At 47.4% G+C, this 72,089-nt stretch overlaps 2 protein-coding genes across 2 annotated transcripts in view; both read left to right on the forward strand.

The window, feature by feature from the left end:
- The window catches only part of LOC116966825 (SUN domain-containing protein 2-like), an 18,018-nt gene extending 16,719 nt beyond the window's left edge, over nt 1-1,299 (forward strand). The window contains exon 6 of the mRNA XM_033013165.1: nt 1,164-1,299. Coding sequence (XP_032869056.1) covers nt 1,164-1,299 — 136 coding nt within the window. The remainder of the gene's footprint in view (nt 1-1,163) is intronic.
- A 3,204-nt stretch (nt 1,300-4,503) lies between these two features.
- On the forward strand, nt 4,504-25,976 carry LOC116966826 (SUN domain-containing protein 2-like). The gene is made up of 11 exons (XM_033013166.1): nt 4,504-4,699; nt 9,392-9,613; nt 10,033-10,104; nt 11,255-11,298; nt 12,231-12,387; nt 14,998-15,210; nt 16,404-16,488; nt 19,013-19,128; nt 21,877-22,044; nt 22,864-22,956; nt 25,917-25,976. Exons 1-11 carry the CDS (start codon nt 4,628-4,630, stop codon nt 25,974-25,976), a joined length of 1,302 nt encoding a protein of 433 aa, XP_032869057.1. The 5' UTR covers nt 4,504-4,627.
- Nucleotides 25,977-72,089: the final 46,113 nt, after the last annotated feature.

Genomic DNA, 72,089 nt, shown 5'->3' on the forward strand with positions numbered 1-72,089 from the left:
TACCCCCAATCCCATAATTTTTTATTTTTAGCAATAGTCTCTTATGTGGCACCTTGTCAAAAGCCTTTTGGAAGTCCAAGTATACCACATCCACCGGTTCCCCTTTATCCACCCGGGTTGTTACTTCCTCAAAGAATTCGAGCAGATTCGTTAAACAGGACTTCCCCTTCACAAAACCATGCTGGTTCTGTCCGATGAAGTCATGTTTATCCAAGTGCCCCGTTAGTATTTCTTTAATAATTGTCTCTAACATTTTACCCACCACCGATGTTAGACTAACCGGTCTATAGTTACCCGCCTTCTGTTTACTTCCTTTTTTAAATATAGGTGTTACATTGGCCATTTTCCAATCCACTGGGACCGTTCCTGCCTCCAGGGAGTTTTGGAAAATTATCACCAATGCATCCACAATCCCCACCGCTATCTCCCTCAAGACCCTTGGATGTAATCCATCAGGCCCAGGGGATTTATCCTCCTTCAGTCTCATTAATTTCCCTAATACCACCTCCTTGGTGATCTTAATAGTATTTAAACTAAACTTAAAAAATGATAACCCATTTATTGTACCCCAGGTAAACCCACCACAGGCCAACCCACTTGTACTACCCCAGATAAACCCACTAGAAACATAGAAAAAACATAGGAAAATAGTTGCAGGAGTAGGCCATTCGACCCTTCGAGCCACAGACTATAAGATAGCCTGCCCACACTCTACCCCAGATACATCCAGCAAAGAACAGCCCTCTGATACTGTACCCTAGGTTGACTAATCTTTGCACCAGTCTCACCGTGGCTCTGAGCTTTGGGTGTGTGGAGTGAAGGTCTGTCAGCAGCGTGGTCCATGGAGGGGTCTGTCCATCTCTTGACCATAATCATTGACCTGATTCTGTCTGTTTGATGGCAGCATTCGATTTGCTTGAAACGTGTGTGTGGGAAGGAACTGGAGATGCTGTTTTAAACCGAAGATAGACACAAAAAGCTAGAGTAACTCAGTGGGTCGGGCAGCGTCTCTGGAGAGAAGGAATGGGTGACGTTTCAGGACAACGCCCTTCAGACTCCAGAGATGCTGCCTGACCCACAGAGTTACAGCAGCTTTTTGTGTCCATCTCACTTGAGACAGGGTTGGGTTCAATAGCCGGCTGACGTGTGTGTTTCCCCTCCAGGTGTGTCCCTCACGTGAAGAAGTGGATGCTGCTGGTGTTGCTGGCATTACTGGGTAAGGACCTGCTCCATTTCACATCTCACTTCATTGCAGGACAATATGAAGAGAAAATCTTCACTGAGGGTTCGAGCAGTTGAGGCAAAGCACGAGGAGAAACAGTCATGTTGAGAGTAAAGGATTAAAGGTGGAGGGAAGGATTGGGTTGGGTCCTGGGCTGTATTTAGCAGTCTGTTTGACAGAACAACACTGGTGAATTTATAGTCAACTGAGTATCCGGAGCCCAAGGTTCTTATTGGAATTAGAGAGTGAGGTCCAAGCAGCTGAATTGAGGTTGTGTTATATTGTTCATAAATTATAGGAGCAGAATTAGGCCATTTGGCCCATCAAGTCTACTCCACTATTCAATCATGGCTGATCTATCTTTCCCTCTCAACCCCATTCTCCTGCCTATTCCCCATAACCTCCGACACCCGTACTAATCAAGAATCTTATCAACCTGCACCTTAAAAATATCCATTGACTTGGCCTCCACAGCCGTCTGTGGCAATGAATTCCACAGATTCACCACTCCCTAACTAAAGAAATTCCACTCCACATCCACTCTATCCAGGCCTTTCACTATTCGGCAAGTTTCAATGAAGTCCCTCCTCATCCTACAGCGAGTACAGGTCCACGAGTACAGGCCCAGTGCCTACAAATGCTCATCACACGTCAACCCACTCAATCCTAGGATCATCCTCTGGACCCTCTCCAACGCCAGCATTTCCTTCTTCAGAGGTGGAGCCCAAAACCGCTCACAATACTCCAAATGTGGTCTGGCCAGTGCCTTATAAAGCCTCAGCGTTACATCCCTGTCTTCATATTCTATCATCAGGGTGATTGTATTTGATAATCTTGCTGTTCTAACACGTGCAAAGATGCTAATCTCCAGATTGCTCCCACTTGCTTTCACTCTGATTTTGTTCTGGGCAGGTCATTATGGAGAAGGGAGACTGAGGGATGACAGCACTAGTTAATGAAACGCTGTAAACTGTCAAAGGGATGATATGTGTAGGCAGGAACTGCAGGTGCTGGTTTAAATCGAAGAAGGGTCTTGACCCAAAACGTCACCCATTCCTTCTCTCAAGAGATGCTGCTTGTCCTGCTGATCTTATTTCAGCATTTGCGACTATCTTCAGAATGGATGATATGTTAGAAAGTCGTCAATGTTGAATGTGAGATCAAAATGGGCAATTGCTGACTTGTGAGTGCACTGTTGACCCCAAATTGGGTGTGAGAGAGAACAAGTTCATAAGGAAATTTCCAACAAGTGTAACTGTGCAAGGCTGCTCTAGATGTCAGCTGATCTACATCGGTGAGACCAAGTGTAGGCTTGGCGATCGTTTCGCCGAACATCTCCGCTCAGTCCGCAATAACCAACCTGATCTCCCGGTGGCACAGCACTTCAACTCCCCCTCCCATTCCGAATCCGACCTCTCTGTCCTGGGCCTCCTCCATGGCCAGAGTGAGCACCACCGGAAATTGGAGGAACAGCACCTCATATTCAGGTTGGGCAGTCTGCACCCTAGTGGCATAAACATTGAATTCACCAATTTCCGGTAGCCCTTGCTGTCTCCTCCCCTTCTCAGCTCTCCCTCAGCCCTCAGGTTCCTCCTCTTCCTTTTTCCTTTCTTCTCCTCACCCCAACCCCCCCCTCCACCCTACATGTCAGAAGAAGTGTTTTGGCCCGAAACGTTGCCTATTTCCTTCGCTCCTTAGATGCTGCTGCACCCGCTGAGTTTCTCCAGCACTTTTGTCTACCTTAAATGTGCAAGGACAATGTTGTTGGATTTCAATTTCCCGGAGGTGAATAGTGATTAGTTGTAACTATTCATACGAGGGGGATAATGTTGTTACAGTAAACAAATGTTGTATGGGACGTGCAGAGAATAAGGGGAGGCATCAAGGGTCGATCATTTTAGTCAATGGGTAACTCATCAGGCTCGGATAAAATGTATCCCAGGATGTTGAAGGGAGCCAGGGAAGAAATTATAGATGCTCCAACCGTGATATTCTGATTCTTCCTCACTGCAGGAGTAATACTGGAGGATTAGATTACTAACATAAGGTTGTTTAAAAAGGGAGCATGGGAGAGCCCAAGAAATTACAGGACAGTTAGCTTAACCTGTGGAGGATAAATTATTGCAATAGATTTTAAATGGTATAAAATTAATTTAGAAATGAATGATTTTTAGAACTGAGAGTAAGCATGCAGGTAAAGCAGGCAGTGAAGAAAGCTAATGGCATGTTGGCCTTCATAACAAGAGGTTGAGTATAGGAGCAAAGAGTTCCTCCTGCAGTTGTACAGAGCCCTAGTGATACAACACCTGGAGTATTGTGTGCAGTTTTGGTCTCCAAATTTGAGGAAGGACATTCTTGCTAGTGGATGCCAATTCTCTGGATGCTTTCAAGAGAGTGAGATAGAGCTCTTAAAGATAGCGGAGTCAATGGATATGGTGAGAAGGCAGGAACGGGGTACTGATTGTGGATGATCAGCCATGATCAAATGAAATGGCGGTGCTGGGTCGAATCGCCTACTCCTGCACCTATTGTCTATTGTCTAAAAGTTGAGTTAAGGAGAGGTCATCAGGATGGAGTTCATGCAGGAAAGCTCTGTCTGACTGATGGTTAAATGTTTGAGTTGGTGACAAAGAATTGATAAGGGCTGCATGTTTCATGGAGACTTTGGTTTTCAGTGAGGTTTTTGGCAAGGTCCCACATGGCAAGCTGGTCAAAAGGTAAAAGGTGAGTGGTACATTGGAACCAAAATTAGATTTGTGGTAAAAAGCAAAGGTTAATGTGTGGGACGGAACTGCAGGTGCTGGTTTACACCGAAGATAAACACAAAATGCTGGAGTAACTCAGCAGGTCAGACAGAATCTTTGGAGAAAAGAAATAGGTGACGTTTTGGGTGGAGACCCTTCTTCAGACTGAGAGTCGGGGGAAAGGGAAATGAGAGATATAGACGGTGATGTAGAGAGATATAGAACAAATGAATGAAAGATATGCAAAAAAGTAACTGATAAAAGAAACAGGCCGTTGTTAGCTGTTTGTTGGGTGAGAAAGTCTACAGACAATGAAACTCATCAAGACGACTTTGAAGCTGGTACAACTTGGGTGGGGGAGGGATGGAGAGAGAGGGAATGCAAGGTTTACTTGAACTTATAGAAATCATATTCATACCGCTGGGTTTTAATATGAGATGTTATTCCTCCAATTTGCATTTGGCCTCACTCTGACTATAGAGGAGGCCCAGGACAGAAAGGTTAAGTGTGGGAATGAGAAAGGGAATTAAAGTGTTTGGCAACTGGGAGATCTGGTAGGTCCTGGCAGACTGAGCGCAGTGAGCGGACTGAGGCGACTGCATACCTTGAATGTTGCTTGCTTCAGTGCAACCTTTCTGCCTCTGCAGGCATTGGCGTCTTGATGTCATCCAGAAGTATCTGGTCTCGTGCCGAGAATCCGGGCGCGCTGGAAAGCACTCAGGTGAGCCCTCAGGTGAGTCCCATCCTCGTGCACTCAAGCTCTTCCTCCTGGAGCCCTCCGCCTCCGCAGGCCACGGCTGCCTGTGAGCAGTCCGGGTGTCAGGGGTTATGGGGAGAAGGCAGAAGAATGGGGTTAGGAGGAGAGATAGATCAGCCATGATTGAATGGCAGAGTAGATGGGCTGAATGGCCTAATTCAGCTCCTAGCACTTATGACCTTATTACCCTGGAGCTGTCCTGGCTGCAGGATCCCTTGCAGTCCATTCACCCCTTTCCCATATTCTGTTACAGCCACACGCAACCCAGTAACTTGCACAATCACAGGAGGTCATCGGCACAATCATGTCATACAGACATAGAAAATAGGTGGAGGAGGAGGCCATTCGGCCCTTCGAACCAGCACCGCCATTCATTGTGATCAGGGCTGATCGTCCCCAATCAATAACCCGTGCCTGCCTTCTCCCCATATCCCTTGATTCAACTAGCCCCTGGAGCTCCATCTAACTCTCTCTTAATTCATCCAGTGACTTGGCCTCCACTGCCCTCTGTGGCAGGGAATTCCACAAATTCACAACTCTGTGGGTGAAAACACTTTTTTTCACCTCAGTCTTAAATGGCTTCCCATTATTCTAAGACTGTGGCCCCTGATTCTGCACTCGTCCAACATTGGGAACATTTTTCCTGCATCTAGCTTGTCCAGTCCTTTTATAATTGTATATGTTTCTATAAGATTGCCCCTCATCCTCCTAAACTCCAGTGAATACAAGCCTAGTTTTTTCAATCTTTCCTCATGACATCCCAGGGATCAATCTCGCTGCACTGCCTCAATCACAAGGATGTCCTTCCTCAAATTAGGAGACCAAAACTGGACACAATACTCCAGATGTGGTCTCACCAGAGCCCTATACAATTGCAGAAGAGCCTCTTTACTCCTATACTCACAAAGATCACAATGAATGGCCGTGCTGGCTCAAAGGGCCGAATGGCCTCCTCGTGCACCTATTTTCTATGTTTCTATGTATACTGAAATCCTCTTGTTATGAAGGCCAACATTCCATTACCTGTCCATCCCTGGGACTCCAGGATAGTCATGGTGTTGTAGTCATGCAACATGTTGTTAGTTGGCCTTGCCAAGCAAGATGGCGAACTGGGCTCATTTGGCCCACAGTCCTCTAAACACTTTGTCAATATTTCTGTCCAAATGTCTGTTCAGAAACCAGTGAATACCTGGTGGAACTTGCCATTCTCTGAAACTCTTTCAAAGCAGGAGGAGCTTAAAATGCATATTTAAAATTCCATGTGTGGGTTTTAGTGGGTTGGAAGTTGTTCTCCGTCCTTCCGTGGCCAAGTGTGACCTAATCGGCCATCCTGTCGATCAGAATAGGCTGTCCTCCCTGCCAATACACTTCAATAGACTGTCCCTCTTGCCAATCACAATACTGAATATATTTGGCTGGCCCTCCCTCCTTGTCTATTGTGCATGGGCTTCAATCAGCCATCCCTCCCGGCTTCTCACTGTGCCTTTGTCTGGTTGCCCGTTCACTTACACTGGAGGCCTGTCCTCCTGATGCAGCTGATGCTTGCAGTGGGAATGGCATGTGTCTTGGCCGCAGCACTAGTGCAGCTAGTGGCATGTGCTTCGCAGATCTGAAAGGGAAGGGTGGGAGAGAGCATGGGTGGAAATCCCTGGGGGCAGGGGGGGGCAAGGACACGACCCCCATGTTTTGAGAGGTGGGGGGCAAAATCCCCATGTTTTGTAATCCGGATTTTGAAATTCGGCGAAAAAAAAACTTTTAAAATCTCCGCTTTCCGCGAGACAGTGGGGGTGTCACTGTTAAGCGCTTGTTAATTGTCTCTAGTAACATCGTATTAACACAATGTGTCACCAATTGTGTTTTGACCTTCAAGTATTACTGAAGGTATTCACGGAGAATTTCTTAAAGCTGTCTGATGCGGGTACAGTTACCACTAATTGGATGTATTGGTGGATGGGAAAGATTAAAACGGTCCGAACGGGTTTCCTGGCTGGCTTACAGGTAAGTCCCTCATTCAGGTCATTACGTTATTTAGTATTTTATTCCCCCTTCAAGGTCGGTTCTTCTGTTTGCCTTTATTTGCTACAGTTTTATTTGTTTAAGTGTTATTTATCACATTGTAGCTTTTGAAAGATTCAGGCGGGTATCAGAAGTTTTCTAAGGGCTGCATCAGCCGATTCGCGGGGTCTTTCATCGCCCGGCGCGGCTTAAAATCAATCTGTTGCATCGAGGCTCCCAATGTTGAAGCCCCCGCCGGCCGATTTTAAACCGCACCGGGCAATGAAAGGCCCCGCGAACGGGCCAATTCAAGCCCCACGATTCGGGGCGGACGAAGCTGCTGTTGCTGGAGTTCAGAGTGGGTCACCAACCAGGTCAGCTCCCGATGTTACTGTCCACAGGGCATACGTCTGAAACCTCGCGTGTGTATGTGTGTGTGCGCGCGCGTGTGTGCGCGCGCATGTGCGTGGCCACCAAGGAATTGTGTGTTCCTCATGTTTTGATAGCGATTTCCGCCCCTGGGAGAGAAAGAGTACCCAAGGATGACAGCAGGGGTAGTGCACCTCCTTGAATTCACCCTCTGAATCCCACTCCAGCCTGTCCTAACTGATTTCTGCAGGTGCAGTTCACTTTAGAGATAGAGCTGTCGTCCACGCTCCCAACACCACTGAACCGACCACTGTGCACAACTGCACAGACTTGCGAAACATTAAATGCTGGACTAACTCAGCAGGCCAGGCAGATTCACTGGAGAAAAGGAATAGGTGACATTTCTGGAAGTTATCGACCCGAAACGTCATCGATTCTTTCTCTCTGGAGATGCTACTTGACCCGCTGAGTTACTCCAGTTTTTGTGTCTATCTTCTGTTTAAACCAACATCTGCAGTTTCCACCTATGCATTCTGACAGCTTGCTAGCTGGTTTCTCGACACTAGCCGTGTTGTGCAGCTTTGAGCTCCCCGCCCGTGTCTGGGGTTTGCACACTCTTTGTTAGCTGCCCGCTTCTGTGTGGCCAGCTCACCTCCCTCGTGAGAAAAATCCATGGGCCAACTCATACTTATTTAGATCCAAAGCATTCTGGGGGTAATCTTTGTCATTTGACAGTTACCGCACATGGTATGGATGTCTGCTCCGGTCAGTAAATGTGGAATCAAGGACGGCACTGTGGCATAGCGGTTGACTTACTGCCTTACAACGCTTGCAGCACCGGAGACCTGGGTTCAATCCTGATTATGGGTGCTGTCAGTATGAAGTTTGTACGTTCTCCCCGTGACCGCGTGGGTTTTCTCTATGATTTTCGGTTTCCACCCACACTCCAAAGACGTACAGGTTTGTTGGTTAATTGGCTTGGTATAAATTATCCCTAGTGTGTGTGGGACAGTGTTAGTGCTTGGGGATCGCTGGTCGATGCAGACCCGATGGGCCAAAGGGCCTGTTTCCTTGCTGTATCTCTAAATGAAACTAAACTGCACACAATCCCTAGGCAGAAAGTGCAGTGAGACTTGCAGCTTTGTGGCTGTGGTTGGGAGGTGTTGGTCAGAGCTGCCACCCAGGGACAAGGCAGCGTTTAATTTCACACCCGAGAGGTGTCGCGCACACACACACGCTCACGCCCGAGGTGGGATTTGACCTTCCTGCAGCCCGTAAGTGTTGTTGCTGGGACGACTTGAACCCAAGCACCGGGCTGTCACTGGAGAAATGTTGATCAAAGCTTTCCCATGGCCAGTGGGAGAATGGGTGAGCAGAGATGAAAGGCAGAGGAGTGCTGGAAATGTGGGTGGGAGGAGGTAGCAGCAGGGGAATAGCATTTCAGCCCACAATGTCAATGTGGAACATAATGCAAAGATGACTAATCTTGCCTGCCTGCACACGATCCATATCCCGCCATTCCCTGCATCTCCATACGACTATCAAATGCCTCTATCGTATCTGCCTCCACCGCATCTCCTGGCAGAGCGTGTTCCAAGCATCCACCTGGTTTAAAAAATCTATCACCTTTTATACTTTATCTCTCTCATCGTAAGCTGTACCCTCTGGTCTTTGACATTTCCACCCTGGGGAGAAAGTAGTTGAGGGGAAAATAGAGGAGAGATGTGAGATAAGTGGAGGAGAAGGGGTGGGCTGCTGGGTGGGTTGGGGGAAGAATGAATGGGGTGGAGAGTTGGGGGTTGAGATGGGGTTGCAGGATGGAGAGTTTGCCTGTGTTGGCTGCAGTTGGCCTGCATTAGGTTGGAGGTGTCCCCCTCCATGCTGTGGAACGTGGCCTTGACAATAAATGTGTGGTGCACGGTCTCATTGAAGGGCGGCGATGGCTATATTCTGGGTCAGGTTGATATGGACTTTAGTTTAGAAATACAGCGCGGGAACAAGCATTTTGGCCCACCAGGTCCACACCGACCAGTGATCCCCGCACACTAACACCATCCCATACACACTAGGGACAATTTTACATTAATACTAAGCCAATTAATCTACAAGCCAGTACATCATTGGAGTGTGGGAGGAAACCGAAGATCTCGGAGAAAACCCACGCAGGTCACGGTGAGAACGTACAAACTTCGTACAGGCAGCACCTATAGTTAGGGTCAAACTCGGGTCTCTGACGCTGTAAGGCAGCAACTCTGCCACTGTGCCTCCATACTGCCCAAGCTGACCGTCTTGCTCTGTTCTTAGGCTGGCCTGCAGGTGCGAGTGCACAGAATGGAGAAGGAGCTGGATCAGTTGACCGCTGCCTTCCGGGCTCGGCTGGACTGGGGCGGTGAGTCGTCTGAAACCATAAGCCTCCCTCTCTCGCTGACACCAGCCCACATCATCAAGCTGCTGGGCAAGGTAACCCTTCAGAACCAGGATGAGCTTCAGAACATGCTGCCCTTCGAGTCGCTGGAAAGGGTTGAGGTGAGTGTCAAATGCTGGCAGCTTGGCCTCTTCCCCCATCCCTGTCTGGCAGTGATTCTTATTTTTATCCTTGTAATATCATTGCTGCGGTGACCCTTTGTCTTGTCTAACACATTTCATTGTACCGTTGACCCTGTGTTAACCTACATATGACAAATAAAACTGAACTGAACTGAACAGCTTTTCACAGTACACGTGACGATAAACTAAACTTTATTCTTTCCATATTGTCTTCAATCCCCCCTCCCCGATTCTCCACTTGCCGACATGGAAGAGGCAATTTACCGCGGCCAATTAACTTACGAATCTGCACACATTTCATAATCTCTCTCTGCAAATGCTCTCACTCTGTGTTGGACAGAGGTGGGGTGGGTGCGTGCCCCTGGTGAGACTGTAACGCTGCTTGTGTTTGCTTCCAGCCTGACATCGCCGCCATCCAGCAGATGCATGAGGAGCTGACGGAGCCGGCGCTGTCGCCAGATGATTGCAAGGTGGGTGCGGGGAGAGGGAGCTGGTGCGGGAGAAGGGGTAGAGAGGGCCCAGGGAGTCGTGGTTCATAAGTGATACGAGCTGAATTAGGCCATTCAGCCCATCAAGTCTACTCCGCCATTCAATCATGGCTGATCTACCTTACCCTCTTAACCCCATTCCCCTGCCTTCTCCCCATAACCTCTGACACCCATACTAATCAATAATATATCTATCACTTCCTTCACAAGATCCACAGCCTACGGTGGCAGTGAATTCCACAGATTCACCACCCTATGATTAAAGAAATTTCTCCTCAACTCCTTCCCAAAGGAATGTCCTTTTATTCTGAGGCTAAGGCCTCTGGTCCAAGCATGGCAAGCTTTCCTTCACTTTCTGCCTGAAATGGCTGCTTTTAGTCTTTTTATTGTTTTGTTTTAGAGATACAGCGTGGAAAGTCTGCGCCGACCAGCGATCCACACACACTACCACTATCCTGCACACACTAAGGACAATTTACAATTTTACTAAGTTATTTAGCCTACAAACCTGTACGTCTGAGTATGGGTGGTAGCCGGAACACCTGGAGAAAATCCACGCAGGTCACGGGGAGAACGTACAAACTCCGTATAGATAGCACCCGTAGTCGGGATCGAACCTGGGCCTCTGGTGCTGTGAGGCAGCAACTCTACCGCTGCACCACCGTGCTGCCACTCAGCTGCTCTACCTCTCAGTCAGACCATATATCTCCGCATCATTTAACCATACTCTCAATTCCGTGATATCAAGGACAGTCACCTCGGTGTTGAACTGGTATCAAGGACTGGTCTCCGTAGCCACTTGGGCAGAGAATTCCCTGCATTTCCCATCCTCAGGGTGTTAAGCTGCTACAGTTCAGTGAAGTTTGCTTTAAATTGAGTGGTGGATTCTGCAGGCAATTGATGGGAATTTGTGAGGAACTAGTTTCAAGGAAAATTTGTGAAGGACTGGGATTCTCTGAGAGCTGGCATTGATTTGATGGGCTGAAATGGCCTATGTTATAAGGAAATATGAAGTGTGGAAAAGTGACATATTTGTAAATTTGACGTGTATGTTGTGAAATAAGTAGCTGCGAGTAGAATTAAAAAGCCTCCGAACTTGAAAATAAACTTTTTTTAAAATTTCTATTCCTAGATGATGTTGCAGAAGGTGAAGGAAATGGAATCTGCTGTGGAAAGGTACAGAGCTGCGCTGTGGCAGTTTCTAGACTGCACCAACTGTTCACAACGATAGAGATAAATAATTAATTTAAGGGCCTGTCCCACTTGGCGTTTTTTTTGGCAACTGCCGGCGTCGCCAAACGATTTTGAACATTTCAAAATCCAGCGGGGACAAGAAATGTCGCGACACTGAAAAAAACACCGCGCGTCATACATCATCACGCTGCGTCACGCCGCAGATTTTTCGGTGACCTGATACGTCCGTCAATGATGCCGGCAGTCGCTGAAAAATTCGGCACGTGCGACAGGCCCTTTAGGTGTTGGGTGTTGATGTTTTAGGCCACATTATCTGCAGATGCATCAAGATGCCCCTGGGGTCTGGCACGGCAGCAGGTTTGCCTGTGGCTGAGCTGTGAGCAGTATAACGCTGATGCTGTGTGTTTCCAGATAGGAGTGGAGTAGCAGCAGACCCTTGGGGGGGGCTTCGTCGGCTGCTGCGTGAAACAGATCAACGTCATTTTTAGTTTAGAGGTACAGCGTGGAAACAGGCCCTTCGGCCCACCGAGTCCGTGCAGACCAACGATCACCCTTACACCGGTAGTCAGGATTGAACCCAGGTCTGTGGCACTGTAAGGCCGTAGGTCTAATGCTGCACCACCATGCCACCTCTGCTCCTGCACTCTGATGGCTTGCTTTGTCCTGAATAGGACAAGTTTTGTCTGGGCCACAGCCAGACATAAAAACAATATTATTCCATGAGCAGTAGCTCTACTCAACAGCCAAAAGTCTGTCGACTCTTTTTACTCTGGTACTTTATTTCCACGTTTGAATCATAATGTTTTATTTTTAATTGTCCACTGTATATCATGTTTTTGCAAGCAAAGCACCAAGGCAAGTTCCTTGTATGTATACATACTTGGCTAATAAAATTATATTTATTATTATTATAGGTTGACAGATGAACAGAAGCAGCTACTGACTGCACTGGCGCTGCTGGAGGAGCAGCTCAGCCAGACACGGCTGGAGATGCAGGCTGCACGTGCGGGCCAGAAGGACGTGGACTCCAGCATGCAAGCTCTGGAAAGCAGAGTTAAAAGTATGATTGATGTAAGTTTTCCCAAATAGTCTTTTATTTAACTGTAAAAGGTCAAAGCTTAGCACTTCTTCTGCCTTGAAGATGATCAAAGAGATTGAGATGAAGAGGAAAGTGCGGAAAGTATCTTGCCCTCTTCCCCCCTTCTTTCACACTCAACTCCCACTCACTCCCTCCCTCTCTACTGCGTTTTTTCCTTTCTCTCACTGTCTCTCCTTTCCCCCATCTGCTCCTTTCCCTGTGTTCACGACGTGGTCTCCTCTACACGGAGAAACCAAACTGGCGTTGGGTTTCTACTTTGTGGAGAACCTGTGTTCGCTCCATTGGGCACTCCTGAGCTTCATGTTATCTCAATCTGACTCTTGGATGTGGGAGTGACTGAACAGTCTGCGACTTCCTGCACTGTTGCAATGAGGCTCAAAGCAATCTTGAGGAATGGCATCTCACCTTCCATTTGGGCTCATGGCAGTCCTCTGGGCTTGAACTGAATTCGATAATTTTGGGTACCTTGATTCCTCTGTTGGTATCAGTTGCACATTTGTGATAATTGGGTTGGCTTGTTTTTTAAAATCTCTATCCAAAAGTGGAGGGCATGTCCATGCTGACCTGCCAGTTATGTCTTGTCTGAAAAGCGTCTCCTGAAATGTCACCCATTCCTTCTCTCCAGAGATGCAGCCTGTCCCGTTGTCTATTAGTTTAAACCAGCATCTGTCGTTCCTTCCTAGACATGTCTTCTTTGCATTTTGCAACTGCTACGATCTTTTGTCTATTTTTCTTATCATCTAACCGCTTTTATTCTCTCCATGACCAGATAACTTTGTGTGCAGCTTATCCCCATGGTCAACTGGTTTTACACTATCAGTCATCCACCCACCTGTGCAGCTTTACAAGTTTCTTTTGTCGCCTCCCCAATTCTGTTTCTCTGGCTACGGATGCAGCCTGACCCGAGTGCTCCCAGCATTTTGTTTTTCAGATTTATTCCATCTGCAGTTTTCACGCATTTATTCTAACCTTTTTTTTCTATATGACTGCCGCCTTTCAGTCCATGTTAGAACACTTCCTCTAAATTAAGAGGGCTCTTAATTTTTTTTTGCAGCAGCCTCATATGTGGCAAATGCCTTTTGGAGATCTGAATACACACTGCATTTACAGGAGATTGACACAAAAAGCTGCAGTAACTCAGTGGGTCAGACAGCATCTCTGGAGAAAACAAATAGAAAATTCCTTTTCTCCAGAGATGCTATCTGACCCGCTAAGTTACTCCAGCTTATTGTGTCTATCTTTGGTTTAAACCAGCATTTGCAGTTCCTTCCCACTACATTTACAGGTTTCCCTTGTCAACTCCCTATCACATCCTGTCAAGTTTTGCCACACATGATTTTTATTAAACCATGTCGGCTCCGTTTGATTAGATGCAGCTTACCAAATGATTAGTTATTTCCTCTTGCGAACTATGAGTGCTGGATGAATTAGAATCATAGAGTGATACAGTGTGGAAACAGACCCTTCGGCCCAACGCCCACACCCGCCAACATGTCCCAGCTACACTAGTCCCACCTGCCTGCGTTTGGTCCATATCCCTCCAAACTTGTCCTATCCATGTACCTGTCAATTGACCTATAGTTCCCACCTTCTGTTTTACGTGCTGGGAGGCCAGGTGAATCTCGCTCACAGCCTCTTCTGCTGGTTCAGGTGCCCAGTAAATGTGAGTTCTGCTTCCAACAGCCATTCAGGCAGTGAACCCTTGGCCCACTGTACTAATTGCATCAAACCCTTGTGCCAATTGAATTACATTCCCAACTTTGTGTCGGAAAGATGGTTACCTTGTTTACTCTGAATGGGCCAGTAAGAATATCATCATCTTATGCATAGGGAGAAACTGCAGATGCTGCACAGATAGACATCAGCGAGACGGGCAGCATCTCTGGGGGGGAGGAATGGATGACATTTCAGGTCGAGACGTCTGAAAAAGGGTCTCAATCCGAAACATGATCCATTCCTTCTCTCCAGAGATGCTGCCTGTCCCGCTGAGTTACTCCAGCATTTTGTCTTTTTTTCTATAATATTATAACCACTCAAACAATCTACCTGCTGCAGTTCCTGGCGACTCTCTCTTTGCAACCTTTCTTCTGCAGTCCTGCCAATGTTGTAAACCTTTCTTGTGTTTCTCTAGTGCACTCCCATCAATCCTGTAGGGAGGCAACCAGAATCCACACAATGTTACAGGTACGGCTGAGCTAACAGTTCCAAGATGCCTGTCCCACTATCTTCAAAGACGCATGAACAAGCTCTCCAAAGATAGACACAAAATGCTGGAGTAACTCAGCAGGAGGGAACATTAGATGCTGCCTGGTCTGCTGAGTAACTCCAGCATTTTGTGTCTATCTTCAGTGTAAACCAGCATCTGCATTTCCTTCCTACACAACAAGCTCTCCAAGATCTTTCTGTTCCCCTCCACGGTTCAGTATCCTTTCAGCTATAATGTACTCCCTTGCCTTGTCTCCCTCGCCAAAGGATCAACAATTGTAAAATAATGCATTTTTTAAGATGACAAAGATACTGCTTTGCATTGATTTCAAAGTTTACAAGGAGGAGCACTGACTATCCAGCTCTTGTGTGTTTAGAAGGAGACGACGTTGCTCCCACTTATCCACAAGCTGCTCTTCGGTTCATCAGAAGACAGCACAGGGGAACCACTGACAGCACAGCTGGTGAAGCGCAAGGAACTTGAGGCCCTCCTTGCTGGCTTGGAGAGGAAGATCCTCGCAGAAGCTTCATTTCATCGTGGTCCGGCTATGGAGGCACACACGGCAGCTGTCAGAGCAGGGATTATGAAGGTACAAGCATGCAAGCATCCAGTGGCTCTAACTCTGGAGCAGATTATTGTAGTTCAGAACAGTAATTTATTCATAATATGTAGAGTTAATGAAATTGGGGCATGTCTTGCTCTACGTTTCATGAATTCAGCACTTTCGCTTGCAATGTGTCAATGAACACCACATCCTTAACAGTGCTCCCATGAAGTGTCTGAGAGTCCCTCAGTGTCTAGTGGTGGCCAGACCTTAGACCAAGGCCACTCCCCCACAGCCTCTGCGGTGAGTGCACTGAGCTTCAGTGTGTCCCTCACACCACATACACTCGCACCTTGGAATGTGCCAGTCGGCAGCAATTCATTTACCAACATTTTATCCGACACCTTTACCGACAGGAAGATCAATTTTTGTGCAGACCAACGTGAGTCTTCCGCTGAGATAATGATCTTCCAGCAGCAGTTGACATTTATCTTGTTGTGCGTCCCTGTGAACAGCTCATAGATCACTGATGCACAACTGCTCAGGGTGAACCATGACAAGAGCCCTTGCATTCTTCTTCTGACCTTCCTGTCAAACACCCAGTGCATAAGGAGGTGAATGTTGTCCACACCACAACCAGCTCAATGGCAGCGTGCAGTGGGGTGCTTTTCTGACCGAGCAGGCAGCGTTTGACTGGGAGGGCTCCTCACACTACTGTTGCCGAGTTCCTCGATCTGCTTGGGGAGCCATCTGATGGGATCCATCAAGTCCTTCTCCCACAGTGCCTATAGCTCGTTCCATGCTGATCACTTGTTTGTCACAGGTAGTTTTCTACAGGAACCTTTCTGTGAAGGACAGATAGTAAGGCAATGTCAAACTGAATAGAACATTGCATAAATCTACACCAGCCAACATGTTCCAGCTACACTAGTCCCACCTGCCTGCGTTTGCCCCATATCCCTCCAAACCTCTCCTATCCCTGTCAATGTACTTTAATAATTATTGACCTGATCACATAATCCTGCTGCCTTCTATGCAGTATACGTGGGCTCTCCATTGCTCACTTTTATTGGACCTTGCTAATTCCAGATTATGAGAATGGATAAGAGGGATCATTTTGTGGGAACTGTTGAAGGGAGCATTACCGTCTGATTTCTGCATGTGTGTGGGCTCTACACTCTATTGCACTCTACTGCCCCCTTCTTATCCCAGATTATTGTTATTTTTTCCTTTGGTAGGAAGTGAAAAGCATTGTGGAGCAAGCCTTGAAACTGTACAGCGCTGACAGGGTTGGATTGGTGGATTATGCACTGGAATCTGCTGGTAAGTATCAGACAAAAGCCCGGACCAAATAAAACTCTGAATGTAACAGACTGAAAGGGTGTTGTGTGGGCTGGCACTTTAGTCATGCTTGACTTGATCCTGTGGAATGGGGTGTTCTTTCACACTGGGCGATATGTCCTGAATAGGCAAGTACAGATCTATGTTCACAGTACAGGTTTCCCCAGAGCTGCTGAGGTTCACACTACTGAATGTTAATTTAACTTGTAACTGCTTGATGTTGCGCCAGCCACAACTCATTTAAAGGCCGAGCCATCGGTGGGATAGCCTTGCCCTGGGGCACCATTGGCTATCTTCATTCTGTCCACTGCTCCATCATCCCTGCAAACATATTGGTTAATCTCTTGTGCACTCTCTCCGAAGCTTCATGCCTTTCTGAGGGCAAGGCAGCCAGGACTGGATGCATTGCTCCAGCTGTGGCCAAGCCTGTGTTTTCCAAAGTTCTCCCATCACTTCTTTGCTCTTGTACCCTGAGCCGTTATTTATAAGGTACAGGAGTTTTTAAACAACATCCGAAACTTCCTTTTTTCAGTAAACTAGGCACATATATCACCCACGTGTGTAAGAAGGACATGAAGGTCTGATGAAGGGTCTCAACCCGAAACGTCACCCATTCCAGAGACACTGTTGTTTCTTAACTCCTTTTAGAATTGTGCCCTCCAGTTTACATTGCCTTATTCCTCCTCTCAAAAAGAAATATTTCACATTTGAATTACAGCTGTAACCAGCCTGTTCAAACCCTATTCTGTATTTGCCTCCAATTCCATTAATATCTCCTGTTCACAGTATCATCTGCAAATCTGGAACTCCAAGTCATTTAATGCGTATGAAGAAAAGATGGGTCTTATTCTGCCCTCTGGCCAATTTTACAACTTACAATTAACCTACAAACCTGTACATCTTTAGAGTGAGGGAGGAAACCAGAGCACCCGGAGAAAACCTATGCAGCCACAGGGAGAATGTAAAAACTCAGTACAGACAGCACCCAGTCAGGATCAAACCCAAGTCTCTGGTGCTGTCAGGCAGGAGGTCTACCGATCCGTCACTGCTGCCCTGATTTAATTGCTCCCCTCTTCTGTTGGTTAGCCAGTTTTATTCCTTGAAGCAAAGTTTAAGTTGCAGAGAAAGTGAGAACAAAATAGATGGACTGGAGACCAGGAGACATTTGAGATGAACATCGACACCAGCTGGATCGGTGAAGTTGCAACTAGGCAGACGAATGAAATCTTAAACACTGTAGAAGTGCAAGGAAAGAAGACAAGCTCATGGTTTGAAGGGTGGATAGAAGCTTGGTTCTTCTCAAGCTAACATTGGACAATTGGAATTGTGTAGAAAGCTGAAGATCTACTTTAGGTTTCAGCCATCTGCAGAATCACCAGGATGCTGCCTGGATTAGGCAGAATGCTAGAATAGAATATTAGCTATAAGGGGAGGTTGGACAAACGGAATGTTTTTGCTGGAGCGTCAGAGGCTGAGACGAGACCTGATAGAAGTATATAAAATTATGAGAGATATATAGATGGATCGGCAGTCTTTTCCCCAAGGTGGAAATGTCAAATACGCGAGTTAAGGTGAGGGGGGGGGGGATGTTTAAAGGAGATGTGTGAGGCAAGTTTTTCTTGCACAGCTGTAGGTGTGCTGTCAGGGGAGGTGGTGGAAGCAGATACAATAGTAATATTTAAAAGGCATTTGGACAGATACATGTACAGACAGGGAGAAGAGGGATGCAGACCATGACCAGTCAGATGGATGTGTTAGGTTGACATCATGGTCGGTGCAGACACAGTGGGACAAAAGAGCCTGTTCATGCGATGTAAATAAATGTTCTACAATATATGAGAAATATATGTTCTACAATATAAATTGTCCTTTCTGGATAGTCTCTAAACTAGGTCAGATGTAATGCTATATGGTTTTATATTATTGAGAAAAAGAATCAATGCAGACAGCAGTCATTTGTTGCACATGTTCCCAGCTAACTGCCCACAAATAACAATATTTTTATACCTTGGTCAGCTGGTAGAAGTTTTGCTTCCATTTTATGTTACAGAAATCATTCTCATTGTACTTTTTTTTTGCAAAAATAGATCCTTATTTATTCTAGTTGTATTGAATGGCAAAATGATGAGAGCAAGTAAATGGTTGAGATTTGGGAGGGTACTTATCCAACCATTGCCACCTGGTGGCCATTCAGCTGTATTTAAAGTTTCAGCTGGATTCTGTGCTCCAACCTGTTGGACATTGTATGAAAATTAGTTTTCAAGTTTACTTAAACAATTGTTACAATTGCGATTGTAACATTAAATTATTTCTACAGTTGTGCTGGATGTGTTGAGTTCTTGGACAAATTAGAAAGTTCTTCTTAGTGGTCAGCACTCAAGCAAAAACTTTCCAATCCCTCTGCCAGAGTTCTGCAGTTCTCTGCAAACCTGCATATTTCTTGAAGGATTCATGATTAACTTTGTCCATTCAGTGATATGATAATGATTATTTTTTCTCTTGTTAGGTGGCAGTGTGATCCACACACGCTGCTCAGAGACGTTAGAGACCAAGACTGCTCTTCTTAGTCTGTTTGGCTTTCCACTGTGGTACCAATCTCGGTCACCCAGAGCTGTCATTCAGGTATATAATCCTTGTACTGCTGCTCCCTTCTGTCTTGAAAGCAGTGACCTTTGAATACTCTCCTAGAGGCAGCAAAATACAGGGACGCTATAGGTCCACAACTTCAAGATTTGCTGTTGGGGGCACCACAACTAGTGTGTGTCTTCTGCTTTATCAAGGTTTATGTGAAACATACTCTGTCTGCATAACAGTTCTTCCCTGTCAGAAGAATGTAAGGTATTGATATATATGTCGAAAAAAATCATGCACTGGCCCACCATGCGTGCTTGTTCAGTACCACAGTTGTGGGATATGGAATAGAAACATGGAAATTATAAACAGGAGTAAGCAATGTGGCCCGTCAAGCCCACTCAACCCCTCAGTATGATCATGGCTGATCATCCAAATTGAGTCCCCAGTTGGGGGACTTCCCATACCTTTCTCCCCATACCTCTTGGTCCCTCTAGCTACAAGAACAATATTTAACTCATGAGTATATTCAGCGATCTGATTTCAATTGCATTCCATGATAGAGAATTCCTCTGGTTCACCACTCTGGATGAAGAGATTTCTCCCCATCTGAGTTCTACATGACCTCACCTTATCCTCGCACGGTGATCCTGGTCCTTAAACTCCCCAGCATCAGGAACATCTTACCTCGAATCTTCCAGTCCAGTTTAATAAAATGATCATTCCTTCCAAACTCCAGTGAATATTGACCAGATTGCTCTTCATACGTCAGCCCTGCTATTCCTACAGTTAATCTGCTGCACTTTTGCTTTGCTCCCTCCATAGCAAAAATATCCTTCCTTAAGGAAATGTGGGCTCCTTCCATCTGCTTTAACCAAACTACGACGCTTTATGGTCCCCATTCCTCTCACCTGGATGTAGATTGCCAGTGTGTTTGTCAAAACTTCAATTGAGTTCAGATTTTTTATATCCACTTATGAAGTCATATAGCACAGAAACAGGCCCTTTGTGCCCAACACGTCCACGTCAACCATCAACTAATCCCATTTGCCAGCATTTGCCTGTAGCTTACAGAGGTGCCTGAGTCCAGAGGGTTGATATTTTAAAGCAAAGAAAGATTTAGAGGAAATCGGAGAAAGCATATTTTGGGTTGCATTTGATCACACTGCCCGAGACAGAGGTCCTGCTGGTTCAGGTACTTGTCCTGATACCCTGTACTTTGTAAATGGTGTGAGAGTATCTGTCTTGAGGGCAGTGTGTTAAAAATGTCTCAGTAAATCCTTTTTTCTGCATTAACTTCATAATTGACACACCATGAACCAAAAGCACAATGGGCTCTGCTGGAAAATTGTATCGCGTTTTCTCATTGTGCAGGGTTGAGGTAAATTGGCAGAAAACATTGAGGGGTCGATACTGCAGATTCCTGCCATAGTAACCCCCATCCCAACAACCCATCCCTGTTACCAAAATAGCCCTTGACACCCGTTCTAATCAAGAATTTGTCTATCTCTGCCTTAAAAATATCCACTGACTTGGCTTCCACAACCCTCTGTGACAATGAAGTTCCTCCTCCTTTCTAAAAGCGCACCTTTAATTCTGAGACTATGACCTCTGGTCCTAGACTCCTCCTACCAGTGGTAACATCCTTTCCACATCCACTCTATGTCTTTCATTACTGTGTAAGTATCCTCGTATCCTCACGTGGATCGTGTCCAAAAATCCATCTCCTTTCGGAAGAATCAGTGTTCTGTTGAAAGCAAAGGGGATAATTGTGGGCAGCACAGTAGTAGAGTTGTTGCCTTACAGCGCCAGAGACCCCGGTTCGATCCCAACCCTGGGTGCTGCCTGTACGGAGTTTGTATGTTCTCCCCGTGAGTTTTTTCCTCCAACTCTCCAAAGACGGACAGGTTTGTAGGTTAATTGGCTTGGTAAATGTAAAACAAAATTGTCCCGAGTGTGTGTAGGATAAACATAGAAAATAGGTGCAGGAGTAGGCCATTCGGCCCTTCGAGCCTGCACCGCCATTTGATATGATCATGGCTGATCATCCAACTCAGTATCCCATCCCTGCCTTCTCTCCATACCCCCTGATCCCTTTAGCCACAAGGGCCACATCTAACTCCCTCTTAAATATAGCCAATTAACTGGCCTCAACTACCTTCTGTGCAGAGAATTCCACAGATTCACCACTCTCTGTGTAAAAAATGATTTCCTCATCTCGGTCCTAAAAGTCTTCCCTCTTATCCTTAAACTGTGACCCCTAGTTCTGGACTTCCCCAACATCGGGAATAATCTTCCTGCACCTAGCCTGTCCAACTCCTTAAAATTTTTGTAAGTTTCTATAAGATCCCCCCTCAGTCTTCTGAATTCCAACGTGTACAAGCCGAGTCTATCCAGTCTTTCCTCATATGAAACTCCTGCCATCCCAGGACTCAGTCTGGTGAACGTTCTCTGTACTCCCTCTATGGCAAGAATGTCTTTCCTCAGATTAGGAGACCAAAACTGTACGCAATACTCCAGGTGTGGTCTCACCAAGACCCTGTACAACTGCAGTAGAACCTCCCTGCTCTTATACTCAAATTCTTTTGCTATGAATGCTAACATACCATTTGCTTTCTTCACTGCCTGCTGCACCTGCATTCCTACTTTCAATGACTGGTGTACCATGACACCCAGGTCTTGTTGCATCTCCCCTTTTCCTAATCGGCCACCAGTGTTAATATTTCCTGTTTCCGCGCTGAATATCTAAATGAAACTGAGATTCTTTCCTAATTTTTTTGTTCTTGTTCTCTCTTGCAGCCGGAGGTTCATCCTGGGAACTGTTGGCCATTTAAAGGCTCCCAAGGCTTTGTTGTCATCGAGCTTGCTGAATGGATCTGGCCTACAGCCTTTACCCTAGAGCACATTCCCAGATCAATTTCTCTGGGTAGATCAATTAGTAGTGCCCCTCAAGACTTCTCTGTTTATGTGAGTGAAACCTATAGAATATGAGTGTGTGTTTGGGAACCTTGGTGTTTGTCTGGAGCATGCTGCTGAACATGGCAAGGCTTTCTTGGACATTGGATTCCATGTTCAGGGTCCCGAGTGGTCTCACAATCCACGTCAATAGGATTAACAAGTTCTGTTAAAAATGAGCAAATTCCATTTCACAGTCCTGAACAATAACCCCTCAAATAGAAGGCCCACTAATATAATCTTCAATCTTCCATGCTACACAAGTTGCTCATACTGGTATTTGAACTGTGATTCTGGGTTTTAACTGTCTTCACTGAGTTTTGTCACTTTATTGCACAATCCTCAACACTGTTAACCACAAAAGCTTCATACAGTGATTAAGCAACTTTACAACCAATAGATGAGATTAAAGTTAACACACCCTACACATACTAGGGACAATTTTTATGGCAAGTGCTTTCCTGAGTGGGGGTGAACAATTCTTCACTGGTATTCTCTCAGGATTGAGGATGACTTGCTTCCAATTTAGTTCTGTGGGGTATAGAGGTGCCTGATGAGGCCCCTGTGGTGGGACACACTGATTCTACCACCGTTTCATTCTGTTTGATTGTGTACAGATTCACTTCATGTGCTAAATGAGGTGATGACATTTTTCCAATTGACTTTTAGGGAACTACTAGTGATGTTTGAAATGAAATTACTTTATATATTCAACCAAGCTTTCTTCCAGGCAAGGGTGAAAGTCCTACTTTCACCAGCTTGTATAATTGTTGGGGTGACTGGAGAGTAATTTTCTGTGTGCAAAGCTTGCTAATTTCTACTTGTTCACAGGGCTTGGATGATGAAAATCAAGCCGAAGGGGTCCTTTTGGGAAAATACACGTATAACGAGGAAGGGGATTCCATCCAGACGTTTGAGGTGCAGGTATGGAAATGCATAAAGGATCATTGATTATTTGCTGGAATAATCCTATAACCTTGGCCTTTTCCTGTAAGCTTTAATTTTCTTTGCCTCAAATATTTATCTATCTTTTACAAAAATATGCTTAGCGATGTAGTAATTGTTAACCAAAATCTGGCATGTGCCAATATTTGACAGTTTGATGTCAGGTTTGACACCAGTTTGACACTGGTGTTTGAACTGTGATTCTGAGTTTTGGTGCTGACTTCACCCATGTTTTAGTTTAGCTTAGAGATGCAGTGCTGAAACAGGCCCTTAGTCCGCACCAACCAGCGATCCCCACACACTCACACTATCAATAGACAATAGGTGCAGGAGGAGGCCATATGGCCCTTCAAGCCAGCACCGTCATTCAATGTGATCATGGCTGATCATACACATTCAGTATCCCATTCCTGCCTTTTCCCCATATCCCCTATCTTCAAGAGCCCTATCTAGCTTCCAGAGAACCTGCCTCCACTGTCCCCTGAGGCAGAGAATTCCACAGACTCACAAGACCCACACGAGGGACAATTTACATTTATACCAACACAATTAACCTACAAACCTGTATTTGGTGTGGAAGGAAACCGAAGATCTCGAAGAAAACCTACGGGGAGAATGTAAACTCTGGAACCTGGAGTTGTAAGGCAGCAACTCTATCGCTGCGCCTCCATGCCACCTTTTTCTCACTTAAACCATATTTGCTTTAGGCAAAGGCTTGATAGAATGCCAAGCTGATTCATTCCATCAATGGAGATCAAGGTGGCAAAGATCAATCACATGATCCAGGAGCCACTAGTGAGTGAAAGGGGATGAACTCCAGTGAAGGCAACTAAAGCTTGAAATTCTGGCACGGTGCTGTTTTTATGCAGTGTCTTGAAATCCCTTTAACTCTGGAAACTGCAGCATTTACTGTGATTGTCCCCGTTGTGCATCTGATGTGGTCTCCGCATTGGTCTTTGCAGGGTGTTGTCGTTCTTTCTTCTTTTGGGGCATTGCCACAGACATTCAACCAAGTTGATCATGCCCAGGATAAAGAACATACTTTTTTATGTTTCTTCCAACCATTTTTCTGCATGATATTTCATCTGCATGTCCCTGCTCATTCATTTAACCTATCATTATCCAAAGAAGCCTCTCCTAATCCTGTTCAGCTCACACAGCCACCCTGCTTTGGTTAGCAAACTTCCATACATTTTGATCCCTTTGTCCAAATTATAAATGGGACTTAGTTGGACAATTTCTGAAAGTCTAAATACACACCATCTTACTCCTGCTAGTTAAACCATAAAAAAAAAACTTGAATGTATTTGTCAAACATTTGTCATTGAAAATCAAACTTGACCCTACTCAGCCTATTTATTTTAAGCATCATGTTACTACTTCTGTATTAATAGATTGCATTATTTTCCATAACTCAAAGGCAGATTGATCTGTAACTTTCCATTTTTTTAATCTCCCTCCTTTCTGAAATTTGCTACCTTCACCTTTTATGGAATTTTGAAAGATGACACTGTTGCTATTGCCATCTTCAAAACATTAAGATGCAGTTTGTCCAGCCATGGAAATTTATCATCTTTAGTTACTTTTTTGTTTTACTAATGCTAATTTACCTGAGCTCCTTCATTCTGGATGTATTGTTCTCCACAATTTATTTCTACCTTAACAATGCAACACTGGTTGGAACCTAAGGTCGGCCCTGTACTGGCCTCTTGATCCCCAAGATCTAACCCCAATCATTCTTGTTCCTGTGCCACTGATCAGCTAAGACTTACAATTGAGGCCCTATGTAGATTCCTGTCCAATCCCCTTTCCTCAATCTTGCTTGCAGCTGATCCCTTCTCAACTGAACAGATTTGCAGCTCCCTTCAGTAATGCTCATGGGTCTAGGCTGTAAGATCTGACCCAAGGGATCAGATGGACTGTCAGTAAGTTCTCTCACATGTGTCTTTTGCTAAAGATTAAATATGTTTGGCAAGTATGTCAGGAGTTTGTGATTTGCAAATAGCTCATTGTGTAAGAAAGAAATGCTGATACTGCAGATGCTTTACACCGAAGATGAACCCAAAATGCAGGAGTAACTCAGTGGGACAGGCAGCATCTTTGGAGAAAAGGAATGGGAGGCGTTTTGGGTCGAGACCCTTCTTCAGGCTCGTATTATCACAAATATCGTATTGACTGGAACAAATGACAAGTTAAAAATAGAAAATTGCAAATCTGCAGGTGATGGAGGACTGAAACACAATGCTAGAAATACTCGGGTCAGGCAGCAGGTGTGCAGAGACACCTTTTTTAATTGACCATTCATGCAATCTGGTCTAGAATAAACATGTTTTCAGGTGCAAAGATAGGGAAAACCGAGGAGAGCTGGATCAGTGGCTGAACTACTTGAAGCATCTACATGTTTCAAACTTGCTAAACCAATAATGAAACCAGATTACAGATTGTAGAAACAAGAACCTGCAGATGCTGGTTTACCAAAGAAAGACGCAAAATGCTGGAGTAACTCAGCAGGTCAGGCAGGTCCAGGGATGCTGCCTGACCCACTGAGTTACTCCAGCATTTTATCTTTCCAAGATAAAAGTTTATTTTTCTTGGCCACTTTATTCACAATTTGTCAGTTGCCACAAAGCAAGCCTGTGTAAGTAAGCATGTTCTCTCGCCATCCACGATGCTAAATGGAATAAAGCTGTTGCTCCTAGTATTTCCTGCTGTAATTTGAGATCCATGTTCTTCACATACCTCTGTAAAACATCTACCTTTTCCATGACAAAATGCTTGTTATCAATGCTGTATGTAATTGAATAGAATGTCCTGAAATCCATGATCAGCAGGATGTTTCAAGTCTGGTTTGTGGATAATCCATCTTCTCTCCTGCCTACAGTACGTTCATACTGATGCACAGGTTCCCTGATCTGTCATCATGTTATTTTGCTTTGTAGAATAAAGATGCTCCCGCATACAAAGTCATCGAACTGCGGGTGCATAACATAGAAACATAGAAACATAGAAATTAGGTGCAGGAGTAGGCCATTCGGCCCTTCGAGCCTGCACCGCCATCCAATATGATCAAGGCTGATCATCCAACTCAGTATCCCGTACCTGCCTTCTCTCCATACCCTCTGATCCCCTTAGCCACAAGGGCCACATCTTACTCTCTCTTAAATATAGCCAATGAACTGGCCTCGACTACCCTCTGTGGCAGAGAGTTCCAGAGATTCACCACTCTCTGTGTGAAAAAAGTTCTTCTCATCTCGGTTTTAAAGGATTTCCCCCTTATCCTTAAGCTGTGACCCCTTGTCCTGGACTTCCCCAACATCGGGAGCAATCTTCCTGCATCTAGCCTGTCCAACCCCTTAAGAATTTTATAAGTTTCTATAAGATCCCCTCTCAATCTCCTAAATTCTAGAGAGTATAAACCAAGTCTATCCAGTCTTTCTTCATAAGACAGTCCTGACATCCCAGGAATCAGTCTGGTGAACCTTCTCTGCACTCCCTCTAGGGCAATAATGTCTTTCCTCAAATTTGGACACCAAAACTGTACGCAATACTCCAGGTGTGGTCTCACCAAGACCCTGCACAACTGCAGTAGAACCTCCCTGCTCCTATACTCAAATCCTTTTGCTATGAAAGCTAACATACCATTCGCTTTCTTCACTGCCTGCTGCACCTGCATGCCTACTTTCAATGACTGGTGTACCATGACACCCAGGTCTCGCTGCATCTCCCCTTTTCCTAGTCGGCCACCATTTAGATAATAGTCTGCTTTCCTGTTTTTGCCACCAAAATGGATAACCTCACATTTATCCACATTATACTGCATCTGCCAAACATTTGCCCACTCACCCAGCCTATCCAAGTCACCTTGCAGTCTCCTAGCATCCTCCTCACAGCTAACACTGCCCCCCAGCTTAGTGTCATCCGCAAACTTGGAGATATTGCCTTCAATTCCCTCATCCAGATCATTAATATATATTGTAAATAGCTGGGGTCCCAGCACTGAGCCTTGCGGTACCCCACTAGTCACTGCCTGCCATTGTGAAAAGGACCCGTTTACTCCTACTCTTTGCTTCCAGTTTGCCAGCCAGTTCTCTATCCACATCAATACTGAACCCCCAATGCCGTGTGCTTTAAGTTTGTATACTAATCTCTTATGTGGGACCTTTTCGAAAGCCTTCTGGGAGTCCAGATACACCACATCCACTGGTTCTCCCCTATCCACGCTACTAGTTACATCCTCGAAAAATTCTATAAGATTTGTCAGACATGATTTACCTTTTGTAAATCCATGCTGACTTTGTCCAATGATTTCACCACTTTCCAAATGTGCTGCTATCCCATCTTTAATAACTGACTCTAGTAGTTTCCCCACTACCGATGTTAGACTAACTGGTCTGTAATTCCCCGTTTTCTCTCTCCCTCCCTTCTTAAAAAGTGGGGTTACGTTTGCTACCTGCCAATCCTCAGGAACTACTCCAGAATCTAAAGAGTTTTGAAAGATTATTACTGATGCATCCACTATTTCTGGAGCTACTTCTTTAAATACTCTGGGATGCAGCCTATCTGGCCCTGGGGATTTATCGGCCTTTAATCCATTCAATTTACCCAACACCACTTCCCGGCTAACCTGGATTTCACTCAATTCCTCCAACTCCTTTGACCCGCGGTCCCCTGCTATTTCCGGCAGATTATTTATGTCTTCCTTAGTGAAGACGGAACCAAAGTAGTTATTCAATTGGTCCGCCATATCCTTGTTCCCCATGATTAACTCACCTGTTTCTGACTGCAAGGGACCTACATTTGTTTTAACTAATCTCTTTCTTTTCACATATCTATAAAAACTTTTGCAGTCAGTTTTTATGTTCCCTGCCAGTTTTCTTTCATAATCTATTTTTCCTTTCCTAATTAAGCCCTTTGTCCTCCTCTGCTGGTCTCTGAATTTCTCCCAGTCCTCCGGTATGCTGCTTTTTCTGGCTAATTTATACGCATCATCCTTCGCTTTGATACTATCCCTGATTTCCCTTGTTATCCACGGATGTACTACCTTCCCTGATTTATTCTTTTGCCAAACTGGGATGAACAATTTTTGTAGTTCATCCATGCAGTCTTTAAATGTCTTCCATTGCATATCCACCGTCAACCCTTTTAGAATTAATTGCCAGTCAATCTTGGCCAATTCACGTCTCATACCCTCAAAGTTACCTTTCTTTAAGTTCAGAACCATTGTTTCTGAATTAACAATGTCACTCTCCATCCTAATGAAGAACTCAACCATATTGTCACTCTTGCCCAAGGGGGCACGTACAACAAGACTGCTAACTAACCCTTCCTCATTACTCAATACCCAGTCTAAAATAGCCTGCTCTCTCGTTGGTTCCTCTACATGTTGATTTAGATAACTATCCCGCATACATTCCAAGAAATCCTCTTCCTCAGCACCCCTGCCAATTTGATTCACCCAATCTATATGTAGATTGAAGTCACCCATTATAACGGTTTTGCCTTTGTCGCACGCATTTCTAATTTCCTGTTTGATACCATCTCCAACTTCACTACTACTGTTAGGTGGCCTGTACACAACACCCACCAGCGTTTTCTGCTCCTCAGTGTTTCGCAGCTCTACCCATACCGATTCCACATCCTCCAAACTAATGTCCTTCCTTTCCATTGCGTTAATCTCCTCTCTAATCAGCAACGCTACCCCACCTCCTTTTCCTTTCTCTCTATCCCTCCTGAATATTGAATATCCCTGGATGTTCAGCTCCCAGCCTTGGTCACCCTGGAGCCATGTCTCCGTGATCCCAACTATATCATAGTCATTAATAGAGATCTGCACATTCAACTCATCCACCTTATTACGAATGCTCCTTGCATTGAGACACAAAGCCTTCAGGCTTGTTTTTACAACACTCTTACCCCTTATACAATTATGTTGAAAAGTGGCCCTTTTTGATTTTTGCCCTGGTTTTGTCTGCCTGCCACTTTTACTTTTCACCTTGCTACCTATTGCTCCTACTACCCTCATTTTACACCCCTCTGTCTCTACGCTCACACATTTAAGAAACCCTTTCCCTTTAACTCCATCCTCCACTATCCCAGTCGACACCCCACCCCCCTTATTCAGTTTAAAACCACCCGTGTAGCAGTGGCAAACCTGCCTGCCAGAATGCTGGTCCCACACCTGTTAAGATGCAATCCGTCCCTTTTGTACAGTTCCCCCTTACCCCAAAACAGATCCCAGTGATCTAAGAATCTAAATCCCTGCCCCGTGCACCAGTTCCTCAGCCACACGTTCAGGTCCCGTATCTCCCTGTTCCTGCTCTCGCCAGCACGAGGAACTGGAAGCAAACCGGAGATAACAACCCTGGAGGTCCTGCTTTTCAGCATTTTTCCGAGCTCTCTAAAGTCACGCTGCAGAATATTCATCCCCTTCTTTCCGACATCGTTTGTGCCGACATGCACTACCACTTCCGGATGTTCACCTTCGCCCTTGAGGATTTTCTGCACTCTGTCCATGACATCCTGGATCCTGGCACCAGGAAGGCAGCACACCATCCTCGCATCCCGTCTGTTGCCGCAGAAACCCCTGTCCGTACCTCTCACAATGGAGTCTCCCACTACAATGGCGTTGCCTGCCTTAGGCCTTTTTGGTTTTGGCTCAACAGCCCTATTCGCATCACAAGCCAGTCCGCCGCCCAGTGTAAACACCTCTTCTGTCCCGGAAGCTTCTAAGTGGGTGAACCTGTTCACAAGAGGTACAACACCCGGGGACGTTGGCATTCCATGCTTCCCTCCCGTTCTCACTGTCTCCCATCTTCTCTCTTCCAGTACCTTAGGTGTAACAATCGTACTGTAGGACTTGTCGAGGAACGACTCCGTTTCTCGGACGAACCGGAGGTCATCCACTTGCTTCTCCAGTTCCCCAACACAGCCCTTCAGGAGCTCTACCTGGATGCACTTATCGCATTTGTAGCAGCCAGAGGCACCAGCAGTGTCCTTGACCTCCCACATACTGCAAGCATCGCACTGAATCAGCTTGCCTGACATCTCCTTCTTTCGTCTCTACCTCTCAAGCGTATTGCGTGGTCTCCTCTCCTCAGCCTCCTCGCCGAAGACTCGCACTTCCCTCACAAGGCCGCTCACTCACTGCCGCTCGCTAAGAGCCGTCTTGCTTAAATTGACTGATTTACCAATTTACAAACTAAATTCCTCAGTTTTCAACTGTTTTACCAGCACTGACTCACTTCTCTCCTCCCACTTGGGCTAGAGCCAATCAGACGTATCTCTTGCTAATCTCCTGCTGCTGTTGCTCCCAAACCTACAGCAGTTATGAGTAAAGTCTGCCTGTCCCTGCTCCCCCACTCTTCACCTCCCCCCTAACCCAACCCCCACAATGGAAATCGCGATGTTTTAAAAAAAATGAAACCTCCCCCCTATCCCACAATGAAAAATGTCAGCTGTTAATGAAAATGGAAGATTTTGTTTAAAACGGATTTTATTTTGAAAATCGCGATTTTTTAAATGTAAATGAGATTCAGGATCCCATTGTGACGTCATTGTAACATGGCTGATGGGCAGAGCAAGTGGAAAAGTGATTTTTATAAAGTTTAAAATGTCAATAACTTATAAAATATAACAACAATCTGAACGAAACGTGGTTATTGCACACCCCAGGAGTAATGGTGAGTAAGGTGAGCCAAAAATTGTAGCGCTATCGTGTACCGTTTTGGCGCCGTTTCCAGGACGCACTCACTCGCAAACAAACAAGATGAGAGTTTTAGTGATATAGATAGATGCTGCCATGATTTCATCTTACAATCATCTATATATATTAGTAAAACTTCCATCTTGTTTGTTTAAATGTGTGAGTGTTTGATCCCGAAACTACGCTAAAACGGTACACGATTGAGCTACATGTTTGGCCCACCTTACTCACCATTGTCCTGTGATGGGCTGTGGCAAGTTTTGTTCAGATTGATGGGATATTTCAATAATAATAATAATAATAAATTTTATTTTCGGGCGCCTTTCAAATCTCAAGGTCACCTTACAAAGATTAAACAGAAGAGAAAAAAAACCATATAGTCGGAGAAAAATAAATAATAAGGACATCATCAATACACAAATTAAAGATAGAAATCGCTCCAAAGACACAAAATCAAAAAATCAAAAAAAACACAATGTGAAGAGAGAGCAGCGGCAGCTAAAGCGCGCCAGCGTCCACTCTCTCTTCCGACAGCCATCTTGGACACTGACTAACAAAGTACCTTACACACAGAAAAATCATCCCCCCACAGTGGTTACCACTGTGGGGGAAGGCACAAAAGTCCAGTCCCCAACCCCAGTACTCCCAAAAGTCAGGCCTATTAAGGCCACCACTGTTGCCTCAATGGAGGCCCGATGTTCCTGGCCGTTCTAGCCGGGTGGTCTTGCCCCGGCGTCGGGTGAGTCCTCACAGCGGCTGGGCCACCTGGAACGGCCGCTTCCTAGCAGGGGATTGTCGGCTTCCGAAGCCGACAAGGACGCACCGAGTTGGAGCTCCCAGGCTCCCGATGTTAATGTCGGCGCAGCCCGCTCCGCAGACCCGCAGCCCGGAGGTGTTGCTCTCGGCAGTCCAGCTCACCGGAGCTCCAGCGCATCGATCCAGCGCGGCGACCCAGGCAAGGCATCGCCCGCTCCGCTCCGCGATGGCGCTCCAGCACTGTGCCGCCACCGAAGCCGAGGCGCTGGGCGGTCCCCAACAGGAAACGGCGCTCCAAGCCCGCTGGTAGGTCACGAGGACGGGTCGACGTGCAGCCCAGAGAAAAAGCTGCCTCACCGTCCAGGTAGGGACCTAGAATTAAGGTTACCTCCTTCCTCCCACAATAAGAAGTCAATTTCTCCGAAAAAACGACGAACAAAACTAACTAAAAACTGAAAAAAAAATGAATTAAACGGACGGCTGCTGGTTAGCAGCCATTCCCCAAGATGGCTCCTCCTCCTCCGATTTACAAGTTATTCACATTTTAAACTTTACAAAAACCATAAATCACTTCCACTTGCACTGGCCGTTGGCAGCGTATGATGTCACAATAGGATCCCGAATCTCATTTACATAACAAAATTGCCATTTTTAAATAAAATCCGCTTTTTCAAATTCTTCCGTTTTCATTCACAATGACTTCATAATATTCATTTACAAAAAAAAAAATCACAATTTTCATTGTGGGGGGTGGGATAGCTGGGAGGTGTGGAGTGGGGGGAGCAGGGGGATAGAAGGAGAGGGGTAGGGAGGGTAGAGGAGTTATGGAGGGAGGGAGGCAGTGACTGAGAGTAAGGGAATGGAAAGGTGAGGGAGGGGAGGAGAGGGGAAAGAAGAGGGAGGGTAAAGAGGAGTAGGAGGGAGTGCTGAGGGATGAGGGGAATGGGAGATAGGGCCAGGAAGAGGGAGGTTGGGAGCAACGCCGAACCCCCGCCCCCAACCCCCCCCCCCACCCACGTGGGGCTGATTGATAGGCTCCGACATCCTGCTCGAGGCCAGATTAGTCCAGGTCCCATCTGATGCTGCTCCCCCCACCCCACCCCACGTGGGGTGAAAATCACTTAAAAAACATACGTCAAGCTGGATTTCAGAGCCACTCAATCGATCGATTGAGTGACTGTGAAATCCAGCTTGACTTTTTTTTTTTAAAGTGATTTTCATTGTGGGGCTGGGGAGGTTTCATTTTAAAAACACGTGATTTGCATTGCGGGGAGTGGGATAGGGGGGAGGTGAGGAGCGGGGGATCAGGGGGATAGAGGGAGAGGAGGGCAGTAGGGAGAGGAAAGTGGGAGAGGTAAGGAGGGAGAGTGGGGAGGAGGGGGGGATGGAGAGGAGTGGGGGAGGTAGGGAGTGGGGGATAGAGGGAGAGGAGGGCAGTGGGGGAGGTGAGGGATATGGGGGGGCGTGGGATAGGGGGAGATGAGTGGGGAACCAGGGAGGTAGACGGAGTGGAGAGGGATACGGAGGGGACATGGGTTATGGAAGGAGGGTAGGGGAAAGGAGAGGGAGGGGAGGAGGAGAGAGGAAAGAAGAGGAGGGAGATAGGGAGTGCTGGGGGATAAGGGGGAATGGACGAGGGTGGGAGTAGGAAGAGGGATGGCTAGGTGCAGTTGGTAGAGGATTGCCGTGACTCGCGTCATAACGGGAACCCCTCAGCCGCATCTGTTGGGGTCTATGGGTGTGTAGTGAAATATTCTATTGTGGGAACGGGGCACATCAGGTCCCACTTGGTCTAGTCCATGGGTTCCCAATCTTTTTCGTCCCGTTTACCCAGGGCAACCTTTCGAAAGTAAATTTGTCCCCACCCTTAAAGTTCAAATTTATTTGTCCCTATTTTGTTAGTGTTTGATACCCAGTTTTGTTCAGTAATTTGACCGTCTTAAATATAAAATCCCGTATCAACTCGTGATTGGAATTTGTGGCTGGAAATTTAATTTTGATCCTCTTCCCCATACTTTTTTTCTTTCCTATAACTATATTAGTGTTTGATTCCTGATGATGTACAGAAGTACGTGTATTTGTTTATTCAGGAAAAAATGACTTTGCCACTTTATCATTGTTTACCATCAAAATTAAATATAGTTTGTATATATTTACATTATTAGTTCTTCAATTACTTGATCAATGTTTTTTTTTCTATAATTTAAAAAATTCAGCAATTTTTGATATTTTTATGCTTCTCTTTTAAATTACCAATGTTTGGTTTGCACTGCCGAAAATTAAAGTTTCTATTTAATTGAAAAGGTCTGATGCATTTTTTAAATATTTAAGAATGAACAAAAATCAATAGCAGGATGTCAGTGCATCCAAATAAGCTTGTCCAAGTTATTTTAAATATTTTGAAGGCTAAAAGTCCGTTTCAACACTTAGGTTTTCCAAAGGCTGACTACGTACATTGAGAGGTAGATTTATGTGGGTGGTTAGGCCAGCAAGGCCGGGTAATGTCAGATTTAACTGTACTTTATAAATTAAAGATTTTAATGTTTATCACTTCTTATTTCCCTCTTAGCAACATCATCTGTTGTAAAGAGTGTCACAAAATTAACCTTATCCATTTCCTCTTGCCTTCACACAACCTTTTAGGATCACAGTGGCACTCAGTTCTGAGTTATTCTCTTGCTCTGTATGTAAATAAAACATCTTTGAATTTTATTTGCCAAATATTTTCACATCCTCTCTTGGGTGCCGTAATTTTCATTTTCATTTGACTCCTTGTCAGGAAATTTCCTGTTTTGCTTTAACCTGCTCTCTTCACCTCATCAGCAGTGCCGGCCTTAGGAGGTGCGGGGCCTGATTGGGGAAGAGTTCCTTTCACAGCATGTGGGGAGTCTAGCCAGGGGTAAAGTTGCGACGTGGGAAGGAGCGTTGAGAAGGAGGGGATCGGGTTCATGCCAGTAACACTCACTCACCGCTGCCGGGCGCCACCGCATTGTGGCCGGGGAGGGAAGCACCGGTCAGCCGAACCGACTGCCATCTCAGCGCCTTCTGCCGGCCCACTCACCTCTGGCAGTGCTCTCCGTCTGAACAGTGAGGGGACCAGCTCAAGAGATCATAGAGCGGAGCGGGTCAGCGAGTGATGGATAATATCACGGTGGGCAGTGGAGCTTACTCCTGTGTCCCGCGAACAAGGGATCAATTAAGGTTACTCGCACTGACATATGGTCCTGTTATCCATCGCCTGCTGATCCCTGGCCGACCCCCTCTTTCTCAACCCTCCTGCCCTCCCCGCAACTTTACCCCTGGACAAACAACCCACACGCTCTGAAAGGATCTCCCCCCCCCCAGCAGCGCTGTCCTTTTTCAGCCGCTTCCTACTTTACAGCCGCTTCCCATCAGCTGCTAGCAATGAGGGATAGACTTGGCTATCCCTCTGTACAGGCTTCTTCAGATTGAACTGAACTCTCGTCGGTGAGAGTACTTGTGATTGTCTGAAGAAGGGTCTCGACCAGAACTCTCTCCCCGGAGCCCCTGCCGGTCCCGCTGAGCCACCACAGACAGGGAGTTGAAGGTAGACACAGGGGGTGTCCACCTTCAACTTCAGAGCCAAACAAAAAATAAAGAGTGCTGGAGGAACAGCGGGCAAGGCAGCACCCGCGGAGGGAACATATCACTTATCAGGAGCCGCCATGGGCCAGGACACTCCCCCCTCCCCCGGGGAACAGAAAGGAACCGCAGATGCCGCCATCACCGCAAAAGTCTAAGAAGGAACTGTAGATGCTGGAAAATCAAAGGTAGACATAAATGCTGGAGAAACTCAGCGGGTGTGAAGCCCTGTCCCACTGTGCGAGTTCACCCAAGAGCTCTCCAGACGTTTAAAAAAAATCAAAACTCGTGGTAAACACGTAGAATAAACGTAGCAGGTACGTCAGAGCTCGGGACGTTTCAATAGACAATAAACAATAGGTTCAGGAGCAGGCCATTTGGCCCTTCGAGCCAGCACCGCCATTCAATGTGATCATGGCTGATCATCCACAATCAGTACCCCGTTCCTGCCTTCTCCCCATATCCCCTGACTCAGCTATTTTTAAGAGCCCTATCTAGCTCTCTCTTGAAAGCATCCAGAGAACCTGCCTCCACCGCCCTCTGAGGCAGAGAATTCCATACACTCACCACTCTCTGTGAGAAAAAGGGTTTCCTCATCTCCGTTCTAAATGCCTTACCCCTTATTCGTAAACTCCCCCAACATCAGGAAGATTCAAACAAGGGGACATGACTTGAGAATTAAGGGACTGAAGTTTAGGGGTAACATGAGGGGGAACTTCTTTACTCAGAGAGTGGTAGCTGTGTGGAATGAGCTTCCAGTGAAGGTGGTGGAGGCAGGTTCGTTTTTATCATTTAAAAATAAATTGGATAGTTATATGGATGGGAAAGGAATGGAGGGTTATGGTCTGAGCGCAGGTATATGGGACTGGGGGAGATTATGTGTTCGGCACGGACTAGAGGGGTCGAGATGGCCTGTTTCCGTGCTGTAATTGTTATATGGTATATGTTTCCTGCCTCTAGCATGTCCAAGCCCTTAACAAATCTTATATGTTTCAATGAGATTCCCTCTCATCTTTCTAAACTCCAGAGTGTACAAGCCCAGCTGCTCCATTCCCTCAGCATATGACAGTCCCGCCATCCTGGGAATTAACCTTGTAAACCTACGCTGCACTCCCTCAATAGCAAGAATGTCCTTCCCAATACCAATACTCCAGGTGCGGTCTCACTAGAACTCTGTACAACTGCAGAAGGACCTCTTTGCTCCTATATTCGATTCCTCTTGTTATAAAGGCTAACATGCCGTTTCTTAGCGCTAACGGCAGGTACTTGGGAAACGTGGTAACTCGTGAAGATTTTTCAACGTTGAAAGATGTCCACATGTAAAATATACTCAGGATGTAAAAATTTGATACTTTTTAACACGTTGTCATACCGTAGTAGCTCGTGAGTTTACCGTAGTAGGACCTGGTGTGCTATATCACCATTGTATGTTCATAATGGAAATAAGAATACTCTGTATATTCATTACTTTTGAATTGTAGTTTTATATAATCCTCCCATAATTTCTGAGTTCCATTTCACAATAATCAGACAAACAGAATGTTGCAAGGTAATATCTTGCCCAAACTCAGTTGTATCTTTCTATCTCAATAAATATCACAAAATATGCTATTGTTTCAGCGACATTATGACAAAATATAGAATTTAGGTTATTTGTTATCAGTAATCCCATCCCAGAAACAACAATACTTAAAGAAGTGTTCAAGAAGGAACTGCAGATGCTGGAAAATCGAAGGTACACAAAAATGCTGGAGAAACTCAGCGGGTGCAGCAGCATCTATGGAGCGAAGGAAATAGGTGACGTTTCGGGCCGAAACCCTTCTTCAGTACTTAAAGAACATTTGTTTTACTAATTTACGAGCATGTACCATAGGTTGATCCATATCCAACATAATTTGATAATTGTATAAAATGTATTATTGTCTAAGAAATTTGGTGTGGATTGATAATCCATCTCAGTTCTCATTTAGGCAAGTCCCAGCTATAGATACTTTCCCCCCACCCCCAATCCCCCTCGCCCGATCTTCATTGAACCTGCCTTTTACTCAGCTGCTATAACGTTTCCTTCCTATCAAAATCTACGTGTAGCATCTCTGTCCCTATCTTCCAATTCCCACTTTGAAATAAAATACAACTTTTGACAAAGATTTTGCAGCAGGATCGCTATATAAATACAAATACATGGTATTTTATCCTAGCATTCCCCCCCCCCCCCCCCCCCCCCCCCCCCCCCTTACCACCACACAAGAAGCGTAACTTGAAGCGTTTACATTTGGAGAAGTTCGATACGAACCAGGAATGAAAATGAATAGCTATGAATCGATTAACAGCGAGCTACGAGGTTAGATTGACACACCTGTCAGAGGGCTAAGAAACAATCCTGAGTTGACGGCGTATTGTTTTAAGTGAGCATTTTGCAGCGACCTCACCTTATATTCTGGTAAAATATTCTTTCCACGGAAATCTCCTATTTCACTTTGAAATTATATTCATTTTATAACCGTTTGTAACATCAGTAACCATCTTAATGTTCCTGCATTTAGTACCCGGTATGCTTGAAACAATTTATTATAAGGTACTGTAACTTTAAAAAAAACTACATCAACCAGGTATGAAAATTACACTGAATTTTTGCAGGCGTTGATATTATTCAAACTCTGATCGGCCCCGCTCGCTCGATGTACTGGAGCAGTTCCAGCGAACCAACATCCCCTTCTCCTTGCCCAGTCATCTTTGTATTCCGGAGGCGCCTCCTGCACCCTATCTTGAAGGCCTTGGAGGCATTGCCCCGGTTCACCCCCCTTCTGGCCCACTCCTAGTGCCCGACATCTCCAGCTCCCTCATGGTTCCACCGTCTGCCAGGTCTTTGAGTGGGCCCATATGATCCTTATGGCTGGTTCCTGGTCCCGTTGAGCCTTCAGGCGAGATCCTGCCAACCAATGAACCTTCTGGCGGGCACCACGACCTACCCCAATAGTCTTGGTTGCACCTTTGTCCACAGACATCGTAGAAGGCGTCAGCTGGGCCTCCCTGAGTGTGAACCCACATAAAGTGATTGGCTGAGATAGAGTTCCTGGCCATGTCCTCGTGGACCAGCAGGAGTAAGCACGGACATTTGTGAATTCTTTCGACGCCAATGTGTGGTTCTCATCTGCTCTCGGAAAACTACTAACTTCCTGATGTCAAAGAGAAACAAGGCATTCCTTAATGATTAATGGGTCTGACAAACACTATCCTGAAGTGCTTTGAAAGGTTGGTCATATCTTATGTTAACTACAGCCTGCCAAAGCTTAGATCCATTGCAATTTGTCTACTGCTGCAACAGGTTGAAGGTAGACGCCATCATCTTGGCCCCACAGTCCCTGGAAAAACAGTGACACGTATTGGCAGACTCATTTAATTACCTCTGACTCCCTCAGTTATATAGACTACACTTCCTCCCACCCTGCCACTTGCAAAGACACAATCAATTACTCTCAATTTCTCAGTCTCCGCCACATTTGTTCCCAATAGGCCCGACTATGGGTGAACTGGGGTTGGGGACTGGACTGGACTTTGTGCCTTCCCTCATGGTGGGAGCCATTGTGGGGGGATGTTCTTTGTGTTTAAGACTCTCATTGGTGTTATGTCTGTATTCTTTTTTTGTGTGCTGCAAAGTGGCAAAAAACATTTCACTTCATTACACCTCGGTGTATGTGAATGTGACCAATAAAATACCTTTGATACCTTTGAAGATGAGGCTTTCCATTCTCAGACATCTTTCTTTAGTAAACGTGGTTTCTCTGTTGCTGTCATAGATGGCTACCTCAGCCGCATCTCATCTGTGTCCCGCAGTTCTGTTCTGGCTCCACCTCCCTCCAGACGGAACAAGAATAGTGTTCCCTTGGTCGTCGTCCTTCAACACATGGTTCTGACATTTCCGTAACTTCTAATGTGAGCCCACCACCATTCACATCTTCCCATCCTCGCTCCTTTCCGCAGAGACAGCACTGTTTCATCCCTTCCCAAGCAAAACAGACCATCCTCAGGTAATTTCTCCAGCAACTGCAGGAAATGTAATAACTGTCCCTATTCCTCCTCCCACGCATCTGTCCAAGGACCCCAGCAGTCCTCCAGGTGTAACAGGTTTACGTACACTTGTAACCTCATTTGCATTTGGTGTTCCCAAAGTCGTCTCCTGTACATCGGCGAGATCAAGTGTAGACTAGGCAACCGTTTCACCGAACACTTGCACTCTGTCTATTTCACCATTTTAACCCCACTTCCTACACTGACCACCTGTCCTAGGCTACCTCCATTGCCAGGATGATGCCTCACACAAACTGGAGGAACAGTACCACTTATTCTGCGTAGGTAGCTTACAACCTAACTAACTAAATTCTTCCTTCCCCCTCTTTCTTGTGCCCCATTTATTTCCCCTTTATTTATTCAATACCATGATTTCAAGCAAAATCTTGGACGTAGGACTCAGCACGTTTGCAATTGGATCCTTGACTTCCTAACCCATAGACCAGTCAGTAGGAGCAAATCTTCCTCTATGCGAATTCAGACCCTTAATTCAGTCCCTGTGCACTCATAACTGTGGCTAAATTCTGCTCTAACTCTATCTTTAAGTTTACAGATGACACCACTACTCGATCTGAAATTATGAGGAGGCAGAGTTTAGTGGTATCAGTGGTGTGGTAGACATCGACCACTCCCTCCACGTCAAGAAAACAAAAGAGTTGGTCATCAACTTCAGGAAGCAGTGTAGAGCACACCCCAGTCTGTATCAATTGTGCTGAAGTGGAGATGATTGAGAGCTTCAAATCCCAGCATGTGAATATCATGAACAATTTGTCCTAGTCTAACCACTGCTCTACTTCCTCTAAAAATGAAGGAAATTCAACGTGTCACCAATGATTCGTCCCAATTTGTACAGAGGCACCACAAAAAGCATCTCATTGGGCCAAATCACAGCTTAGTTAGGAACTGCTCAGCCCAAGATTGTGAGAAATTACAGAAAGTTAAGGATGCAGTCCAGTCCATTGCACAAACTAGCCTTCCCACACCCCATAAACATCATCTACATGCTTCTTCGGAAAAACAGCCAACATAATCAAGTATCACTCTTCTCCCGTCATTCTCTCTACTTCCCTCTCCTGTCAAGCAGAAGATATTAAAGTTTGAAACCATGTACCACCAGATGATTTGGCAGCTTGTTCTACATGCCCACCAACTCTGTGTACAAAATGTTGCCCCTCTGGTCCCATTTAGACCTTTCACTTCTAGTTATTAGACACCAACATAATTTTGTATACCTCTATGAACTCCTACATTCCAGAAGAAAAATCTCAACCTTTCCAATGTCCCATTTTTCCAGTGCCCTCCATAATGTTTGGGACAAAACTGCTCTAAGAATCCATCACAGAGGCACTCCACAAACTCCCTTTCATGGGGTCCAGTCCCAACCAGATTTTCCCAGTCTACCTGCATGTTGAAATCTCCCATAACAACCATAGCATTACCTTTACTACATGTCAATTTTAACTCCTGATTCAACTGGCACCCTATATCCAGGATACTGTTTGGGGGCCTGTAGATAAGTCCCATTAGGGTATTTATATCCTTACAATTCCTTAGTTCTATCCATACTGACTCCACATCTCCTGCTTCAATGTCACCCCTAGGGACTGAATTTCATTCCTCAACAACAGAGCTACCCTGCCCCCTCTGCCCACCTGTCTGTCTTTTCGATAGGAGATATACTTGGTTCTTGGCTCTTGGTTTCTTGGTCCTCCAAAATATTCAAAATGGATATTAAACTGGAGGTGGTGGAGGGAGGACTTAAGCCAGAAAGGGTTTTTTATACCCTTGGATATTCAGTTCCCAGCCCTGGCCCTCACAGCCATGTCTCTGTAATTCCCACAACATCATACTTGCCAATTTCTCACTGAGCCTCAAGCTCGTCCATTTTATTTCTTATACTTTGCGCTTTCATATACAACACTTTGACCTCGGTATTCACCTCCCCTCTTGCACCGCTTGCAATTGGCCCTGACCTTACTCTGTTATCCCTTCTCGAACATTCCTTCCCATTAATTCGGGAGTCTTTTGTAACTTTTCCTGAACTCGCTTCCCCTTCAACTACATCTTTATACTCCCAATTTGTCAATCCCTCCCCCCCACTATTTAGTTTAAACCCACACATGTAGCCCCAGCAAACTTACCTGCCAGAACGTTGGTTTCCTCCAGTTAAGGTATAACCTGTTCGTTTTATACAGGTCACCCCTACCCCAGAAGAGATTCAAGTGGTCTAAAAATCTAAATCCTTGTTCTCTGCATCAGCCCCTCAGCCACACATTCAGACCACCTATCACCCTGTTCCTGTCCTCACTAGCACGAGGTACAGGAAGCAATCCAGAGATAGCCACCCAAGAAGTCCTGCTTTTCAGTCTTCTTCCTTAAGGGGCTGTCCCACTTGTCCTAATCTGCGAGTTTAGATGAGTGTCTTCGACCTTCAAACTCGCAGCATGGTCGACACGTGGTCCTAGGAGGTCCTCTGAGGTCGCTGGAACTCTCCTTCATGCTCCAGGGAAGTTTCCGAATACTCGTGCCCTCAGCTAGGTTGCAGAAATTATTTCAGCATGTTGAAAAAATTTCTGCGAATAAAAATTGTTCGGCATGGTTCATTTGAACTCATAGTGCAGTGGAGTGGGGTCGCTATGTAGTTACAGGCAGTCGAGGGCAGCCGTAGACAATCTCCTTTGCTGACCGGGCATTTTGATTGGCTCATTAGAGTTTTCAGGACCAAAAAAAACTGACTGGTAGGTTAAATGCCTGTTAAACTTTATTATCTATCTATCTATCTATCTATTAATATATAAAACTCTCGCCCCATCCGTCCGACATCCGTCCGGCTGCCTTTCTGCCTTTCGATTCGTTCCCGCCGTGCGATGTCACAATGCCCAATGCTCGCAGACGTCAAATCGCAATGCCCGACGCTCGCAGACGTCCAATCGGAATGGATCCATTTACATGTACGGCTTCCGGCCGCATTTCTCCCTTTGATTCCCTGCAACTCCGAAACCAGACGCAGAATCGCCGACATCTTTTCCATTTCGGTAGAGATTTTACTTTTCTTTCTAAGTATCTGCACCTCATTACATTTTGTCGTGTTTAAGTACACGTTTTTAATCAAATCCCCCCCCCCCCCCCCCCAATATTTCAAAAATAAACTGGCTTCTCACCCATAGAATCAGCACCAGCCCCAGCCCCTGCTGAACGTTCCATCGTGTGATGTCACAATGCCCAATGTTCACATATGTCCAATCGGAATGGATTCATTTAAATATGCCTATGCAGGAGCCCCAGCCAATGGTGAACGTTCCATCGTGTGATGTCACAATGCCCAATGCTCAAAGACATCGTTGCCATAGAGAGGGAGTACAGAGAAGGTTCACCAGACTGATTCCTGGGATGTCAGGATTTTCATATGAAGAAAGACTGGATAGACTCGCCTTGTACTCGCTAGATTTTAGAAGATTGAGGGGGTATCTTATAGAAACGTATAAAAAATTCTTAAGGGGTTGGACGGGCTAGATGCAGGAAGATTGTTCCAGATGTTGGGGAAGTCCAGAACAAGGGGTCACAGTTTAAGGATAAGGGGTAAATCTTTTAGGACCGAGATGAGAAAAACATTTTTCACACAGAGAGTGGTGAATCTCTGGAATTCACTGGCACAGAAGGTAGTTGAGGCCTGTTCATTGGCTGTATTTAAGAGGGAGTTAGATGTGGCCCTTGTGGTTAAAGGGATCAGGGGGTATGGAGAGAAGGCAGGTACAGGATACTGAGTTGGATGATCAGCCACGATCATATTGAATGGTGGTGCAGGCTCGAAGGGCCGAATGGCCTACTCCTGCACTTAATTTCAATGGTTCTATGTTTCCCTCTCATCACCCCTCTCCCTCTCCCACCCATCCCTCTCTCCCCCACCCCCTTCCCTCTCTACGCCACCCCCTTCCCTCTCTCCAGCCGCCCCCTTCCTCCTACCCCTCTGTCCCTCTTCCATCACTCCCCTTACCCCTCTCCACCTCCCTCCCCACTCTTCCACCTCTCCCCCTTCCCCCTCCACTCTCCCTCCCCACTCTTTCCCCTCTCTCCCCACCCCTCTCCCCCTCCCTCCCTCCTCCCCTACCTCCCCATCCTCCCCCTCCCCCACATCTCTCTCCCCATCCCCCTCTCTCACCCCCTACCCCGCTCTCCTTTCCCTCCCAAATCTGTCCCGTTTCCTCCACCTCCTCTCCCCTCCCTCCCCTTTTCACATCCCCCCTCCCCCCACCTGTGTGTTTGGGGGGTGGTTAATGTGAGTTTGATGCCGCAGCGCCCCCTCCCCCACCCCCCCCCCCCCCGCAAAACGCCGTTAGGGAAACAGACCCAACGTGTCTGCACTTGGTCTAGTTAATATATAAAACTCTCGTCCCATCCGTCCGGCTGGCGTCCGGATCCCTTTATGCCTTTCGATTCGTTCCCGCCGTGCGATGTCACAATGCCCGATGCTCGCAGATGTCCAATCGCAATGCCCGACGCTCGCAGACGTCCAATCGGAATGGATCCATTTACATGTACGGCTTCCGGCTGCATTTCTTCCTTTGATTCCCTGCAACTCCGAAACCAGACGCAGAATCGCCGACATCTTTTCCATTTCGGTAGAGATTTCACTTTTCATTCTAAGTATCCGCGCCTGATTACATTTCGTCGTGTTTAAGTACATGTTTTTAATCAAATCCTCCCCCCCCCCCCCCCCCAATATTTCAAAACTAAACTGGCTTCTCACCCATAGAATCAGCACCAGCCCCAGCCCCTGCTGAACGTTCCATCGTGTGATGTCACAATGCCCAATGTTCACATATGTCCAATCGGAATGGATTCATTTACATATGCCTATGCAGGAGCCCCTGCCAATGGTGAACGTTCCATCGTGTGATGTCACAATACCCAATGCTCAAAGACATAGTTGCCATAGAGAGGGAGTACAGAGAAAGTTCACCAGACTGATTCCTGGGATGTCAGGATTTTCATATGAAGAAAGACTGGATAGACTCGCCTTGTACTCGCTAGATTTTAGAAGATTCAGGGGGTATCTTATAGAAACGTATAAAATTCTTAAGGGGTTGGACGGGCTAGATGCAAAAAAAATTGTTCCGGAAGTTGGGGAAGACCAGAACAAGGGGTCAAAGTTTAAGGATAAGGGGGAAAGCAGAATCACCGACATCTTTTCCATTTCGGTAGAGATTTCACTTTTCTTTCTAAGTATCCGCCCCTAGTTACATTTCGTCGTGTTTAAGTGGGGTTGGACAGGCTAGATGCAGGAAGATTGTTCCGGATGTTGGGGAAGACCAGAACAAGGGGTCACAGTTTAAGGATAAGGGGGAAATCCTTTAGGACAGAGATGAGACAAACATTTTTCACACAGAGAGTGGTGAATCTCTGGAGTTCTCTGCCACAGAAGGTAGTTGAGGTCAGTTCATTGGCTATATTTAAGAGGGAGTTAGATGTGGCCCTTATGGCTTCACACCCATAGAAGCAGCACCAGCCCCAGCCCCTGGTGAACGTTCTATTGTGTGATGTCACAATGCCCAATGCACACATATGTCCAATCGGAATGGATCCATTTACATATGCCTTTGCAGGAGCCCCAACCCCTGGTGAACGTTCCATCGTGTGATGTCACAATGCCCAATGCTCAAAGACATTGTTGACATAGAGGGAGTACAGAGAATAGGCTGTGGGCCGTGGAGCTTTATTCTGCAGTTTCGTGACCCAAGTCACCAAACTACATGAAATTTTCACATATTGTGTAAAAATATTTATAAAAATCACCCCTGACACTCAGAAAAACGGGAAAAATGTCGGGAATTTTTTAGTCCAATCAAAGCACGTTTAACATTGAGTTGTCTGCCAGTTGGCCAATCACGCGCTTTGTTTCAGGCTAGCACACAAAATGGCTGAGGGAGCTTCACTGATGCCTGTTTTACTGGAGATTCCGATGTGTTGATCTGTGGAATAAATGTCGTGGAAACTTGCAGCAGGTTCATTGTATTTAGTGCGAAAAGCATAAAAAAAGCTGAAGAAAGTGCTGCGAGGTCGATTAAAGTGCAAGAAAGCAAAGTCCCTGCTGAAGTGAGTTATTTGATTCATGGGGTCCTTCTTTGTGTTCCAGCACATCAGCAGGGATTACTCTACAACACGCTGGCATTAGTGACAATGTTTAATTTACTGTTATAACTTAGACTCCCCCTCCCCCCCCACACTCTTTCCCCTCTCTCCCCCCACCCCTCTCCCCCTCCCATCCCACTCTCCCCCTCCCTCCACGCTCTTCCCCCTCTCCCTCCTCATTCCCTTACCGTGCACAGTCTCTGTCTTTAAGAAGGAACTACAGATGCTGGAAAATCGAAGGTAGACATAAAAAAACTGGATAAACTCAGCGGGTGCGGCAGCATCTATGGAGCGCATTGAATGGTCAACGTTTTTGGCCGAAACCCGGAAGAAGGGTTTCGACCAAAAACGTTGCCCTTTTCCTTCGGTCCATAGATGCTGCTGCACCCGCTGAGTTTATCCAGCTTTTTTGTTGTTGTACCAGCCTCTCTCTCTCTCTGCCCTTTTTTCTTCTCTCGACTCATGCACGCCCACTACAACCCCTCCCCCCCCCCTTCACCTCTCTCCCCCATCCTCTTCTCCCCCCCCCTCCCCCTCTCCCTCTCCACCCTCCTCCTCCCCTTCCTCACAAAATATTTTTTGTGGGGGCGGGTCCTCAGTGTGTGTGACTGTTTGTGGAGGCGGCCACGCGCTCTCCATTCAAGAAGACGCTCATCTGTTTGTGGAGGCGCGTGCTTAGTATGTGACCAAAGATCTTATAGCGGAGCTCTCCGCTACAAGATCTTTGTGTGTGACGTCACACGCTCCCTCCCCCCCCCCCTTTGGTGCAGGAGGCGCGTGCAGCATCTGAACGCTCAGCGAATATTCGAATTCTTCACTAACCGACATTCTGACTTTGCTTGTGAAGTGAAAAGTCCTGAATTGCATTTGTCTGATGCAGGAAGATTGTTCCCGATGTTGGGGAAGTCCAGGACAAGCGGGTCACAGCTTAAGGATAAAGGGGAAATCCTTTAGTACTGAGATGAGGAAAACATTTTTCACACAGATAGTGGTGAGTCTCTGCAACTCTCTGCCACAGAAGGTAGTTGAGGCCAGTTCATTGGCTATATTTAAGAGGGAGTTAGATGTGGCCCTTGTGGCTAAAGGGATCAGGGGGTATGGAGAGAAGGCAGGTACAGGATACTGAGTTGGATGATCAGCCATGATCATATTGAATGGTGGTGCAGGCTCGAAGGGCCGAATGGCCTACTCCTGCACTTAATTTCTATGCTTCTATGTCTCCCTCTCCTCACCCCTCTCCCTCTCCCACCCATCCCTCTCTCCCACACCCCCCCTTCCCTCTCTACCACCACCCCCTTCCCCCTACCCCTCTGTCCCTCTTTCACCACTCCCCCTACCCCTCCCTCCCCACTCTTCCACTTCTATCCCCTTACCCCATGCCTCTCCCACCCGCACCCCTCTCTCTTCCCCTCCCTTCCCCACCCCTTCTCCTACCCCTCTGTCCCTCTTCCACCACTCCCCCGTCTCTCTTCCTCCACTCCCGCTACCCCTCCCTCCCTCCCCACTCAGCCACTTCTCTCCCCCTTCTCTCCTCCCCCTCTCCCTCTCCTCACCCCTCTCCCATCCCTCTCTCCCCCACCCCCCCTTCCCTCTCTACCCCACCCCCTTCCCTCTCCCCCCCCCACCCGCTTCCCCTATCCCTCTGTCCCTCTTCCATCACTCCCCCTACCCCTCTCCTCCTCCCTCCCCACTCTTCCACTTCTCTCCCCCTTCCCCTCCACTCTCCCTCCCCACTCTTTCCTCTCTCCCCCACCCCTCTCCCCCTCCCTCCCTCCTCCCCATCTTCCCCATCCCCCCTCCCCCACATCTCTCTCCCCATCTCTCACCCCCTACCCCGCTCTCCTTTCCCTCCCAAATCTATCCCGTTTCCTCCTCCTCCTCCCCCCTCCCTCCCCTCTTCTCACCCCCCCCCCCCCCGCAAACGCCGTTGGGGAAACAGACCCAACGGGTCTGCACTTGGTGTAGTATACTTTTAAAACTCTATGTGTGTGTGGGTGTATGCCATTTTGCCTTTGACATTTTGCCTTTGATTCGTTACTCCGCGAAAATCAGACACAAAAACGCCGAGATTTTTACCATTTCGCTAGCGATTTTACTTTTACATTTGCAAATCCATTCCTCATTAAATTTAGTCATTTTTCTGTACACATTTTTAATAAAATCCTGCATCCCCCCCCCACTCAGTCATTTTTTCGTCTCCCGCTGGCCACCTTTACATCGCGTGCCTCGTGCAACGATAACGGCTGCTGTCGCCTGACTCTTCTTCACTTCCCCCCCTGGCCCGGCTCTGTCACGCTGGCCACAGATCGGCTGGTCCCCCTGCTGCTTTTCGCTGTCCTCGCTGGCGGCCCGTAGGCTCACAGGATCACGCCCGCCCGCCCTCTCTCCCCCCCCCCCCCCCTCTTAGGCCGACGGCTGCTGGGCGGCCCTACCCCTCTCCTCCCTCCCTTCTTCCCCCCTCCCTTCTCCCACTCCCCTCTCTCCCCTCCCCCTCTCTCCCCCTCCCCTCTCTTCTCCTCCCCCCTCTCCCCTTCCTCTCTCTCTCTCTCGATCGGCCGGCCCTCTTCTGCTTTTGATCGTCCGCTCCGCTCGCACCAGCAGGGTCGCCCGCTCAAAAGACGCCGCAAATCGGAAACCCCAGCTCCAAAAGGCAGGAAGCTCCCCTGCCTCTGTGTTCCTTTCTGTGCCCCTCTCTATGTGTCCCTCTCTGTGTGCCTCCCTCTCTGTGCCTCCTTGACCCTCTCTGTGTGCCTCCGTGTCCCCCTCTGTGAATTGGGGGCTATGTGAGTGGATAGGGCAGGGCATGGGGTAAAAGGAGTGAATTAATAATATTAATATTATATCAATGGGGGTGGTTAGTGTGTGTGTGTGTGAGGGGTGGTTAGTGTGTGTGTGTGAGAAAGGTTGGTTAGTGTTGCCTCAGGCCGCCCCCTCCCCTCGCAACCGCGCATTGGGGGAACAGACCCAACGGGTCTGCACTTGGTCTAGTACTTATTAAAAGTCTGATCTTGTACATGTGTATATTTGTGTGTGTGTATATGTTGTTATCTTTACATCTTCGCAAAAATGCTACGCGGTATCAATAACTTTTTTGCATATTCCGATTGACATATTTCCCCTCGAAGCCGGGAACACCTTATCTGAACATTTTATCCTTTATTCTCGACTTATTCTCTACTCATTACTGATTAAAGGTCTAAAAAAGTCAAAAGACTTTGAAATTAAAACCACAATGGATCTGCTATCAGTGATCAGCCTGTGAAGATTTCATCCTATATTTGACACGTTAGTCATGATTAAAGCTTTAAAAATGCCAACTTTCACAAGATATTCACGTATTCTGATTCACATTTTCCCCCTCTAGGCAGAGAGCACCTGCACTGAACATTTTATGCTTTATTTCTCGACTTATTCTCGACTCATTACTGATTAAAAGTTTAAAAAAATCAAAAGACTTTGAATTTAAGACGACCAGCTTCAACTGATGACATCACAATGACTCGGCAAGCAGGGGGAGGGCGAATTGCTATTGCAACACGCAGGGCATGTGCAATTGGAATTTTTTTTAAAGAGCACTGCTGAGGGAGGCAGGGAAGTGCTGGAATCTTACGTTCAGGAACGGCTTGAGTTGAAGGACCACGCCTCCCATGGGGGCTACGGGTAGGGAACGGGAGCGTTGGGGGAGCAGACCCAACGGGTCTGCACTTGGTCTAGTTAATATATAAAACTCTCGTCCCATCCGTCCGGCTGCCGTCCGGTTGCCGTCCGGCTGCCTTTCTGCCTTTTGATTCGTTCCCATCGTGCGATGTCACAATGCCCAATGCTCGCAGATGTCCAATCGCAATGCCCGATGCTCGCAGATGTCCAATCGGAATGGATCCATTTACATGTACGGCTTCCGGCTGCATTTCTTCCTTTGATTCCCAGCAACTCCGAAACCAGACGCAGAATCGCCGACATCTTTTCCATTTCTGTAGAGATTTCACTTTTCTTTCTAAGTATCCACTCCTCATTACATTTCGTCGTGTTTAAGTACACGTTTTTAATCAAATCCTTCCCCCCCCCCCCCCCCAATATTTCAAAAATAAACTGGCTTCTCACCCATAGAATTAGCACCAGCCCCAGCCCCTGATGAACGTTCCAACGTGTGATGTCACAATGCCCAATGCTCACATATGTCCAATCGGAATGGAGCCATTTACATATGCCTTTGCAGGAGCCGCAGCCCATGGTGAACGTTCCATCGTGTGATGTCACAATGCCCAATGCTCAAAGACATAGTTGCCATAGTGACAGTAAAGAGAAGGTTCACCAGACTGATTCCTGGGATGTCAGATTTTCATACGAAGAAAGACTGGATAGACTCGGCTTGTACTCGCTAGATTTTAGAAGATTGAGGGGGTGTCTTATAGAAACGTATAAAATTCTTAAGGGCTTGGACAGGCTAGATGCAGGAAGATTGTTCCGGATGTTGGGGAAGACCAGAACAAGGGGTCACAGTTTAAGGATAAGGGGGAAATCCTTTAGGACAGAGATGAGAAAAACATTTTTCACACAGAGAGTGGTGAATCTCTGGAATTCTCTGCCACAGAAGGTCTTTGAGGTCAGTTCATTGGCTATATTTAAGAGGGAGTTAGATGTGGGCCTTGTGGCTAAAGGGATCAGGGGGTAAGGAGAGAAGGCAGGTACAGGATACTGAGTTGGATGGTCAGCCATGATCATATTGAATGGTGGTGCAGGCTAGAAGGGCCGAATGGCCTACTCCTGCACTTAATTTCTATGTTTCAATGTTCCCCTCTCTCCACCCCTCTCCCTCTCCCACCCATCCCTCTCTCCCCCACACCCCTTCCTTCTCTACCCCACCCCCTTCCCTCTCTCCCCCCGCCCCTTCCCCTACCCCTCTGTCCCTCTTCCACCACTCCCTCTACCCCTCCCTCCCCACTCTTCCACTTCGCTCCCCTTACCCCACCCCTCTCCCTCCCTCACCCCTCTCTTCCCCTCCCTGTCCCACCCCTTCCCCTACCCCTCTGTCCCTCTTCCACCACTCCCCCGTCCCTTTTCCACCACTTCCTCCCTCCCTCCCCACTCTTCCACTTCTCTCCCCCTTCTCTCCTCCCCCTCTCCCTCTCCTCACCCCTCTTCCATCCCTCTCTCCTCCACCCCTTCCCTCTCTACCCCACCCCCTTCCCCGCCCCCTTCCCCTCTGTCCCTCTTCCACCACTCCCCCTACCCCTCCCTCTCCCACTTCTCTCCCCTTACCCCACCCCTCTCCCTCCCTCACCCCCCCTCCCTTCCCCTCTCTCCCCCACCCCTTCCCCTACCCCTCTGTCCCTCTTCCACCACTCCCCTGTCCCTCTTCCACCACTCCTGCTACCCCTCTCCCCATCCCTCCCTCCCTCCCTCCCTCCCCACTCTTCCACTTCTCTCTCCCCCCACCCCACTCCCCCTCCCATCCCACTCTCCCCCTCTCTCCACACTCTTCCCCCTCTCCCTCCTCATTCCCTTACCGTGCACAGTCTCTGTCTTTAAGAAGTGTAAAGGAGTGATACCTGACACACTGTAACCTTTACTAAGAGTTTATTATAGCACATGGCACACACGTCCCAGCACTGACTGCATCCAGCCTTCAGGCGTACCGGGACCAAGTGGGAGGAAACAAAGGGAGGATATCACAGTTATACTAATATGATGGGGCGTGGTTAATGGTGATGAGGTAGCTACATTATAGGTTGCATGCATAAACCATCTACATCCTTCCCCTTACAAATTAAACAAGTTACGGCAATGGCAGGTTGGTTATACAGTACCTGCAAGCTAAACGATGCCTCCGTATCGAGTCGGAGGTTTGACACACAGCACCCTCACCCTCCCCACCCGAAAGAATGGGAGGAGGGACAGGAACAGGAACAGGAGGGAGAGAGAAGGTAGGTGGAGACCCAAGCTTGAAAGGGGAACCGAGAGGCACAGGTGAACCAGGTGAAACAGAAGGGGTCGAATGAGCAGAATTCTGAGAGAGATGAGACCTGACAGGGGACGACAGGGCCGGAGAAGCTAACCCTGGAAGAGCAGGGGGTGGAGACCGAGGCAAACGGACCGACCGGGGCATGCAGGGAGCAGAGGGTAAGTTAGTGGAGGAAGGCTCGACACGCGCTGGAGGGGTATACCGAATCGCAGGAGGTGGTTTGGGCTCGTTGACCACCAACAGGTGCTGGCGGCTGCGCCGGTAGATAGTCCCCTCAAAGTCCACCAGGTAGGACCGTGGCGAACTGTCGACCCCGACCACGGTGGCGAGTCGGGAGAAGCCGGTAGACGTCTGCAAGCGGACGACCTGGCCAGGCAGCAGTGGGGATAGGGGGCGGCAGGGCTTGTCGTGCGAGCGGCGCTGGATTTCGTGCTTCTGAGCAATTCGTTGCTGGACAGCAGCAGGCTGCAGGACTTTGGGCATCAGGGACTGCTGGGCGATCGGCATCGGAGGGTGAATAACGCGGGACATGAGGCGTTGGGCAGGGGATCGCATTGTACTGTCTCTGGAAATATTCCGAAGGTTCAACAGACCCTGATAGAAATCACCGTTGGAGAGACGGGATTGTTCAAGCAAGTGCTTTGCACTGCGGACCGCACGTTCAGCCAGTCCATTGCTCTGCGGGTACTCCGGGCTGCTGGTGAAATGATTGAAGTTCCACTTCGCAGCGAAAGCTTGAAATTCGGCACTAGTGAACTGGCGGCCGTTGTCGGTCTGCAACCGAACAGGGGAACCAAACGTGGCAAAGTGACGGCGTAGCTTACTGATCACCATTTCGGAGGTGATGGCAGGGAGAAGGTCCACCTCGAACCAATTTGAGTATGAGTCGACCAACACAAGGTACTGCTTCCCACGCCACACGAAAATATCTGCAGCCAGTGAAGACCAGGGCATGTCAAGGGCAGGCTGTTGTAGAAGCGGCTGTCGCTGCTGATGCGGGGCAAGAGAGTTGCAATCTGGACAGGAGGCCACCCTGGCCTTGATGTACTTTGCCATGCCCGGCCAATAATATTGTTCCTGGGCATGCGAGATAGTGGCATCTGCCCCGGGATGCCCCATGTGGGCAGCGTTGAAGTACAAACCGTGCAGCGAGGCAGGGACGACCACCTTGTGTCCCTTGATGATAATACTGTCCCGGAGCACCAACTCATCGCGAACCAGAAAAAAGGGTGAACGCCAGCAGGCAATGAAGTCCGTTTGATAGGCCATCCACGCTTGATGACAGCAGCAAGCTGTTGCAGGTCAGGGTCGTTGGCGGTGTGCTCAACCAGGCACTGGAGCTGCTTGGAAGGGACGAAGTTTACGTTAAGTACCTGTAGGTCTGCCTGCTCGAAGAGGTGCTGGTCGCAGGAGGTCCGGGGGGCCCGGGACAGCGCGTCAGCCACATGCATCTCGGTGCCCCTCTTATAGACGATTTTAAAGTCGAACCGCTGTAGCTGCAGCATCATCCGCTGTAGCCTGGCTGGAGCGCTGTGTATAGGCTTGTTAAGGATCGTCACCAGGGGTTGGTGATCCGTCTCAACGGTGAACCTGGTGCCAAAGAGGAAGTCCTTAAACTTTGAACAAGCGAACACCTCCGCCAGCAGCTCCTTCTCTATCTGCGCATAGCACTGCTCTGTGTCCGTCATGGTCCTGGAGGCATAGGAGATAGGCTGCAGCGAGCCATCATCATGGGGCTGCAGGCAAGCAGCACCCAGTCCAAAACGAGAAGCGTCGCACGTAACCACAACCGGACATAGTAAATCAAAGAACTTCAGAGTAGGTGTGCTGATCAGCTTCCTCTTTAGTAGGTCGAACGCCTGCTGGTGGTGTGGAAACCATGCCCAAGCAATGTCCTTTTTAGTAAGTTGTCTCAGGGGTGCGCTCAACTCGCTGAGGTCAGGGATAAACTTGCCCAGATAGTTGACCATACCCAGGAAGCGCTGTAGACTGGTAACATCTGTCGGGGCAGGCAGCTCTGAGATGGTGCTGGTCTTTTGCGGGTCAGGCTTTAACCCGTGGGCCATGAAAATGTGGCCAACATATGGGACCTCAGGCACCCGGAACCTGCATTTCGACTGGTTCAGCTTTAGATTGATCTGACGTGCGCGGTCCAGAATCTGTCGTGGTGGTGGTCATGTTCAGCCACGTCCCTTCCATAGACCAGAATGTCGTCCACAATAATCGCGCAGGGCAGAGCTGCAAACAATTGTTCCATAGAACGCTGGAATACCTCACTGGCGGAGTTGATGCCGAACGGCATCCGCAAAAATTTAAACCTGCCAAAGGGCGTACCGAATGTGGTCAAGTCCGAGGAACGTTTGTCCAGGGGTATTTGCCAAAATGAACTCCTGGCATCGAGGACGGAAAACACCGTGGCTTGTCCGACCTGGGCGGCAACATCTTCAACAGTCCTCATAGGGTAGTGGGGCCGTTTAATAGTAAGATTAAACGAGAACTTACCAGTTTGAAGTTTAATTTGTATTTTATGAGGAGTTACGATGAGGGATTACGTGAAGAACCCGCTCAGTGCGCAGGCGCGGCATACTTCCATGCAGCAGTGTGGAATCACAGATAGACACAGTTATTTTGAAGTAAACATAGTAAAGATAAGGAGACATCAATTTATTAGTTTGATCCATATAATGAGGGTGGGAGCGGAGGGCACGTAATCCCTCATCGTAACTCCTCATAAAATACAGATCAAACTTCAAACTGGTAAGTTCTCGTTTAATCTTACTATTTTACTTCGGAGTCACGTGAGTGACTACGTGAAGATTTCAAAGCTCTGTGATTTCAAACCGTGTAACAGTTTCATTTCACTCACTGCCGAAGTTCTTGAGGGAGGAAGTGTTATCATAATGAACCAATGAGTCTATTTGTAGAAAAACACAATGGTATTTTTTTAAATAATAACAACAAAGAATTAAGTTGCTCCCCTGGGCTTAAATTAAATATTTGAGTTCGTAAATTTTTACTGCAAATAAACCAGGTTTTGCCAACGGCTTATTATAAAATTTCTGAACGGTCTTTTCCCTTCTCACCATCCTGCTGTAGCCAGGATGTGGTCTATAGGCATGTCCATTCTTTAGCCGTCGACATGGATGCTGCCCTGGTGGAATAAAATTTGTACATGTTAGTGTTTATCCCAGCAGTTTCTAGCACCTGCTTGAGCCATCTCGCAATGGTTTGGCTCGTACCCCACCATAAGGTTTTTGTGACTGACCCACAAGGTTTTTCATCTCCCTCGAATATTCTGGTTGTGTCTATGTAGGATAGTAGGTGGGTCATGGCACATAACCGTGGTTCTGGTGGGTAAGCCACGACTGGATTAGGTGTTCCTGGTCTGCTCTGTTTGACCAGTCGCTGGATAACGACAGATCTGGTCTGGAGCTGTGATCATGTTGTCCAGTCGCAATAGGTGTAGTGACTGGACCCTCTGATCGGATACAAGTGCCATCAACATGAGCGTCTTTAGTGTAGCTTGCTCGAGGCCGGGGGATCTGGCTGGTGGCCATTCCCTGAGATATGTCAGGACCACGCTGATATCCCAAATATGGGTATACCTGGGCTTAGGGCTTGATATTGTAAATGCCCTTCATCAGTTTTACCACCAGTGGATGGGATCCCATCGCCTGTTGTCCTGCCGCTGGTTTGAGATAAGCAGAAAGAGCACTCTGCGCTGTGTTGATGGCACTGTAGCTGATCCCTACATCGTGGTGTAGATGGCCAGGAACTCCAGTATGTTGGTGGCTGTAGCTGTTGCGTATGTTGTCCATGTTTCCTGGCAGTACTTCTCCCTTTTTTGATGCTGGTTAAGTACTGCCTCTTGGTGGATGTTCGAAGGGATGCCGACATGGTGGTGATGGTTTGTTTGGACAATCCCAGTTCCAGGTAAGGTCTGTTCAAACTTGCAACCCAGGCGTTTAATTTTCTCATGGCATGGGTGTTTAGCTTACCTGGTAGGTAAGTAGCTGATAGCCAAATATGTCTTTCGACATACCATTGCCAAATCATGTTGACCAATTTGTCGCATGATAATGATTTTATGCCACCCATATGGTTAATATAAGCCATCACCGTAGTATTTATCAATTTGTAACCGAACATGCAAGTGCTGCATATTAGATAAATATGCTTTTAAACCATAAAAGGCGCCCAACATCTCTAGATAGTTAATGCCCAGTGTAAGTAGTAATGATGACTCTAGTTTAGTCCATCTACCACTTGTGCTGGATATGGAGTTAGTCGCTCCCCAGCCTTGAGCACTGGCATCTGTTTGAATAACTAAAGTAGGGTTAGTGATAAAGATAGGGCTGAAACTATGCCAAACGTTTTCTGCCCACCACTGTAGCTCTGATATTGCTTCAGTGGGTAAGTTCATGACACGATCATAGTGACCTGTATAACCATATAACCATATAACAATTACAGCACGGAAACAGGCCATCTCGGCCCTACAAGTCCGCGCCAAACAATTTTTTCCCCTTATTCCCACCTGCCTGCACTCATACCATAACCCTCCATTCCCTTCTCATCCATATGCCTATCCAATTTATTCTTAAATGATACCAACGAACCTGCCGCCACCACTTCCACTGGAAGCTCATTCCACACCGCTACCACTCTCTGAGTAAAGAAGTTCCCCCTCATGTTACCCCTAAACTTCTGTCCCTTAATTCTGAAGTCATGTCCTCTTGTTTGAATCTTCCCTATTCTCAAAGGGAAAAGCTTGATCACATCAACTCTGTCTATCCCTCTCATCATTTTAAAGACCTCTATCAAGTCCCCCCTTAACCTTCTGCGCTCCAGAGAATCAAGACCTAACTTATTCAACCTATCTCTGTAACTTAGTTGTTGAAACCCAGGCAACATTCTAGTAAATCTCCTCTGTACTCTCTCTATTTTGTTGACATCCTTCCTATAATTGGGCGACCAAAATTGTACACCATACTCCAGATTTGGTCTCACCAATGCCTTGTACAATTTTAACATTACATCCCAGCTTCTATACTCAATGCTCTGATTTATAAAGGCTAGCATACCAAAAGCTTTCTTTACCACCCTATCTATATGAGATTCCACCTTCAAGGAACTATGCACGGTTATTCCCAGATCCCTCTGTTCAACTGTATTCTTCAATTCCCTACCATTTATCATGTACGTCCTATTTTGATTTGTCCTGCCAAGGTGTAACACCTCACATTTATCAGCATTAAACTCCATCTGCCATCTTTCAGCCCATTTTTCCAAATGGCCTAAATCACTCTGTAGACTTTGGAAATCCTCTTCATTATCCACATCACCCCCTATCTTGGTATCATCTGCATACTTACTAATCCAATTTACCACCCCTTCATCCAGATCATTGATGTACATGACAAACAACAAAGGACCCAACACAGATCCCTGAGGCACCCCACTAGTCACCTGCCTCCAACCCGACAAACAGCCATCCACCATTACCCTCTGGCTTCTCCCATTCAGCCACTGCTGAATCCATCTTGCTATTCCTGCATTTATACCCAACAGTTTAACCTTCTTAACCAACCTTCCATGAGGAACCTTGTCAAAGGCCTTACTAAAGTCCATATAGACAACATCCACTGCTTTACCCTCATCAATTTCCCTAGTAACCTCTTCAAAAAATTCAAGAAGATTAGTCAAACATGACCTTCCAGGCACAAATCCATGTTGACTGTTCCTAATCAGACCCTGTTTATCCAGATGCTTATATATATTATCTCTAAGTATCTTTTCCATTAATTTGCCCACCACTGAAGTCAAACTAACAGGTCTATAATTGCTAGGTTTACTCTTAGAACCCTTTTTAAACAATGGAACAACATGCGCAATACGCCAATCCTCGGGGACTATTCCCGTTTCTAATGACATTTGAAATATTTCTGTCATAGCCCCGGCTATTTCTACACTAATTTCCCTCAATGTCCTAGGGAATATCCTGTCAGGACCTGGAGACTTATCCACTTTTATATTTTTCAAAAGTGTCAGTACTTCTTTTACTTTGAAACTCATAGTATCCATAACTACTCTACTCGTTTCCCTTACCTCACATAATTCAATATCCTTCTCCTTGGTGAATACCGAAGAAAAGAAATTGTTCAATATCTCCCCCATCTCTTTTGGCTCTGCAGATAGCTGCCCACTCTGTTTCTCCAATGGACCAATTTTATCCCTCGTTATCCTTTTGCTATTAATATAGCTGTAGAAACCCTTTGGATTTACTTTCACCTTACTTGCCAAAGCAACCTCATATCTTCTTTTAGCTTTTCTAATTTCTTTCTTAAGATTCTTTTTACATTCCTTATACTCCACAAGCACCTCATTTACTTCATGCTGCCTATAATTATTGTAGATCTCCCTCTTTTTCCGAACAAGATGTCCAATTTCCCTTGAAAACCAGGGCTCTTTCCAATTTTTACTGTTTCCTTTCAACCGAACAGGAACATAAAGATTCTGTACTCTTAAAATTTCCCCTTTAAATGTCCACCATTTCTCTTCTACATCTTTCCCATAAAACAAAATGTCCCAGTCCACTCCTTTTAAATCATCTCGCATCTCATCAAAGTTAGCCTTTCTCCAATCAAAAATCTCAACCCTAGGTCCAGTTCTGACCTTCTCCATAATTATATTGAAACTAATGGTATTGTGATCACTGGACCCGAAGTGCTCCCCAACGCATACCTCCGCCACCTGTCCCGTCTCATTTCCTAACAGGAGGTCCAGCACTGCCCCTCCTCTAGTAGGTACCTCTATGTATTGCTGCAAAAAACTATCCTGCACACATTTTACAAACTCCAAACCATCCAGCCCATTTACAGAATGTGTTTCCCAGTCTATGTGTGGAAAGTTGAAATCTCCCACAATCACTACCTTGTGCTTACTACTAATATCTGCTATCTCCTTACATATTTGCTCTTCCAATTCTCGTTCCCCATTTGGCGGTCTATAATACACCCCTATAAGTGTTGCTACACCTTTCCCACTTCTCAGTTCCACCTAAATAGCCTCCCTAGATGAGCCCTCCAATCTATCCTGCCAAAGCACTGCTGTAATATCTTCCCTGACTAGCAATGCAACACCACCACCTCTTGCCCCTCCAATTCTATCACACCTGAAGCAACGAAATCCTGGAATATTTAGTTTCCAATCACAGCCCTCCTGCAACCATGTTTCACTGATCGCCACAACATCATACTTCCAGGTGTCTATCCAGACTCTAAGCTCATCCACCTTTTTTACAATGCTCCTAGCATTAAAATATGCACTTTTAAGAATCCCCCCGTCTGTATGTCGTTTTATTGCCCGTACCTTTGCTCTCTGTAAATTTTTTGATAGTGCAAAGGTCCGAATTGTGTAGCCGGAAATGCTGCTACCATTTCCCCAATTACTCTTGCTACTTGTCGAATAATTGGTCGCTCGTTGACCATTAATTTGTTGCATGATTGTGCTAATTCAACCATTTTTGCCTTTGGCAAGGTAACAGTCATATGGACTGAGTTAATTGTGAAGCCCAGGTAGTCCATGATAGTGGATGGCTTCAACTTAGATTTATCTGGATGTAGGACGAACCCCAGAGTTTCGAGGAGCTGTTTTGTAGCTGATACTGCTGCCACAGCCAATTCCATCGTTTTCCCTACTATGGGAATATCCTCCAGATATGCCATGACATTATGTTTTTGTTTTCTTAGTATTGCCATGGCTGGGTTCAATATTTTGGTGAATAATCTTGGGCTGAAGTTCGCCCATAGGGCAATGCTTTGTACCATCCAGATAAATTTTAGGTATCTGCGATGATCCTTGTATATGGGTACTAGATAGTAAGCATCTTTAAGATAAATGCTTGCCATGAAGTGTCCTTTGGAATTCAGTTGTTTGGCAGTAACATATGTCTCCATTTTGAAATGTATATACTTAACAAATTTGTTTAGTGATGTTAAGTCAATGATGATGCGACAGACACCATCTTTTTTGGTTTTAGTGAATATATTCGATACAAATTCCAAAGGTTCATGTTTGGTCTTTTCGATGACCCCCTTTGTGATAAGTCTCACCAGTTCAGCTTGTCCCTCACGTTTCTCTTTGACGGAGGGAGAAATACCCTTTGGGGCCATTGTTGAACTGGCGGCGTTTTTTCTGACATGAATTGTATTTTATATCCTGTAATGTTGTTGAGTATATACTTGTCACTCGTAACCATACCCCATGCTTCTTTAAACAAGTGTAATCTCCCCCCTGTTAATAAAGCACCCTTATTCTCTATATGCTGGTAGGGACCAGACCCACCTACCTCCATGGTTATTGGCGATTCTGTTTCTTCATTTTCCTGAAGATTTTGTTCTGACGTGCTGGCGATGTTGGGGGAGGCGCATTTTCCAGAGGGTCCGCTGCGGGTCCTGATCTGAAAGATCTTTGGGGATAATGTGCGGACCCCAAGCGTTCACCAGTCCCATATTGCGGACGTCGACTGGTGGATGCCGTGGGGTGCTGCCGCTTGGGTATCGGAGGTCTTGGTTTGCTCGTCCCGGGGCCTGCCTCATTAGGCCAAAGGTTTTTGATGCTTCCTGCATCTCCTTCAGTTTTTTATTGAAATCTTTCCCAAATAGCAGTGCGTCCGTCTCCGCAGCTGGGGCTTTACACAAGCCAGCAAATTTGGGATTGAGGGCAGGTCTTATGTTTCCCTCCGGAGATTGTTGATCTCAAATTGTGTGGTACACATTAATGCCAGCACATCCTGCTGGCAGGTATCCATCTCCGTGGTCTCCACGGAACGAGCAAAGGCTGTGATGGCTGACGTCAGGAGCCTTAGGATCCGCTGTAGCTTGAGTTCTTGGGTCTGGATGTGTGACCCACATGCCCCCAGATTTGGCTGTTGACACTTTTTACTTTGAGGGCCTCACCGTTTTCTGGTGCTGTGTTGTTTCAGCACCTCAGCGAGCACCTTTTCCAGTAATGGTTGATGCTGGCCGCCATTCTTGGTTCCAGCGGTGCTCCAGCCCGTGGGGTTGCTACAAGTGGTCCATCACACCCAACAGCTCTTCATGTTCCTGCACCCCTGGCATACTCCCGAATTCGTCCGCCTGCCCCTGTTCCAGACCAGCCCAGCCCTGGTCACCAATGCTAGCCTCCAGTAATGAGGGAGCAGAGGGCAGTGCATGAAGCACTGTGGAGGGGGTGCCTGACCTCCCTCCGCGAGAGCGCTCTTTCTGCGCATCTCGCTGGAGCTGCTCCAATTGCTGTTGGATGCAGCTCAGGCGGCTGTCTCTCCTCCATTTAGGTGGAGACATGTCCCCGTCCGACGAATCGGACGCCACCGGCCGGATGCCTGTTCGGATGGCTAGACATCCAGCCCGCAGTTCAGGCACTAGCGGGACTGAGCTCGGCGCGGTGATGGGGATAGCGGTGCGACCGGTAATTGTTCCTACCGCCTGTTGCTGCCCCCCCTGCAATGGAACGCTCCTCCGCTGGAGTCGAGCGGGGGACAAGTTCTTCTGGAGCTTTTGTGCCTTGTAGTAGCGAGAGCGCCCCTCAAGCAGCGCGTCTCGCAGGCACCTGCTCCGTGAGCCGCTCCAGCGGCTCAGGCGGCTCTCTCTCCCCCCGTGCGGGTGGAGAGACGTCCCGTCCGACATCGGGAACACCTGCCGGATGCCTCTCGAGTGGCTATGCGTCCAGCCCGCTGCTTCAGGTACTAGCGGGCTGGCCTCGGCACGGTGTCGGGGAATTACGGAACACCGGGTAACGCTCCTACCGCCTGTTGCTGCCCCCCTCTCCAACGGGAAAACGGGGGACAGTTTTGTTCCAGAGCCTTTTTCTCTGCCTGTAAAAAACACAAGCAGAAAAAGGCTCACCTGTAAAAGAAAACCCGACCTCAGGGTACTCACCTGACGGTCCGGTTCATCCTGTAACGGGAGTGCCTAACTCCCGTGGCAGCCGCTGTTGCACTGCTGGCGTAATGCCGCGCCTGCGCACTGAGCGGGTTCTTCACGTAGTCACTCACGTGACTCCGAAGTAAAATCGCCAGATTCAAGTCCTTAGGGTTGATGCATACCCGTATTTCATTCTTCCCTTTCTTCCAAATTAAACAAGTTACGGCAATGGCAGGTTGGTTATACAGTACCTGCAAGCTAAACAAAGTCTCCGTATTGAGCCGGAGGTTTGACAATCCAACCCGAGCGAGTGCGCACAGCACCATCCAATTGGAGGCGTGGGTTCGAATCCCACTTTTGACACCATGGAAAGGAGTGATTCCTGACACACTGTAACCTTTACTAAGAGTTTATTATAGCACATGGCACACACGTCCCAGCACTGACTGCATCCAGCCTTCAGGCGTACCGGGACCAAGTGGGAGGAAAGAAAGGGAGGATATCACAGTTATACTAATATGATGGGGCGTGGTTAATGGTGATGAGGTAGCTACATTATAGGTTGCATGCATAAACCATCTACAAGAAGGAACTACAGATGCTGGAAAATCGAAGGTAGACATAAAAAAAGCTGGATAAACTCAGCAGGTGCGGCAGCATCTATGGAGCGAATTGAATGGTCAACGTTTTTGGCCGAAACCCGGAAGAAGGGTTTCGGCCAAAAACGTTGCCCTTTTCCTTCGGTCCATAGATGCTGCTGCACCCGCTGAGTTTATCCAGCTTTTTTGTTGTTGTACCAGCCTCTCTCTCTCTGTGACCTTTTCTCTTCTCTCGACTCATGCACGCCCGCTCCAAACCCTCTCCCCCCCTTCACCTCTCTCCCCCTTCCTCTTCTCCCCCCCCCCTCCCTCCCCCTCTCCCTCTCCATCCTCCTCCTCCCCTTCCTCACAAAATATTTTTTGTGGGGGCGGGTCCTCAGTGTGTGTGACTGTTTGTGGAGGTGGCCACGCGCTCTCCATTCAAGAAGACGCTCATCTGTTTGTGGAGGCGCGTGCTTAGTATGTGACCAAAGATCTTATAGCGGAGCTCTCCGCTACAAGATCTTTGTGTGTGACGACACACGCTCCCCCCCCCCCCCCCCTTTGGTGCAGGAGGCGCGCGCAGCATCTGAACGCTCCAGCGATTATTCGAATTCTTCACTAACCGTCATTCTGACTTTGCTTGTGAAGAGAAAAGTCCTGAATTGCATTTGTCTGATGCAGGAAGATTGTTCCCGATGTTGGGGAAGTCCAGGACAAGCGGGTCACAGTTTAAGGATAAAGGGGAAATCCTTTAGTACTGAGATGAGGAAAACATTTTTCACACAGATAGTGGTGAGTCTCTGGAACTCTCTGCCACAGAAGGTAGTTGAGGCCAGTTCATTGGCTATATTTAAGAGGGAGTTAGGTGTGGCCCTTGTGGCTAAAGGGATCAGGGGGTATGGAGAGAAGGCAGGTACAGGATACTGAGTTGGATGATCAGCCATGATCATATTGAATGGTGGTGCAGGCTCGAAGGGCCGAATGGCCTACTCCTGCACTTAATTTCTATGCTTCTATGTTTCCCTCTCCCCACCCCTCTCCCTCTCATCCCTCTCTCCCCCACCTCCCCCACCTCCCTTCCCTCTCTACCACCACCCCCTTCCCCCTACCCCTCTGTCCCTCTTTCACCACTCCCCTACCCCTCCCTCCCCACTCTTCCACTTCTATCCCCTTACCCCACGCCTCTCCCACCCCTCTCTCTTCCCCTCTCTCCCCCACCCCTTCCCCTACCCCTCTGTCCCGCTTCCACCCTCCCCCGTCCTCTTCCTACCACTCTCCGCTACCCCTCTACCCCTCCCTCCCTCCCCACTCTTCCACTTCTCTCTCCCCTTCTCTCCTCCCCCTCTCCCTCTCCTCACCCCTCTCCCTCTCCCATCCATCTCTCCCCCACCCCCTTCCCTCTCTACCCCACCCCCTTCCCTCTCCCCCCCCACCCCTTCTCCCCTATCCCTCTTCCATCACTCCCCCTACCCTCTCCTCCTCCCTCCCCACTCTTCCACTTCTCTCCCCCTTCCCTCCACTCTCCCTCCCCACTCTTCCCCTCTCTCCCCTCCCCCCTCTCCTCCTCCCTCCCTCCTCCCCATCTTCCCCATCCCCCTCCCCCACATCTCTCTCCCCATCTCTCACCCCCTACCCCGCCCTCCTTTCCCTCCAAAATCTATCCCGTTTCCTCCTCCTCCTCCCCTCTTCCCCCCCCCCCCGCAAATGCCGTTGGGGAAACAGACCCAACGGGTCTGCACTTGGTCTAGTTAATATATAAAACTCTCGTCCCATCCGTCCGGCTGCCTTTCTTCCTTTTGATTCGTTCCATCGTGTGATGTCACAATGCCCAATACTCGCAGATGTCCAATCGGAATGGATCCATTTACATGTACGGCTGTGGACTGCCTTTCTTCCTTTGATTCCCTGCAACTCCGAAACCAGACGCAGAATCGCCGACATCTTTTCCATTTCAGTAGAGATTTCACTTTTCTTTCTAAGTATCCGCTCCTCATTACATTTCGTCGTGTTTAAGTACACGTTTTTAATCAAATCCTTCACCCCCCCCCCCCCCCAATATTTCAAAAATAAACTGGCTTCTCACCCATAGAAGAAGCACCAGCCCCAACCCCTGTTTAACGTTCCATTGTGTGATGTCACAATGCCCAATGCTCACATATGTCCAATTGGAATGGATTCATTTACATATGCCTTTGCAGGAGCCCCGGCCAATGGTGAACGTTCCATCGTGTGATGTCACAATGCCCAATGCTCAAATACATTGTTGCCATAGAGGGAGTACAGAGAAGGTTCACCAGACTGATTCCTGGGATGTCAGGAATTTCATATGAATAAAGACTGGATAGACTCGGCTTGTACTCGCTAGATTTTAGAAGATTGGGGGGGGATCTTATAGAAACTCCTGATTACATTTCGTCGTGTTTATGTACACATTTTTAATCAAATCCTCCCCCCCCCCACCAAATATTTTTTTTTAAACTGGCATCTCACCCATAGAATCAGCCCCAGACTCGGTTTGTACTCGCAAGATTTTAGAAGATTGAGGGGGTATCTTCTAGAAACTTACAAAATTCTTGAGGGATTGGACAGGCTAGATGCAGGAAGATTGTTCCAGATGTTGGGGAAATCCAGAACAAGGGGTCGCAGTTTAAGGATAAGGGGTAAATCTTTTACGACCGAGATGAGAAAAACATTTTTCACACAGAGAGTGGTGAATCTCTGGAATTCACTGGCACAGTAGGTAGTTGAGGCCAGTTCATTGGCTGTATTAAAGAGGGAGTTAGATGTGGCCCCTGTGGCTAAAGGGATCAGGGGGTATGGAGAGAAGGCAGGTACATGATACTGAGTTGGATGATCAGCCATGATCATATTGAATGGTGGTGCAGGCTCGAAGGGCCGAATGGCCTACTCCTGCACTTCATTTCTATGTTTCTATGTTTCCCTCTCATCACCCCTCTCCCTCTCACACCCATCCCTCTCTCCCCCACCCCCCTTCCTGCTCTACCCCACCCCCTTTCCTCTCTCCCCCCGCCCCCTTCCCCTACCCCTCTGTCCCTCTTCCACCAGTCCCTCTAACCCTCCCTCCCCACTCTTCCACTTCTCTCCCCTTACCCCACCCCTCTCCCTCCCTCACCCCTCTCTCTTCCCCTCCCCGTCCCACCCCTTCCCCTACCCCTCTGTCTCTCTTCCACCACTCCCCCGTCCCTCTTCCACCACTCCCGCTATCCCTCCCTCCCTCCCCACCCTTCCACTTCTCTCCCCCTTCTCTCCTCCCCCTCTCCCTCTCCTCACCCCTCTTCCATCCCTATCTCCCCCACCCCTTCCCTCTCTACCCCACCCCCTTCCCTCTCTCCCCGCCCCCTTCCCCTCTGTCCCTCTTCCGCCACTCCCCCTACCCCTCCCTCTCCCACTTCTCTCCCCTTACCCCACCCCTCTCCCTCCGCCACCCGTCTCCCCCTCCCTTCCCCTCTCTCCCCCACCCCTACCCCTACCCCTCTGTCCTTCTTCCACCACTCCCCCTGTCCCTCTTCCACCACTCCTGCTACACCTCTCCCCCTCCCTCCCTACTCTTTCACTTCTCTCCCCTCCTCCCCCCCCCCACACTATTTCCCCTCTCTCCCCCCACCCCTCTCCCCCTCCCATCCCACTCTCCCGCTCCCTCCACACTCTTCCCCCTCTCTCTCCTCATTCCCTTACCGTGCACAGTCTCTGTCTTTAAGGAGGAACTACAGATGCTGGAAAATCGAAGGTAGACATAAAAATAGCTGGATATACTCAGCGGGTGCGGCAGCATCTATTGAATGGACAACGTTTTTGGCCGAAACCCGGAAGAAGGGTTTCGGCAAAAAACGTTGCCCTTTTCCTTCGGTCCATAGATGCTGCTGCACCCGCTGAGTTTATCCAGCTTTTTTGTTGTTGTACCAACCTGTCTCTCTCTCTGCCCTTTTCTCTACTCTCGACTCATGCACGCCCGCCTCAACCCCTCCCCCCCTTTCACCTCTCTCCCCCATCCTCTCCTCCCCCTCTTCTCCACCCCCACCCCCCCCCACCCCCTCTCCCTCTCCACCCTCCTCCTCCCCTTCCTCACAAAATATTTTTTGTGGGGGCGGGTCCTCAGTGTGTGTGAATGTTTGTGGAGGCGGCCACGCGCTCTCCATTCAAGAAGACGCTCATCTGTTTGTGGAGGCGCGTGCTTAGTATGTGACCAAAGATCTTATAGCGGAACTCTCCGCTACAAGATCTTTGTGTGTGACGACACACGCTCCCCCCCCCCCCTTTGGTGCAGAAGGCGCGCGCAGCATCTGAACGCACAGCGATTACTCGGATTCTTCACTAACCGTCATTCTGACTTTGCTTGTGAAGAGAAAAGTCCTGAATTGCATTTGTCTGATGCAGAAAGATTGTTCCCGATGTTGGGGAAGTCCAGGACAAGCGGGTCACAGTTTAAGGATAAAGGGGAAATTCTTTAGTACTGAGATGAGGAAAACATTTTTCACACAGATAGTGGTGAGTCTCTGGAACTCTCTGCCGCAGAAGGTAGTTGAGGCCAGTTCATTGTTTATATTTAAGAGGGAGTTAGATGTGGCCCTTGAGACTAAAGGGATCAGGGGGTATGGAGAGAAGGCAGGTATAGGATACTGAGTTGAATGATCAGCCATGATCATATTGAATGGTGGTGCAGGCTCGAAGGGCCGAATGGCCTACTCCTGCATTTAATTTCTATGCTTCTATGTTTCCCTCTCCCCACCCCTTTCCCTCTCCCACCCATCCCTCTCTCCCCCACCCCCCTTCCCTCTCTACCACCCCCTTCCCACTACCCCTCTGTCCCTCTTTCACCACTCCCCCTACCCCTCCCTCCCCACTCATCCACTTCTATCCCCTTACCCCACGCCTCTCCCACCCCCACCCCTCTCTCTTCTCCTCCCTTCCCCTCTCTTCCCACCCCTTCCCCTACCCCTCTGTCCATCTTCCACCACTCCCCCATCTCTCTTCCACCACTCCCGCTACCCCTCTACCCCTCCCTCCCTCCCCACTCTTCCACTTCTCTCCCCCTTCTCTCCTCCCCCTCTCCCTCTCCCATCCCTCTCTCCCCCACCCCCCTTCCCTCTCTACCCCACCCCCCTTCCCTCTCCCCCCCACCCCCTTCCCCCTATCCCTCTTCCATCACTCCCCCTACCTTCTCCTCCTCCCTCCCCACTCTTCCACTTCTCTCCCCCTTCCCCTCCACTCTCCCTCCCCACTCTTTCCCCTCTCTCCCCCACCCCTCTCCCCCTCCCTCCCTCCTCCCCATCTTCCCCATCCCCCCTCCCCCACATCTCTCTCCCCATCTCTCACCCCCTACCCCGCTCTCCTTTCCCTCCCAAATCTATCCCGTTTCCTCCTCCTCCTCTCCCCTCCCTCCCCTCTTCTCACCCCCCCCCCACGCAAACGCCGTTGGGGAAACAGACCCAACGGGTCTGCACTTGGTCTAGTATATTATTAAAACTCTGTGGCTGCGCCTGCCGTCCGGCTGCTGCCTGCCGTCCGGCTGCCTTTCTGCCTTTGAATCCTTGCCACGCCGAATCCAGACGCACAATCGCCGAGATCTTTTCCATTTCGGTAGAGATTTCACTTTTCTTTCTAAGTATCAGCTCCTCATTACATTTCGTCGTGTTTAAGTACACCTTTTTAATCAAATCCTTCTCCCGCCCCCCCCCCCCCCCCCCCCCCCCCAACCCCCAATATTTCAAAAATAAACTGGCTTCTCACCCATAGAAGCAGCCATTTCGGTCGACATTTCACTTTTCATTTCAACTATCCACTCCTCATTAGATTTTGTTATGTTTATGTCCACATTTTTCATTAAATCCTTCTCTCCCCCCCCCCCCCCCCCCCCCCCCACCACCACTCACTCATTTTGCCGCCTCCTGCTGGCCAGCGACCATAACGGCTGCTGGCGCCCGCATCTCGCCTCAAAGACGCCATTTAAAGCCAGCCGCACTGCTCATTCCTGAGCCGCTTCAGTTGGAGGACCACGTCTCCCGTGGGGGCTACGGGTAGGGAACGGCTGCGTTGGGGGAGCAGACCCAACGGGTCTGCCCTTGGTCTAGTATATCTTAAAAGTAGAACAAACGACTGTACAACTTTCAAAGAAGGGAGCCACCCTCAATTGGATCTAAAATTTTAGTTAGGGAACACTTTGGAAGTTTTTTGTTTTGTAATGCCTGCGATTGTCCTCAATTGGGGAAGAAGTTCTAGGTTTTTGGGGGTTAAATGTTTTTTTTTTATATTGTAAGGGGGATGAGGGAAAGGTTTTGGGGTAATGGCAGCTTATTCTTTGATAGTTACAAATGCGCTCGACTTTCTTTTTTCTTTTTTTCACATTGTGGGCTCTCACATGCAACCTTTGCGTTGTTTTGGATGGCAGACCCTGTATGTATTTTTGAAACGTATATTTTTAAGAAACTCGCTTAAGACTGGAAGATCATAATAGACAGCGTAAAATGTGGGTTAGTCAGATCTTTCACTCCAGATTTAATAGCAGGTCCAGGGGTGTGGCAATATTAATCATCAAAAGAATACAGTTTACACCGTCCGACGTAGTCAGTGACCCTAATGGCCGGTTTATTATAGTTTCCGGGTGTCTTTTTCAAAAACCTGTCGTCTTAGTGAATGTTTATGCCACTAATTGGGATGATGTTCACTTTGCAAATAAGGTTTTGTCATTAATACCCGATCTGAACACGCACCAACTAATTTTTTCTGGAGACCTGATCTGGGCTATTAATCCACTGTTTGATAGGTCTAGTTCTAAGGGGACACCTTCTGGTTTGGCAAAGGCCTTTTCACTGTTTATGCAACAAAATGGTTATGTGGGCCCCTGGAGATTCCTGAACCCAACTGCTAGACAATTCTCTTTTTTCTCATGTTCACCGTTCTTTTTCCAGAATAGACTATTTTTTAACGACAGCCCCTTCATTCCTATGGTTAAGAAAATTGAATATACTGCTATAGTAATATCAGATCACTCGCCTGTGACACTGGACCTAGGCTTTCCTTTAAACATTAGATAACGACCTCTCTGGAAACTCAACCCCCTTTTGCTTTCCAATGAAAAATGTTGCAGTTTTGTATCGGCTAACATAGACACATTCCTCGAGATTAATAAAACCGAGTCCGTATCCTGCTCTTTACTTTGGGGAAACATTATTAGCCTACTTGAGAGGTCAAATCATATCTTATACTTCATACGCCAATAAAGAACGCAAGAAGGAAATGCAAACCCTGTTACAATCCATCTTGGCTCTGGATAGGCAATATTCTGAAGCACCCACCACCCAATTATATAAAAGCTGAGCTGATTTACAAACAAAATTCAATCTTCTATCTACTAATCAAACAGAACAACTAATTCTCAGGACTCGTGGCCTTTATTATCAATACGGTGATGAGGCGAGCCGGCTTATGGCTCACCAGCTGAAGCGTCAATCCGCGTCACGACTTATTCCTCAGATAAGAGACATACACCAAGACATAACAAGCAATCCAAAATAAATTAATAATACTTTCACAACCTTTTATTCGTCTCTTTACACCCCAGAATTCCCCTTGGACACAATGAATATGGAAAATGTCTTAAGATGATTTGGAAATACCCACTCTGGAATTAGAAGAGGCAGAAGATCTCGACCAGGCCCTTGGGCAGGAAGAGATTAATAATGCCATCATAGAAAATAGGTGCAGGAGTAGGCCATTCGGCCCTTCGGGCCTGCACCGCCATTCAAAATGATCATGGCTGATCATCCAACTCAGTATCCCGTACCTGCCTTCTCTCCATACCCCCTGATCCCTTTAGCCACAAGGGCCACATCTAACTCCCTCTTAAATATAGCCTATGAACTGGCCTCAACTACCTTCTGTGGCAGAGAGTTCCAGAGATTCACCACTCTCTGTGTGAAAAATGTTTGTCTCATCTCGGTCCTAAAGGATTTCCCCTCTATACTTAAGCTGTGACCCCTTGTCCTGGACTTCCCCAACATCGGGAACAATCTTCTTGCATCTAACCTGTCCAACCCCTTAAGAATTTTGTAAGTTTCTATAAGATCCCCCCTCAATTTCCTAAATTCTAGCAAGTACAAGCCTAGTCTATCCAGTCTTTCCTCATATGAAAGTCCTGACATCCCAGGAATCAGTCTGGTGAACCTTCTCTGTACTCCCTCTATGGCAATAATGTCCTTCCTCAGATTTGGAGACCAAAACTGTACGCAATACTCCAGGTGTGGCCTCACCAAGACCCTGTACAACTGCAGTAGAACCTCCCTGCACCCAGGGCCGGCCCTAAGCCGATTGGACCGATTGCTCCCAATTGGGCCCCGCGCCAATGGGGGGCCCTACGCTAATTTTCCGTATTTGGTACGCAAATACGAATTCGCGTTGCTCAATACAGTTTTTTTTTTGTTGAAACATTCAACTTGTTAAATACGGATTTCTTTTAAACGAACATGGATAAAAACCACTGCACCGGCCATCAGACAAAAACGATGTGTTAACTACTAGCACGTTAACAGCCAGTAATTATCATGTAGTTATACAATGTGTCATCAATTAATCGATCTACATTCCTCAGTAAATGTAATTGAGTTTGATCAAGTATTAATGATTTTATTCAAAGGAACGCGACGTCATTAATACTCGGTCAAACACAATTACACTGAGGAGTTTAGATCAATGCATTGACGACATTGAGAATTTCTTAAAACTCATCATCATGGTTGAGGGCTCAGACCGCGAGCTTCTTCTTGGTGTGCAGGTTAGTCATTTACCTACGGACCCACGTTGTGTCTATCTGTCTTTCGCTCCCCCCCCCCCCCCCCCCCCCCCCCATCCCTCCCCCCCCCCCCCCCTTCTCTCTCTCTCTCTCTCTCTCTCTCTCTCTCTCTCTTTATCTATCTATCTCTCTCTCCCCCGCTCCCATTTCATCTCTCTCTCTCTCACGCTCTCTCACTCCTCTCTCACTCCTCTCTCACCATGTCGCCTTGGCATTCCCGGAATCATTGACGTTTTGCGGTGACGGCTGCATCTGCGGTTCCTTTCCGTTGGGGGGGGGGGGGGTCATTAACTTTTGTTGCCAAGGTTTTAGAGTAAAGCATAACTTACTTCCCCATTGTGCTGGACAAATCTAGAAGGTGCATTGCCCTGCACTGTTTCACAGACATCCAATGAACTGGTTCAATGGTTGAAGGGTCTGAAGAAGGGCCTCAACCCAAAACGTCACCCATTCCTAGTATCCAGAGATGTTGCCTGTCCCACCAAGTTACTCCAGCATTTTGTGTCAATCTTCGTTTCAATGGTTAAAAAGTTTCCATATTATTAGGAAAACTAGAGGTGAGAAAAGGTGCAGAACAGATCATTCTGTTCTGGGGTTTGTTCTGTATCTTTTCATACCTCTAGTTTCCCTCTCCCCCCGACTCTCAGTCTGAAGAGCTGTGTGCAGGACAGTGTTCGTGTGCAGGAGTCGGTGCGGACTCGGGGGGCCGAAGGGCATGTTTCCACACTGTATCTCTCAACTAAACTAAACAGATAATCTATGGAAAGAAAATAGAGCATCTTTGTTGGTTCATTATGACTTGACGGGGCTTTCAAATCTCGCACGAGAAACCTTCGCGACACGGTGGCGCAGCGGGACAGTGGCTGCCTCACAGCGCCAGAGACCCGGGTTCTTTCCTGATGACCGGTGCTGTCTGTTTGGAGTTTATATGTTCTCCCCGTGACCTGCATTGGTTTTCTCCAAGATCTTCCGTTTCCTCCCGCTCTCCAAAGATGTACAGGTTGTAGGTTAAGTGGCTTGGTACAAATGTAAATTGTCACTGGTGTGTGTGGGATAGTGTTTGTGTGTGGGGATTGCTGGTCGGTGCGGACTCGGTGGACGGAAGGGCCTGTTTCCGTGCTATATCACTAAACTAAATTAAACTAGAGCAGATAATCTATGGAAAGAAAGCAGAGCATCTTTATTGGTACATTATGACTTGACGGGGATTTCAAATCCCGCACGAGATACCTTCAAGAATGGAGCATGCATTTCTATCAGTCATAGAAACATAGAAAATAGGTGCAGGAGAAGGCCATTCGGCCCTTCGAGCCAGATCATGGCTGATCATCTAAAATCATTATCCCCGTTCCTGCTTTCTCCCCATATCCCTTGATTACGTTGCCCTAAGAGCTAAATCTAAGTCTCTCTTGAAAACATCCAGTGAATTGGCCACCACTGCCTTCTGTGGCAGAGAATTGCACAGATTCACAACTCTCTGGGTGAAAAGGTGTTTCCTCATCTCAGTCCTAAATGGCCGACCCCTTATTCTTAAACTGTGGCCCCTTGTTCTGGACTCCCCAGTCACTCTGGATGAAGT

Source organism: Amblyraja radiata, chromosome 38, assembly GCF_010909765.2.
Source record: "Amblyraja radiata isolate CabotCenter1 chromosome 38, sAmbRad1.1.pri, whole genome shotgun sequence".
Classification (NCBI taxonomy): Eukaryota; Metazoa; Chordata; class Chondrichthyes; order Rajiformes; family Rajidae; genus Amblyraja; species Amblyraja radiata.

Coding starts and splice junctions, on each gene's coding strand:
- LOC116966826 (XM_033013166.1), top strand. CDS start 4,628: ATGTCATCCAGAAGTATCTGGTCTCGTGCCGAGAATCCGGGCGCGCTG. Junction 10,105..11,254: donor TGTCGCCAGATGATTGCAAG/GTGGGTGCGGGG, acceptor TTCTATTCCTAG/ATGATGTTGCAGAAGGTGAA. Junction 11,299..12,230: donor ATGGAATCTGCTGTGGAAAG/GTACAGAGCTGC, acceptor TTATTATTATAG/GTTGACAGATGAACAGAAGC.